The sequence below is a fragment of the Pongo pygmaeus genome, chromosome 20 (genome assembly GCF_028885625.2).
Source record: "Pongo pygmaeus isolate AG05252 chromosome 20, NHGRI_mPonPyg2-v2.0_pri, whole genome shotgun sequence".
In the NCBI taxonomy this organism is placed as follows: Eukaryota; Metazoa; Chordata; class Mammalia; order Primates; family Hominidae; genus Pongo; species Pongo pygmaeus.
In genome coordinates, this window is record NC_072393.2 from 40809521 (window position 1) to 40877397 (window position 67877).

The 67877-nt window shown below is 52.3% G+C and overlaps 4 protein-coding genes, 1 long non-coding RNA gene and 1 other non-coding gene across 9 annotated transcripts; 3 read left to right on the plus strand and 3 right to left on the minus strand.

The window, feature by feature from the left end:
* Positions 1 to 462: 462 nt before the first annotated feature.
* On the minus strand, positions 463 to 6070 carry SBSN (suprabasin). 4 transcript variants are annotated; one of them, XM_054465742.2, is made up of 5 exons: positions 5054 to 5485; positions 3737 to 3970; positions 1961 to 2026; positions 1813 to 1857; positions 463 to 636 (listed from the first exon to the last, which is right to left on the minus strand). In XM_054465742.2, the coding sequence occupies exons 1-5, from the start codon at positions 5426 to 5428 to the stop codon at positions 613 to 615; spliced, it is 744 nt and encodes a 247-aa protein (XP_054321717.1). In that variant the 5' UTR covers positions 5429 to 5485; the 3' UTR covers positions 463 to 612. The 4 variants fall into 4 exon arrangements, with proteins under 4 accessions (XP_054321717.1, XP_063513585.1, XP_054321716.2 ...); XM_063657515.1 differs by having other exon boundaries at positions 3737 to 4382; positions 4491 to 5475; XM_054465741.2 differs by having other exon boundaries at positions 3737 to 6070.
* Positions 6071 to 10593: 4523 nt separating this feature from the next.
* GAPDHS (glyceraldehyde-3-phosphate dehydrogenase, spermatogenic) lies at positions 10594 to 22589 on the plus strand. The gene is made up of 11 exons (XM_054465744.2): positions 10594 to 10799; positions 14039 to 14216; positions 15578 to 15674; positions 15848 to 15954; positions 19591 to 19681; positions 19762 to 19880; positions 20217 to 20298; positions 20615 to 20766; positions 20940 to 21102; positions 22182 to 22279; positions 22371 to 22589. Exons 1-11 carry the CDS (start codon positions 10733 to 10735, stop codon positions 22441 to 22443), a joined length of 1227 nt encoding a protein of 408 aa, XP_054321719.1. The 5' UTR covers positions 10594 to 10732; the 3' UTR covers positions 22444 to 22589.
* LOC134738812 (uncharacterized) lies at positions 18844 to 22842 on the minus strand. Its single transcript, XR_010124889.1, has 2 exons — positions 20183 to 22842; positions 18844 to 19346 (listed from the first exon to the last, which is right to left on the minus strand). It is a non-coding gene; the product is annotated as an uncharacterized LOC134738812 (long non-coding RNA).
* Positions 22842 to 24799, plus strand: TMEM147 (transmembrane protein 147). Its single transcript, XM_054465745.2, has 7 exons — positions 22842 to 23088; positions 23160 to 23229; positions 23799 to 23858; positions 23945 to 24081; positions 24218 to 24302; positions 24392 to 24513; positions 24597 to 24799. Exons 1-7 carry the CDS (start codon positions 23012 to 23014, stop codon positions 24718 to 24720), a joined length of 675 nt encoding a protein of 224 aa, XP_054321720.1. The 5' UTR covers positions 22842 to 23011; the 3' UTR covers positions 24721 to 24799.
* Positions 24800 to 27316: 2517 nt separating this feature from the next.
* Positions 27317 to 40925, minus strand: ATP4A (ATPase H+/K+ transporting subunit alpha). The gene is made up of 22 exons (XM_054465524.2): positions 40889 to 40925; positions 40655 to 40798; positions 40480 to 40539; positions 39708 to 39911; positions 38110 to 38223; positions 37652 to 37904; positions 37110 to 37378; positions 36299 to 36497; positions 35884 to 35993; positions 35669 to 35803; positions 34989 to 35181; positions 34247 to 34422; positions 33005 to 33141; positions 32769 to 32919; positions 32508 to 32676; positions 32264 to 32418; positions 31044 to 31167; positions 30320 to 30465; positions 28729 to 28862; positions 28295 to 28396; positions 28119 to 28210; positions 27317 to 27929 (listed from the first exon to the last, which is right to left on the minus strand). The coding sequence occupies exons 1-22, from the start codon at positions 40898 to 40900 to the stop codon at positions 27901 to 27903; spliced, it is 3108 nt and encodes a 1035-aa protein (XP_054321499.2). The 5' UTR covers positions 40901 to 40925; the 3' UTR covers positions 27317 to 27900.
* Positions 40926 to 58306: 17381 nt separating this feature from the next.
* On the plus strand, positions 58307 to 58379 carry TRNAK-CUU (transfer RNA lysine (anticodon CUU)). The gene has a single exon. It is a non-coding gene; the product is annotated as a tRNA-Lys (tRNA).
* Positions 58380 to 67877: the final 9498 nt, after the last annotated feature.

A 67877-nucleotide genomic window follows, 5' to 3' on the forward strand; every position in this document is an offset into this window, starting at 1 on the left:
CTATAAAATGGGGCAATAACAGTCCCTTTCACCTAATTGGGTGGTTGGGAGGAGTCAATGATGTCATGCAGGTAACGCACCTGGCAGGCAGCCTGGCATGTCTTAACTGCACAATAAATACAAGTTATTGTTGTTATTCTTTTGGCGCCCCACCCCCTTGACTGAGGATGCTACCTCCTGAGCCCAGACCATTCTCTCCCAGTGTGTCTGTCCCCACGAGTGGCCTGCAGTGCTTTTCCCTGCACGAGTCCTCCTGCCAGTAGCCAGCATGAACTTTGTACCCCAGCAAAGCATAGTTTGTCCCCATTACCTGCCCTCTTACGGCTGATCAGCCTGAAATCTCCAGCTTAACCCACCCTGTGCATCAGAGACTCCGACTCCTTCAGCAAAGTAACAAGAAAAGACAAGCCCCTCCCGCCTCCCTGTCCATCCCTCCTTAGGGAGCCCAGGGGACCACAATGAGACAGCATAGCGTATCGAGTTTATTCACAAATCCCAGTACAACCGCCCTCAGGGACTCCAGAAACCTGTCCCCCATCCCCAACCCCTCCAGGTCATGTCAGCTGATGTGACAACGGCGACATTAGTCTCCCAGCAAGGCCGGGTGCCAGTTTAGGGCATGATGTTGGCGACGCTCTGGAAGAGAGAAGGAGAGCAGGGGTGAATACAGGGTCCACAGTCATGACGGGACCCGAGACCTCAGCCCCGCCCCTCGGGAGAAGCACAAGGGGCACTGGCTGCTCTGGCCCCAGAATTATGTTCTGGGGAAGTTTCAGGAAGGTAGCATCTAAACTTAAGAACACGAGGAAGCCAGTCCCCGCAGGCAGAGGGGCTTGGGCCTCTGCAGGAACCAACAAGTCTCGTGTGTTTAGCCTCAGAGGATGCTCTGCCGCCCCCATAGCCCGGGATACACAAGAGCGGGCCTTCCACCTCCGTGACACACCCTCACCCTGGCCTGCACCAGGTTTCAGGCAGCAGATATAATAAATACAAAAAGAGGGTGGGTGCAGTGGCTTACACCTGTAATCCCAACACTTTGGGAGGCCGAGGAAGGGGGGATCACTTGAGATCAGTAGTTTGAGACCAGCCTGGCCAACATGGTGAAACCCCTGCCTCTACTAAAAATACAAAAATTAGCTGGGCATGTTGGCGCACACCTGTAATCCCAGCCACTCAGGAGGCTGAGATAGGAGAATCACTTGAACCCAGGAGACGGAGGTTGCAGCGAGCTGAGATTGCACCACTGCACTCCAGCCTGGGAGATAGAGTGAGACTCCGTCTCAATAAATTAAAATAAAGAAAGAGAGTCAGGAGGTTACTTTGAGCCCCAACTGGGAACCAGGATTCCATAGGAGCCTCTGCACTGGGATGACCTTGCACCAGGGAGAGGACAAAGACACAGGCTCCCCCTCCCAGCATGAAGCAAAGGCATTTGCAGCAGGGTGGGGACAGGAGGGAAGCCAGTCAGCAAATGGGAATCGAGGAATGAGGACAAGGAGAGAGAGGGAATGAGAACAGTCAGCAGCCCCTCCTTCCTGGCTCCCAGGGGCACCAGCGCCCGGGAGGTCTTTTCTGCCAGCTTGTGTTTGCCTTGGTGGAAATGAAAGGCACCCAAAAGATGAGGGCAGGGTGCAAAGGGGAGGGAGCGGGTGGAGAGAGGGAAGCCCAGGACTGGGTATCAGGTTGGAGGGTCTCTGCAGAGGCTGCAGGTCTGCCCGCCCGGGGAGCTGTCCAAACAGACACTGGGAAGGGGTCGGGGTGAGCGTATCTATCAGGACGCAGAGCAGAAAAGAGACACCGTGGGGTACTCACCCTCCACAGGGCGGGAAGGTTGATGAAAGGCGTGTTGACCGAGGCCTGCAATTCAAGGACAAGAAGGTCAGTCTCCAGCGTCCAACCCACAGCCATGCTAGAGAACTCCCAGGGGCCTCCTCTCCCCTACCCCGGAGTCCACACTTACCCCAGAGGCTAACGGCGTGGTTGTGGCCCCTCCTTGATGGCCGGAAGATCCGCCTTGATGGTTGCCCTGTGGACAAAGCCCAGACTCTTGTTACAACCCCTCAACCGCAGGGGGTCTCCCAGTTCCTTTTCCCGAGGGACATGGTCCCCTCCAGGGTGACTGGGGGTGGGGTGGGAGGCACAGCTTAATCCACTGCCTTCTCACTGTACAGAAGAAAACCCAAAGCCCATGCTCCCGTGGGCATTCTGCCTCCTGCTGCCTTTTCCTCCCCAAAACCCCTTTTAATTTACTTAATGAAGTGCCCTCAGTCATGGAGGAGGGGCTGGTGGAAAGGGAAGGTAGAGGACCCATGACAAACAATATCAGGACCTAGTTTAACTTCAGCCCTGACCTCAAATCTACCCTTCTATGCCCTGTCTAGCTGCATCCCTAACTCCGCTGATCCTTGTCCTTAACCCAGCCCCAGACATTCAGCCATGCACCCCAGCAGTGCCCCCAACCCTGGCTATTGCCAGCCCCAAATCCCACAGTGCACCGTCTTCTGCTCGCGGCACCCTGCAGCCTGCCGTGCCCACTCCTCTGCTGCACATTCCTCCCCACCCACCCATCCCTGGCTTTGTCTGGCGGCAGATGTGGCTCTGGACTTCGACGTCTGAGCCAGTCACATCTTGCAGATCCAAGACCTCTCATGGAGCCTGGAGAGTGAGGGAGCACAGGAGTCCACCCTCTCCTGCTCCCCACGCTCCCTCCTTGGTGCCTGTCCTGTTGTGAGTGGTGCTATTTGCCTGCCTCCAGTCTCTGTTCCCTCTACATATTTTACTTTATTTTTATTTTTTTTTGAGACAGAGTCTCACTCTGTTGCCCAGGCTGGAGTGCAATGGCGCAATCTCAGCTCACTGCAAACTCCGCTTCCCGGGTTCAAGGGATTCTCCTGCCTCAGCCTTCTGAGTAGCTGGGATTAGAGGCGCCCGCCACCACATCCGGCTAATTTTTATATTTTTAGTAGAGATAGGGTTTCACCATGTTGGCCAGGCTGCTCTTGAACTCCTGAGCTCAAGTGATCTGCCTGCCTCGGCCTCCCAAAGTGCTGGGGTTAACAGGCATGAGCCACTGAACCCGGCCTCAGTTCCCTCTACATAAATGGGTAAGAGAAACCTTCCAGAAAACCTCTCCTGGCTGGGCAGTGTAGGGGAAGAGAACCCTGGCCTGCCCTCTGCCAAAGCTGGGCACTAGCCACAGGACCTTGGCACGTCCCCTAACCTCTCTGAGCCTTTGTTTCCTTATCTGAGAATCAGGGCGTCAGCAGCCTCATCTTGACCACATCAGAGGGTAGTCACGAAGATTACACAGGCCAAGGCTCATCTCCAAAAGCTATTCCTCATGCTCACTCTCCTAACCAGGTTTTCTCAACACTCAATCCCTTTGCCCTATACTAGATCTTGATCTCAGGAACTGTTTCCCGTTCCCCAGGAAGGGCTTCACAGGCCCCACTTGAGGCCCCCTTAACCAGGAGGGCAGCTCCCTGAAGGCGGGACAGGGTGCCCGCCACCCTGTCTGATATGTGCTTTGCAGATAAAGTGGCTCACCCCATCTGACCAGCTGCCACCATCTCCTTTGCAAGGGAGATGGGGAAGGGGGAGGAACACAGTGAAGTAGCTGCCCAAGCTTCTTTCACCAAACGAAGGCTACATGGACCCCCCCGCAAATGTCCCAGGGGTTTAACCTTTCCCTCCCCCAACCCCCCTGTCCCCCATCTCCCCATCCCTGTTCACCTACATTCAGCAGCTGGTTGGCCTCCTTGCTGGCTTGGTTGACCCCATTATGAGCATTCTGCAGCTCCTTCCCGGCCTGGCCAGCAGCATGGTGGGCACCTTGGCCAAGCTTCTCCACTTCCTTTCCAGCCTGGTCAGCAGCATGGTTGACCCCTTGGCCAAGTTTCTCTGCTTCCTTCCCAGCCTGGTGGACCCCAGTGTGGAACCCTTGGACCGCTTTGTCTGCTTCCTTCCCGGCCTGTTCAAGGGTATGGTGAACTCCCTGGCCAAACTGCCCTGCCTCCTTCCCGGCCTCGTGGACCCCAGGTTGGACACCATGAACTGCTATGTCTCCCTCTTTCCCAGCCTGCCCTGCTGTGTAGTGAATGTCGTGGCCAAACTGCCCCGCCTCCCTTCCAGCCTGACTAACGCCATGATGGAGGCCTTGGACCACTCTGTCTTCCTCCTTCCCCACCTGCGAGGCAGCATGGTGGACTCCCTGGCCAAACTTCTCTGCTTCCTTCCAGGCCTCATTAACCCCATGGTGGACCCCATGGCCGAGCTTCTCTGTTTCCTTCCCAAACTGACTGGCAGCATGGTGGACCCCCTGGCCAAACTTCTCTGCCTCCTTCCCAACCTGACCGGCAGCGTGGTGGACCCCCTGGCCAAACCTCCCAGCCTCATTTCCGGCCTGCCCCGCAGCATGGTGGATGCCCTGGCCAAATCTCCCTGCCTCATTTCCGGCCTGCCCCACAGCATGGTGGGCCCCCTGGCCAAACTTCTCTGCCTCCTTCCCAACCTGACCGGCAGCGTGGTGGACCCCCTGGCCAAACTTCTCTGCCTCCTTCCCAACCTGACCGGCAGCGTGGTGGACCCCCTGGCCAAACTTCTCTGTCTCCTTCCCAACCTGACCGGCAGCGTGGTGGACCCCCTGGCCAAACCTCCCAGCCTCATTTCCGGCCTGCCCCGCAGCATGGTGGGCCCCCTGGCCAAACTTCTCTGCCTCCTTCCCAACCTGACCGGCAGCATGATGGACCCCCTGGCCAAACTTCTCTGCCTCCTTCCCAACCTGACCAGCAGCATGGTGGGCCCCCTGGCCAAACTTCTCTGTCTCCTTCCAGCCCTCACTGAGACCATGGTGGGCCCCCTGGCCAAATCTCCCAGCCTCATTTCCGGCCTGCTCTGCAGCGTGGTGGGCCCCCTGGCCAAACCTCCCAGCCTCATTTCCGGCCTGCCCTGCAGCATGGTGGACTCCCTGGCCAAATCTCCCTGCTTCACTTCCCGCCTGGTTGGCCCCATGATGGACCCCATGATGGATCAGTTTGTCTGCCTCCTTCCCAACCTGTCCAGCAGCGTTGTTGACCCCATGGCCAAACTTCTCTGCTTCCTTTCCTGCTTGTCCAATACCATGGTTGATCTCATGGGCAACCTTGTCCATGCCGTGGTTGAGCCCCTGGACACCTTTGTCCAACTCCTTGCCGGTGTGGCTCCCCATGTTGCTAAGTCCGTTGAAAACCTTCTCCACTTCCCTTCCGGCATGCGTGATTCCACTGTTGATGCCATCCAGGGCCTTGCCCACCTCTCTCTCTGCATTGCTCAGCCCTCGGTTGATCCCTTCAATGACCTTCTCAACGGGGTCATCGTTGGCCGCCCATCCAGGCAGGGCCCCCAGTAGCAGAAGGAGGGAGCAGGAGCTGACCAGACGTGCAAGATGCATATTGCTGGAAAGGTCGGGGAGGATGCAGAGAGGAGCCAGGGAAGCCACGCTGCTATTTATCCTCTCTCCCTCTCACCCTCTTCTCCACCCCTCATGACTCAATTACCCCTGTGAGGCACTGAGTTGGTCTTCAGTCAAGGAGGTGTTTCCCAGGGAGATTTGGAGTTGAGCAATGGAGAGGAGGAGGAAGAGAGGGTGAGTCATAGATGGAGAAGAACTCTGGCATCTTTGCTCCTTGCCCTTCACCCCAGAGATGGGTGTCTGCACTTCCAACCACCACCTCTTTCATTCCTCACCCACTGTCCAGGCCTCCTCTCTCTCAAACCCACCTTCCACCACTCTCCATCCCTGGGATGCAGGCAATTCTTCAACCCCTCACTCCTCTCAGGCATCTAAGCCTCCAGCTCCCCAGGCAGTGAGGGGCTAGAATGATGGGAGGCACCATCTGGAGTGGGGAGAACCCTAGGGGGGTTGAGGGAGTCATCAGACCTCGTTCTTGTGGGCCGGCCCCTGCCCTCACTCATTCCATTCCAGCCACACAGGCCTTCTCCCTGTTCCACAAACACACCAAGCTCATTCCTGCTGCAGGGCCTTTGCACATGCTCCTCTCTCTGCCTGGAATGCAGAACCCAGATCTTCACGTGGCTGGCTCCTCCTCATCCGTACTTGACTTAAATGCCAATTTCGCAAGAAAACCTCTCCTGACCATAACATGGCATTAATTATACTCTGTAGTATTACCCTTTTGTTTTCACAGAAAAAAAAATCTGAAATTACCTTTATTTTTTATTGCCTGTCTCATTTACTAGCAATGTAAATTGGTCGTGTTGGTCACTGCTGTATTCCTAGCTTCTTGAACACTGCCTGGGGTTCAGTAAATATTTATTGACTGGATAAATGGATGGATTCGAAGAGGCCGAGCAAAGAGACTCCGAGCCTGAGTCTGGGTCTCACAGGGTGCTGAAGGGAAGGGCGCCTGGGTCGCCAGGGCAGCATAGGGTCCCTTGGGGAGTGTCGGAGATTTTGGAGGCAGGATCCCATTCCTGTCACAGAACCCAGACCTCCTGCCTCCCAGCCCTTGGGCAAGGGCAGGGGGCTGATTGCCATGAGCTGGAACAGGACGCAGTGTCTCCTGAAAAGCCGGTTGAGGCAGCCACGGGGAGGGGCCGAAGACCCAGGGCAGCAGGAGCCTGTGAGCCAGAACCTGGGCTGGGGCCAGGCACTCACCCTTCCTGCCCTCCCCACATGGGGCCTCCTGAGCCCCAACCTGAAGCCCCAAGTGTTGACATATTGGCTCGGGCTGGAGGGGAAACAGCTGAGAGTCTGGCCTCAGGCATGAAAAGGGCATCGGAAGGAAGGGCAGGTGGTGGTGGGCAGGCTTGGGGCAGCAGATGGATCTAGAAGCCAGTTTGGAGGGAGGCTAAGACCAGAACGAGAGCCAGTGAGTGGGTACAGTGGGTGCAGGGTTGAAAGATATTTGGGTTTTGGTGCCAAGGGGAGAGACTGAGAGAGGGGTGGAGGTGGGATTGCTGGTGGGAAGGCCAGGCAGGAAGGAATGTGCAGGGTGTGAGCAGCTGGAGGTGGCAGAGCTATGTGTGTGGGTGCCCAGGTGTGGCGAGAATCTGCATGTGTTTTCAGGCTTTGCTCAAACAAGGGCGCCAAGGCCCACTCCCCTCAGAGGACCCGGGTTTCCTCTCCAGCTCCTGGACACTTGACTCCACCCAAAGACAGGCATCCCAGGACAGATATCCAGAAGCTTCTGCCTTCTCTGGGCTCTGCCTATAGAGGGTGACTAAGTGTGCCACCTCTCCAAGCTTGAGCTCATCAAATCTGTTTCCCGGTTTCACACTCCAGGGACAAAGCCAAATTCCTGGGCAAACTCAGGTGTGGTTTTTCTGCCCTGGTCCAGGGCCGAAATGATGGAGTTTCCCATACCAGGAGGTGGCTGGGCAGAGAAGAGTGGGTGATGAGTGTCAGAATCCTAACCCACCCAGAGATCAAGAGGTGGGGTTTCTCCCACTTTGAACTGTGTTCCATCTTCTTTTTGTGTTTTTGGAGGGAGAGTCTCACTCTATCCCCCAGGCTGGTGTGCAGTGGCATGATGTTGCCTCACTGCAACCTCCGCCTCCCGGGTTCAAGTGATTCTCCTGCCTCAGCCTCCCGAATAGCTGGGATTAGCCGGGCACCTGCCATGATGCCAAGCTAATTTTTGTACTTTCAGTAGAGATGGGGTTTCACCATGTTGGCCAGGCTGGTCTCGAACCCCTGACCTCAGGTGATCCGCCCGCCTCGGCCTCCCCAAGTGCAGGGATTACAGGCGTGAGCCACCATTCCCGGCCTGAACTGTGTTCCATCTTCTCTATCCCTCTCCACCCCATACTTTCATCTTCTGCCAGCCTCAGTCCCTCTCCTCTGTCTCTCTATTCCCATGTGGCACAATTCGATTCAGGACTTCAGCATCTGGCTCCATAACTGAGAATGGCCTGGAGTTGTCCTTTCTTTATTTTACTTATTTATTTTTTATGAAGTCTCACTCTGTTGCCCAGGCTGGAGTGCAGTGATGCGATCTCGGCTCACTGCAACCTCCGCCTCCCAGGTTCAAGTGATTCTCCTGCCTCAGCCTCCCGAGTAGCTAGGATTACAGATGCACGCCACCACACCCGGCTAATTTTTGTATTTTTAGTAGAGATGGAGTTTCACCATGTTGGCCAGGCTGGTCTCAAACTCCTGACCTCAGGTGGTCTACCTGCCTCGGCCTCCCAAAGTGCTGGGATTACAAGTGTGAGCCACTGCACCCAGCCAAAATCAGCCCCTTTTTAATCCTGGTTTTGTTAAGGTTATATTTTTCACCTCCTTGATTGTACACCAAAATGTAGCTCCCTTTGTTTAATTAATCATCTCTGTTTTGGTCTCAGTTCATTAAAACCTCCTCACCTGTACACCCAGTTTACTTTCTTCTCCCAGGCCATCAAAGCAGGAGAGCCTCACCCTGCCCTGGTCCCATGGCAGGTGCTTGGCAAATGAATTTCTCATGGATGTTGGCGGAAGGAAGAGGTTATGTCATTCTGCCCCTTCTTGCATCCATCCCTCTCTGGGATGGTGGCTCCTTCCTGGCACAAACCCCCACTCCCCCTGAACCTTGGTCACAGCTGCGTGTCAACCTGCTGTGCAGGCGAGGGTGCCTGCCTGTGAGTCACTGAGGTGCAAGCAAACCCCTACCCCGGGGCTGCAGGGGAGGGAGCTGTTTGTCCACTTGTTCTTTGTCAGAGGCTTACTGAAAACCTGCTTTGTATTGTTCTAAGTGCTGGAGGCAGAGTTGTGAACAAACAAATAAGAACAGGAGCCCTGTGAGGGGCTTAGAGCCCAAGGGGGAGAAATCGAACAAATAAACCAATCAATAGATCATGACAAACTACATGAAAAGCTACAAGGAAAAGAATGGGTGCTGCGAGAAGATATAACGTGGAGAGTGCAATAAGACTGGCGAAAGAATGGGTGCTGCGAGAAGATATAACGTGGAGAGTTTGATAAGATTGGTGATCAGGGCCGAGTGAGGTGGCTCACGCCTGTAATCCTACGCCGAGGCAGATGGATCACCTGAGGTCAGGAGTTTGAGATCAGCCTGGCCAACATGGTGAAACCGCGTCTCTACTAAAAATACAAAAAAAAAAAAAAAAAAAAAATTAGCCAGGTGTAGTGGTGCATGCCTGTAATCCCAGCTACTCAGGAGTCTGAGGCGGGAGAATCGCTTGAACCCAGGAGGCAGAGGTTGCAGTGAGCTGAGATCGCACCATTGCACTCCAGCCTAGGCAACAAGAGTGAAACCCTGTCTCAAAAAAGAAAAGAAAAGAAAAGAAAAGATTAGCAATCAGATGAAACCTGAGGAATTGACATTTATTCATTCAAGTATAGTTTATTGGGCTAACACCTTTTTCAGACAGGGTCTTGCTCTATTGCCCAGCTGGAGTGCAGTGGCACAATCATAGCTCACTGCAGCCTTGACCTCCTAGGCTCAAGTGATCCTCCCACCTCAGCCTCCCTAATAATTGGGACAACAGGCGTGCACCACCACACCTGGCTACTTTTTTTATTTTTTGTAGATACAGGGTTTTGCCACATTGCCCATGTTGGTCTCAAACTCCTGGACTCAAATGATCCTCCCACCTCAGCCTCCCAAAGTGTTGGGATTACAGGCATGAGCCACTGCGTCCAGCCCACAAACACGTTTTAAGTGCCAAACACTTTTATCAATGGGATACAGAAGTGACATAGATGACGTCCCTGTCCTCTTAGACTTACAGTCTGGTAGGCAGAGACAGTTGGCAAGAAAACAATTTTTAGAGAGACATGTGCTCTAAGGAAAATAAAAACATAGACAGTGTAGCCCTAGAGAAATTTTGCACACTGAAACATAACTCAGAATGGAGAAGTCAGACAAGGCTTCCTGGAAGATGGGCAGAAACTGGGGGGAAGGGGGTGACGGCTGACAGTGACAGAGAAAGGAGGGAACTTAGATGCAGAGTGTAGAAAGCCTCTCTTAAAGGGTGGGAAACCAAGAGGCAGCCAAGGGAAGCCGTGGGTGGGCCTTCCAGGCATACGGAGGCAGCAAGAGTCACTCCGCTGGAGAAGCCAAGGGACAGCACGGAACCTGTGTGCTTCAAGAGACAGAGAAGAGGAAAGGGCTTTCAGGAACAGTGTAAAAGGTGGGATTCCAGGCCAGGTGTGGTGGCTCGCTCCTGTAATCCCAGCATTTTGGAAGGCCGAGGTGGGAGGATCGCTTGAGCCCAAGGGTTCTAGACCAGCCTGAGCAAAAGAGTGAGACCCTCTCTCTACAAAAAAATAAAAAGTAAAAATAGCCTGCCGTGGTGGCTACACATGTAGTCCCAGCTACTCAGGAGGCCGAGGTGGGAGGATCGCTTGAACCCAGTTCAAGGCTGCAGTGAGCCATGATTGCACCACTGCACTCCAGCCTAGGAGAAAGAGTGACACCCTGTCTCAAAATAAATAAACAAATGATAATTTTAAAAAGTGGGATTCCATTCCAGACGGCAGTGCGTGGCCATGGAACGGTGGTGCACAGCATGCTGATGTCCCATGCCTCTACGGGGATGGGATGCGGTGGTCTCAGGCCTCTGGCTTGGGCGCCGCCCCTCGGCGACGTCACTGGGTACTGTGACGTCACTGGGTACTGTGACATCACAGCAATTAGCCCAGTACCCACCAGCCCTGGTGCTCCGCACGCACCTCAGTAACATCACAGCAGGTCCCGAGGCAGCCAGGCCAATGATAACCTTATAAGAGGCCATGTCGAAGCGCGACATCGTCCTCACCAATGTCACCGTCGTCCAGTTGCTGCGACAGCCGTGCCCGGGTGAGGGAGGCAGCGGAGGGTGCGGGGGAGGGCTGGAAAGGGCAGTGGGGAGCGTCTGCACCCTCACACCTGTGCCGTATCCCGACCGCCCTTCCTGGCGTGTGCACCATCTAGGGACCAGGGCATCATCCGCTCTCCCTCCCTCCACACCCGCCAGTGTGCTGGCAGAGTGGGGTTTACTGCGATGGCGGGGAGACCGGGCCTCCGCCCCCAGGGCTGGGTGGGCTTCGCGCCGCTATCACACAGTAGAAAGAGCAGAAACGAGGGCCATCGGAGGCTGCAGCCTCAAAGTGGCGGGAAGCGGGCGGGCTTAGGAGGGGCTTATGGAGAACCCAGGGGTGCTGGGCTTCCATGTAAAAGTGATGTTCATGGCGCTTCGCGTGAGGTGGGCTTTGCCCTCCCTGTGAGGCACAAAACAAGGACACTTGCAACCTTGCCGGGGACGTGCTGACCACTTCGCAGGCGAGAGCTCAGGGAAGCCTCACCACCACCTGAGAAGGCCAGTGTGTGCCCGCAGTTTACAGAGCGGCCAGCAGAGGTTAAGAGAGGGCAAACTACTTCCTTAGTCTCTCAACGAGGGCGGCGTGCGCGCGCACACACACACACACACACACACACTCACTCTAGCCGGAGGAACCAGGTCTTCCGGTGGGCTGCCTCCATTCATTCCCACGCTGTTCCCTCACTTCCCACGGGCGGGGGCTGCAGGGGTAGGTGGGGCTAGGGCTTGGGTCCAGGAGACCCTGGAAGACACAAGAGCAGACAGGCTTACCAACCTCATGAGACTTGAACCCCTGCCCTGCACGTCACTGCTCCGTGGCCTCGGGCTTCATTTTCCCCTCTGTAAAGTGGGTTTATAGCACATGCCTCTCGGGATTCAGTGGGAGGACACAGTGAGGAGCTCGGGGCAGCACCCAGCTAGCCCCCAGGCTTTTCTCCAACCCGGGGACCCCAACCCTACAGTGGAGGGGAAGAGAGTGCAAGTCTGGGAGCGCTGGGAGAGGAGGACCATCTGAGTTTTCTTCGGAAGGGTCACCCATTGGGCTCAGATTCCCACCCTGAACCAGGTGGACAAATCCCCTTTCTCCCATAGCAGAAACAACCCCCAAGGATGCAAACATCTTCAAGTTCACCAATAAACACTAACACCTTCATGAACTTGGACAGCCACTGGAAACACCTATAGTCCAGCCTCAGGCCACAAGGTCTGTGGCAACAGGGAGAGGTCAGGGAGTCAGACAGGCCAGCTGTCCCCCAGCTCCCAGCCCCACCACCTCCCAGGTACCTTTGATTTGGTGCCAAAAACTTGGACTACCACTATCCCTTTCCAGCCCTTCTCCACCCCCCGTTATCTCCCTTTCCTCAGGAATCTGTGTAGGATCAGACTTCCCTCCTCTATTAAAATCAGCTCCTATGTGTGGGCCTCGAGATCTCACTGAGCCCTCACAGCAGCCCCTAGGTGGGGGATCAGCCCCGAGAGGTTCATTAACTTGCTCAAGTCCACAGAGCAGCAGGTCTGTGTGGATTGAGCGAGGCTTGACTTTCCAGCTTGAAACTCTCTGCCACCAGGTCCCCTAAGTCTCCACTTCTCCCCTCTTCTCAAGCCCTCCTCTGTAGCTCAGGCGGCTGCTACCTCCAGGCACAGGTGTTTTTAAGGGCAGTCCAGGAGCGGGAGTGTGTGTGGAGAGGTGGGAGCCAGTGTGAGCTTCCGTGTTTCACAGAGTATGATACGTGGTACTCTCTAAGCTTCCCTGAGGATAAGAAATCTTATCCTGAGGATAAGAAATGCTTGGAGTGCTTATTTTATTTTTTAATTTTTTTTGTGAGATGGAGTTTCGCTCTTGTTGCCCAGGCTGGAGTGCAATGGTACAATCGGCTCACCGCAACCTCCGCCTCCCGGGTTCAAGCGAATTCTCCTGCTTCAGCCTCCTGAGTAGCTGGGATTACAGGCACGCACCAGCACGCCTGGCTAATTTTTTTGTATTTTTAGTAGAGACGGGGTTTCTGCATGTTGGTCAGGCTGGTCTCAAACTCCCGACTTCAGGTGATCCGCCTGCCTCAGCCTCCCAAAGTGCTGGGATTACAGGCGTGAGCCACCACTCCTGGCCTGGAGTGCTTATTAAAAACAGGATTTCTGGGCCTCCATACAGACCTACTGAGTCCGATTTTTCTAGGAAGAGCCCTCCTCAGGTGATTTTTTTTTTTTAGACAGAGTCTCGCTCTGTCGCCCAGGCTGGAGTGCAGTGGCGCAATCTCGGCTCACTGCAACCTCCGCCTCCCAGGTTCAAGAGATTCTCTTGCCTCAGCCCCCCGAGGAGCTGGGATTACAGTATTTTTAGTAGAGAACAGGTTTCTCCATGTTGGCCAGGCTGGTCTTGAACTCCTGACCTCAAGTGATCCACCCACCTTAGCCTCCCGAAGTGCCAGGATTACAGGCGTGAACCACCACACCTGGCCACTCCGATGACTCCTAACATGGAACAGTTTGGGGACCATTGGGCTAAATCAATTATCGGACAAATTCGGGGAACAATCTACAAAATACTAATGCATATCAAACGTTTCCTCAGCTTGGTCATAAGCAATCCATGTATTACCTCATTTAATCCTCACAACAACCCTCTAAGAAAAGTACTATTATCTCCCCTTACAGAGGAGGAAACTGAGGCACAGAGAACGTCACCCCAAGCGATCTATGTTGAAAGTACATACCCCGGCCAGGCGCGGTGGCTCACGCCTGTAATCCTAGCACTTTGGGAGGCTGAGGCGGGTGGATCACCTAAAGTCAGGAGTTCGAGACCAGCCTGGCCAACATGGTGAAACCCTGTCTCTACTAAAAATACAAAAATTAGCCAGGCGCCGTGGTGGGTGCCTATAATCCCAGCTACTCAGGAGGCTGAGGCAGGAGAATCGCTTGAACCCAGGAGACAGAGGTTGCAGTGAGCCAAGATCAGGCCACTGCACTCCAGCCTGGGTGACAGAGCAATACTCTGTCTCGGCGGCGGGGGTGGGGGGGAACGAAAGTACATACCCAGTGAATTAGAATCTCCAGGAAAGAGCCCTTGGGACTGATATTTTAAACAAGTTCATTCTGTAGAGAAAGTGGGTTTGGGAAACACTGGGCTAAATGGTTGCTCACGAGGGGCCAGGAGCCAGCAACAGATTCTGGGCAGCAAAGACAGTTTGTTCACTTTCACTTTGGTGGTCGTGCAACCCATTCCCTCCCTTCCCCTGCATAGTGACCAGAGCACCGCCCCCACCTGAGCCTAAGGCTGAAGTAGAGCCCCAGCCACAACCAGAACCCACACCAGTCAGGGAGGAAATAAAGCCACCACCGCCACCACCGCCTCCTCGCCCTGCTACTCCTCCTCCTAAGGTGGTGTCTGTGGCCCGGGAGCTGACTGTGGGCATCAATGGGTGAGTCTACTCCAGCCCCTGATCAGTCTGACGCCTTAAGAGCCCAGCCCCTCCTCTGGCTGCTAACTGGGGGCACCTCCACATTTCCCCCCATCAATGCTTTCATTCCGACGACCTTGGAGAAATAGCCCGGAGTAAGGCAGACAGGGCCCCATGCTCAGCAGCATTCTGGTGGGGAAGACAGTAATCAAATAAAGAAATGAGATTGTTCAGTAGAGTGTGCTGGGAACAGTGTAGAACCCAGTGGAAAAGTCAGGCTGGAGAGGGCAGCCTTTGCCAGTGATCAGGGGAGGCCTTGGGGAGAAGGTGTCATTGGAGTGGGACCAGAGTGATGAGATGCAGCCAGCTCCCAGGGCACCTTGCTGGGGAAGGAGTCTTCCAGGCAGCGGGACAAGCAATGATTCCGGGGCAGAGGCAAGCTCAGTGTGTTCAGGGACAGCCAGGTAGTCAGAGTGGCTGGTGTCCACCAAGCAAAGGGAAAAGGAGGGAGGCCGGTGGGAAGCCCGGAGGGGGCTGCTACACCACGGTAAAGAGTGTGGATCTTGTTTTACTGATGGACAGTCGTGGATGTTTTCATGCCAAGAGACGTAATCTGTCTTGAAGTTTTAAAAGATCCATCCTGGCTCACACCTGTAAACCCAGCAGTTTGGGAGGCCGAGGCAGGAGAATCCTTTGAGACCAGGAGTTTGAGACCAGCGTGGGCAACATAGTGAGACTCTGTCTCTACAAAGAAAAAATTTTTTAATTGTTTAATGAAAAAATAAAAGATCCATCCAGCTACAAGGTTAAGAATAGGGGTTAGGAGCCAGGTGCAGTGGCTCATGCCTGTAATCCCAGCACTTTGGGAGGCCAAGGCGGGTCTATCAACTTGAGGTCAGGAGTTCAAGACCGGCCTGGCCAACATGGCAAAACCCTGTCTCTATTAAAAATACAAAAATTAGCCAGGTGTGGTGGTATGCGCCTGTAGTCCCAGCTACTTGGGAGGCTGAGGCAGGAGAATCACTTGAACCCAGGAGGCAGAGGTTGCAATGAGCCCAGATAGCACCACTGCACTCCAGCCTGGGCGAAAGAGCTAGACTCCATCTCAAAAAAAAAAAAAAAAAAAAAAAAAAAAAAAAATATATATATATATATATATATATATATATATATATATATATGGGTTAGGGAACGGATTGGGAGAGGGAGCTGAAAAAGCAGTTAAAAGGGCTGGTGAGGTCATCTTGGCAAGAGATGACCATGGCCGGCACAGAGGTTGTTGCCTTGTCCCCTGGATTAAGGATTCCCAACCAGGCTCCTTGAGGGAGCCTCCTCTCCATTACCCCCTTCTCTCCCATCCCTTCCTGTCTGTCCCTGGCCAGATTTGGACGCATCGGTCGCCTGGTCCTGCGCGCCTGCATGGAGAAGGGTGTTAAGGTGGTGGCTGTGAATGATCCATTCATTGACCCGGAATACATGGTCAGTAGCTGGCAGAGGGCAGGAACAGCAGGGTGGGACTGGGGTGGGAAAGGGACTCAGGGAAGCTGTATGGAAGGCTCTCAGCTGCAATGTGAGACCTTCACCAAAGAGGGGACTCTCTAGGGATCCTCGCCCTGCCACCCCAAGACTAGGAGCCATTCCATCCCCCACAGGTGTACATGTTTAAGTATGACTCCACCCACGGCCGATACAAGGGAAGTGTGGAATTCAGGAACGGACAGCTGGTCGTGGACAACCATGAGATCTCTGTCTACCAGTGGTAAGGAGAGCATCTGTCTGATGCACGGCTGTGACATATTGAGGCAGGGGATGTGGAGGTGGCTAAAATGGGATTCCAGCCTCTCACATGGGGTTCTGAAACCACCTCCAAAATTGGGTGTGCATGCCTCTAGGTACTAATTTGAAGAGGGGAGTCTCAGGTCCTTCACCCCTAAAATGATTAAGAAGCACTGATCTAAAAAGATGCCTCACTGTACTCAAGAATGCTTTTTCTTTTTCTTTTTTTAGGGACGGGGTATCACTCTCTTGCCCAGTCTGGAGTGCAGTGGTGTAATCATAACTCACCACAGCCTTGACCTCCCGAGCTCAAGTGATCCTCCCACCTCGGCCTCCCGAGTAGTTGGCACAAGCCACAATACCTGGCAAATTTTTTGTAGAGATGAGGTCTTGCCATCTGGCCCAGGCTGGTTTCAAACTCCTGGCCCCAAGCAATCCTCCCACCTTGGCCTCCCAGAGTGCTGGGATTACAGGCAGGAGCCATCGCATTTTGCTTTAATGCACATTTGTATGTTTTCTCGTGGGCATATCAACATGTCCAGAACTCAACTCTTGATTCCTCTTCACCCCCACACCTATTCAGCGCCCATTGACCACTGCTGGCCAACTGTGCCTGAATTCCAAAGGGAGGAAGGTATAATGAGGCTTGTGCGAACATCTGATCATCCGTTCCCATCATGGCCTTAACCAGTGTTTCAGGTTTACTTTAGAATGCCCTGGGCCGAGAGAAGGGCTACATTCAGTTAGTTGGGGGAGCTTAGAATTTTATTTTGGCTGACATTCACCTTTCTAATGTAAACTATTAGCCACGCCTGGCTCTGTGGCTGCCTGGGGCTTACACACACACACAACCCCACAGGCCCACACACATGCACACTAGTGAACCCTGTCCAGGCCCAGGCAGGGTCTGCAGCCTCCCCAGCGCCCCTCCCCACAGATCTAATCTCAGCCTTTCTCCTTGTACTTACTGGGGGTAGGGTGAGTGATAAAGGGGCAGGGATGGGTGCAGTAGATTTGTGGGCAGGCGGCAGAGACTGGAGAGTGAGTGAAAATGGAAGAAAGCTGCTTAACCCAAGTTTGAAATCATGACACCGGAAACAACTCCAGCACCATAGTTATCACGCAGACTTTAACGTGGCCACCACCATTCCTGCCACTTGGAGTCATCCCTCTTCCCCACCTAGCTGCCCCCTCTGTCCACGGCCCCGACTCAGGTGTTGCCTTCTCTAGTTACTTGTGCAATGCAGTTCCCCGCCCCTCCAGCCCCCTCTCCATCCCCGCACTGTTGGGCTGCACAAGCCAGGCTGTGTGCCTGCACTCTGCCTTGCACCGCCGCTAGCTAGCTGGGTGACCTTGGGCAAGGAACCAAACTTGCCTGAGCCTCAGTTCCCCGCTGTATCTGAAGGGGATGATGAGCAAACCTACCACAGTGGTAGCTGGGAGCACGAATGGAGTGAACACGTGTTTGTGGACACTTAAACGGGCACTTCCCACAATGCCATGGCTTTGCAGGGAGGGCTCTGTCAACTGGCACCACCACTGTTGCTCTGGCATTAGCAGGTACAGGCCCTGGTAGACATTCAGAACTTCCTTTGAATGAATGAATGGAATCCTCAAAACAGCCCGGTGGGCAGGAGGCTGGGGCCCATGACAGCCTTGGCGAGGGCCTGGGGTCTTCTGGGGCACAGTCTTTGCCTCAGGCCAACTCAGCAATTGCTGCAGAGGAATCGCAAGTGTCCCTAATTTGGAAGGCAGGAAATGGGGGGTATCTGAGAAGAGCTAGTTGGGCCAGATGATGGAAAGTGGACTGACAGAGCAGGAGACAGGAAGAGGATAACCATGTGCTATGGCCTTGCGGGGCAGCCCATTCATTCACTCATTCAGGCAGTGGAAACAGGAGTGCAGACCCGAGGTGGGGCCAGCCACCTGCACTCCAGCAGGCTCTCCCTCTCACTCCCCTCCCCTCTGCCCTGACAGCAGTAAAAAAATGCAAAAATTGACAGCGGTAGCACTTCCTCATTGGGTTGTGAAGGTTACGTGAGTTTAATACAGGTAAGGCACTTAGAACATGGGCACAGGACAGGTGTTCAGTAAACATGTATAAAATGACTAACTAAAAAAAAAAAAAAACACAAGGCCAGGTGCAGCAGCTCATGCCTGTCATCCCAGCACTTTGGGAGGCTGAGGTGGGTGGATCACCTGAGGTCAGGAGTTTGAGACCAGCCTGGCCAACAGAGCAAAACTCCGTCACCACCAAAAACACAAAAAACAACAACAATAAAAAACTAGCCAGGTGTGGTAATGCATGCCTGTAACCCCAGCTACTCGGGAGGCAGAGGCAGGAGAATCGCTTGAACCCAGAAGGTGGAGGTTGCAGTGAGCAGAAATCGTGCCACTGCACTCCAGCCTGAGTGACAGAGTGAGACTCTGTCTCAAAAACAAAACAAAACAAAACAAAACAAAGAAAACCCATGAGGACAGGCACGGTGGCTCACACCTGTAATCCCAGCACTGTGGGAGGCCAAGGATCACTTGAGCCCAGGGGTTCTAAAGCACCCTGGGCAACAAAAGTGAGATCCCATCTCTACAAAAAAATTTAAAAATTAGCTGGGCATGGTGGTGTGCGCCTGTAGTCCCAGCTACTCAGGAGGCCAAGGCAGGAGGATGGCTGGAGCCAGGAAGATCAAGGCTGCAGTGAGCTCTGATTGCACCACTGCACTCCAGCCTGGGCGACAGAGGAAGACCCTGTCTCAAAACAAACCCTACAAACATTGATTGAACCCCCCATTGAGGGGAGCAGGCTCAATGGCAATGGAAACAGACCGATACTGGCCGAGAATCGCAGAAGCAAAGCACCCAGTTACTCATGATAAACCTGGGAAGAAAGTGGAATACAGTTTATTCACTTAATGCTTGTTTGCTAAAGCCAAGTAGGAAACGGCAATACTAGATGTTTAATGTGTTTCAAATACATTTGTGCTGACAAATGTTTGTCAAAATACCAAGTAAAAACATAAATTTATAAAACAGGAAACCAAAAACCTCCCTTACCTTTGTAATGTAAACCATGAGCCACCGCTGCCCCAAGGCTGCCTCAGGCTTCAGGAGTCCTCCAGGAGCTTTTTCTTTAATGCACTGTCTGTTTTCAGGGACTCTCCTGGCCCTTGGCAGCCAGCTTCCTATTGCAGGAGCTGAGGGTCTAGGAGGGTTCGTGGTGAGGTTGTCAGGGCTGGGAAGTAGAAAGCAGCCGGGCAGGCCTCACAGTCACAGAGTCCACGTCCCGGGCAGCATATGGAGAAAGGATCCGGGCTAGCTGACAGCAGTCAGCGTTGGCGCCTCCGAGGAGGTTGAGGGCTGAGTTGGGGAGGTCACCACCTGTACCCAGGGATAGCAGGGGTGGTGCAATCAGCAAAGGGAAAGTGGTCTGAAGTGGGGCAGTGGTGAAAAGCTAGGCCAGCGGGGTGGAGCCCATCTGGAGCAAGTAGGTATGTGGGGTAGTGGACGCAGGTGGTTGCAGGTGGGCTGGCACCTGCTCAGCCTGTCAAATGGTGAAAGCCATGGACTGTGAAGGTGGGGCTCAAGCAGGGGAGACTGACTCAGCCCTGCCACTTCCCCACAGTAAGGAGCCCAAACAGATCCCCTGGAGGGCTGTCGGGAGCCCCTACGTGGTGGAGTCCACAGGCGTGTACCTCTCCGTAGAGGCAGCTTCGGTAAGCCAGGGAGAGGTGTCCAGGGCTAGCTGGGGAGATGATGGCGCCAGAAGCCCCTGACACCTGCGCTTCCTCCCCAGGACCACATCTCAGCAGGTGCTCAACGTGTGGTCATCTCCGCGCCCTCACCGGACGCACCAACGTTCGTCATGGGTGTGAATGAAAATGACTATAACCCTGGCTCCATGAACATTGTGAGGTAATGTGGGCAGTGACATCCTGCAATGTGTGGAAGGGAGGGTAGACTCGTCCTCCCCACCCTCAGCCCCACTGGATTCCTGGTCACTTGGCTTCTGCTTCTCCTTCCCGAAACTATCTGCTAAAAATGCATGACTTCCAGAGGACAAGCTTGGGGAGACTTCCCAGCTGCACCTCAGTGCCTCCTTCACTCTGACAGTGTCCCCACAGATCCCTCTCACCCTCATCCTGACGTTTCATAAAACCAAGTCTGCATGCATACCCCAAGACGGGTAGGGGTGGAGGGGTGGCTCTGCGACTCACCTCACAGTGCCCGTGCACACCTTGGCTGTTTCAGCAACGCATCCTGCACCACCAACTGTTTGGCTCCCCTCGCCAAAGTCATCCATGAGCGATTTGGGATCGTGGAAGGCTTGATGGTGAGTTGAGGATGAGGGGCTGGGGCAGGAAGGATGGCAGGGAAACCCAACCTCTTCTTCCCTGGCCTTGCTTACTGTATGGAGTTAAGAGGGAGAGACTGGTTTCGGGAGGAGAGGCCCACTAGTGCAGAAGTCATTTAAAACACTGTGCAACCCTCAGGCAAGGCTGGACCCTGGCCTGCACACGTCCCCTCCTGTGGTCTGTGGTGGTGGCCCCACCAGCCTTCACACCTAGGCCACCACCTTAGTCCTGGAAAAAAGAGGCATGGGAGCTCAGGAGCACGAAGGCCTCATCTTGGTCCTTCTCTTCCCCAAGACCACAGTCCATTCCTACACGGCTACCCAGAAGACGGTGGACGGGCCATCAAGGAAGGCCTGGCGAGATGGGCGGGGTGCCCACCAGAACATCATCCCAGCCTCCACTGGGGCTGCGAAAGCCGTGACCAAAGTCATCCCAGAGCTCAAAGGGTATGAGGACAAGAAGCTGCGACCAGGGTGGGGGCACACCCCGGGAGGACTGGACTGGCCCGGCCCTCAGTCCTTAAGAGGAAAGCAGGGGCCTGGCCCAGCCACAGGGCAAGGGGGAATGGAGGGCAACGTCCCTAAGTTCTGACTCCTGTTCCTCATGGGGGATTCTCCAGGAAGCTGACAGGGATGGCGTTCCGGGTACCAACCCCAGATGTGTCTGTCGTGGACCTGACCTGCCGCCTCGCCCAGCCTGCCCCCTACTCAGCCATCAAGGAGGCTGTAAAAGCAGCAGCCAAGGGGCCCATGGCTGGCATCCTTGCCTACACCGAGGATGAGGTAGGGGCTGAGGAGAGGAGCCCTGGGAGGAGCCCTCTGGGGAGGGACATGATTTCCACTTGCCAGGGAGCTGCTCTCAATGTGCCAAGACAGAAACTGCAAGGGAGTTTCTTGGAGGTGGCAAGGGAGATCTCCCTGCCTCAGGGCCTTTGCACTTGCTGTTCCTTTGGTCTGAAATGCTTCCCTTGCCAGGTGACCATACAGTCTGTCCTTACTTCCTCCAAGTCTCTACTTCAACCTCCCTCTTCAGCAAGGCACCCCCTCAAAAGATGTTCTTTTTGTGGCCCTATTCCTCACCTGAAATTTCATTCCATAGTCACTGTTGGCCCCAGTGGTGTGTGCATTCCAAGAAAACAGGGATTTAGGGGCTGCATTTTCACTTTTGTGGCTCCAGCCTGGCATACAGCAGGTGACTAATACATGCTTAGTGAACAAAAGACAACAGTTCCCATTTTTTTCAATACTCGCTCAGGGCCAGGCCATGGCCAGGTGCCTTCTCTGTGAGGAGTGGATGCCATGGTCATGGTGGACACCCCTGTACGTCCACCTTGGTGCTGTCTCCCTGCATTAACTCCTGCAGGTCCACTTTCCCACAGTCACCGGGATCTTTTGTTTTAATGGAATCACATTGCATCACCCGTTTTCAGGATTGAAAACACTCCTATGGCCTTTCATGACACTACGGCTAAAACCCTCAGCTCCTGCGTTCCTGCAGCTCCTTCCACCTCAGACACTGTGCTGAGGGCCACAGCCGGTCAGATCTTTCTAGTCATCTAGACCCAGGCTCATGGCCACCCCTCAGAGAGGCTCTCCATGCTGGCCCATTCCAAATGCTTGCATTATTCCTAGGAAAAGGATGTACTGGTACAGCATGAGGGTGTTTGTGACCTGTGCCCTTTGGCCAGACCCCGACACAGTGCCTTGGTCATACCCTCCAGTCCAGAGACTGGACACAGTAGGGCTACATCAAATATTATAGATGAATGCATGGATGGTCGATAGAGCTAAGAGTCGGGGTCTCAGCTCCTGGAGGTCCTTGCTCTGCCGGACACACTTATCTTTGAAATTCTGACTCCCAGGTCGTCTCTACGGACCTTCTCGGTGATACCCACTCGTCCATCTTCGATGCTAAGGCCGGCATTGCGCTCAATGACAATTTCGTGAAGCTCATTTCATGGTAAGGGGGAAGGAGCTAGAGACTTAGAGGGAGGGGAACTAAGGGGTGGTCGGAAAGAACTCCCTTGAAGCTCCCGACCCCTCCTCCACAGGTACGACAACGAATATGGCTACAGTCACCGGGTGGTCGACCTCCTCCGATACATGTTCAGCCGAGACAAGTGAAACGGGAAGGTCCTTTCTTTCCTTCCCAGGGGCCGGGGCCGGAACATGTGCCTCCCGTTCCAGCATCTGGCTGCCCGGGGGAGGAAGGGCACCCGGGCGCGCGCCCCACGCCGATGGGTTCATGGTGAAATAAAAAACAGTGCTCACGGCTGCGTCCCGTATCTCTGCGCCGGTCAGGGCGGGTTCTGATCCGGGTTTGAGGCCCGCCCCACCCTTACTCGATCGCCTGCGCCCACGGGCGAGGGGTCGCGCTCGACTCCAAGCCGGGTTCCACTTCAGGAGACGGGGACTGCGATGGCAGCGGGAGACGCCCCACATGGCCGGAAGTTACTCGCCAAAGCCCTGGGCCGGCAGCGGTGGGAACCAGGGCCGGCCACGGGCGCTCTGACGTCACTGGGCGCGACGCCCCGCGCCGGGACTACTGCTCCCAGAAGGTCGCGCGCGGGCCCCTGCCAGTCAGGTGGGCGCCAGGCCCCGGCCGTGGCGAAAGTGCCGACGGAGCCGGAGACCCGCTCCCAGAGACGCCGCCTCGCGATCCCCGCGCGGGCGGGACCGGGCGGCCGGCGTCATGACCCTGTTTCACTTCGGGAACTGCTTCGCTCTTGCCTACTTCCCCTACTTCATCACCTACAAGTGCAGCGGCCTGTGAGTGCGGGAAGGGCGCGGGGCGGAGAGGGCGCGGAGCCCGGGCCGACCCTCACCTCCTGCTTCTCCAGGTCCGAGTACAACGCCTTCTGGAAATGCGTCCAGGCTGGAGTCACCTACCTCTTTGTCCAACTCTGCAAGGTGAGGGCCACCGGGACCCCACGTGTTCTGGCCCCCAGGCTCTACAGACCCAGGGACCCGCCCCCGTTGCGTATCCCACACGCCCCCGCCCCACGGTGGGACCGCCCTCGGGACTCCGTATTGGGAGGCGTCAGGATACCTAGAGAGGATGGACTTTGAAGAGGGCACGACCTGAGAAGAGACCTAGAAGCAACTTTTGCGTAGCACTTAGTAAAACTGAGAAAACCTCAGTAGTGTGGTTGGCTAAGAGGGTTTTTTTTGGTGCGGTTAAGAGTGATCTCCGATTCTCTACGTGCTGCTAACACTGCCCAAGGAGCAGCACCTTCAGACCTGACTCAGGTGCCCTGTGATCACCCAGAACTCAAACTTCCAGCCCCGTCGGGGACCCGGGGACCTAGCCTCTATCTCCCCGATTCCTGTAATTTTGCCACCATCTGGTGGTTCCTTTTCCAGATGGGTCCCCAGAACCTGTCCTGCCCTCCTCATACCCACGAACTTCCCACAAATCCCACGTGGTTTATTTTGATCCCCTCACCTTGAAGTGACCTGTTTCTGCTTTCTGTTCTCAGATGCTGTTCTTGGCCACTTTCTTTCCCACCTGGGAAGGCGGCATCTATGACTTCATTGGGGTGAGAGGGGCCAGGGAAGGGCAGGGAGTTCAGGAGTGGGGCTCCCTGTCCCTCTGTGCTTACTTAAGCCTCAACCTGACCCGCAGGAGTTCATGAAGGCCAGCGTGGATGTGGCAGACCTGATAGGTCTAAACCTTGTCATGTCCCGGAATGCCGGCAAGGGGGAGTACAAGATCATGGTTGCTGCCCTGGGCTGGGCCACCGCCGAGCTTATTATGTCCCGGTGCGTGCAACAGCCTGGAGCCCAGACCCCTGAGAAGGGACACCTGGGTTCCACGGGGGTGCTGGAGGGCAGGGGCTCAAAGCCTGGTGCTGAAGGTGTCTAGGTACTGGAGAATCCCATCCTTTGCCTTCCTCAGCTGCATTCCCCTATGGGTCGGAGCCCGGGGCATTGAGTTTGACTGGAAGTACATCCAGATGAGCATCGACTCCAACATCAGTCTGGTAGGCAGTCCTGCTCTCCCACATACACGTTTCTGCTGGCGGCCATATTCCTCCCCGAGGCCTGGCCCCGACTTTCTGCCTCCCTCCAGGTCCATTACATCGTCGCGTCTGCTCAGGTCTGGATGATAACACGCTATGATCTGTACCACACCTTCCGGCCAGCTGTCCTCCTGCTGATGTTCCTCAGTGTCTACAAGGCCTTCGTTATGGAGTGAGTTGGGTGGGGTTTAGGGCTGGGTGCAAAGTGGAGTGGGTTATCTAGTCTCCCTCCCTCATTGTGACATTTTCCTGCAGGACCTTCGTCCACCTCTGCTCCCTAGGCAGTTGGACAGCCCTACTGGCCCGAGCAGTGGTAACGGGGCTGCTGGCCCTCAGCACTTTGGCCCTGTATGTCGCCGTTGTCAATGTGCACTCCTAGGCTTGGTGTCTCAGACATTGATGTACCTTTTCCCTGCCTCGCTCCAGGTTTTAGTGAAGTAAACAGTATTTGGAAAGTTGTTGCTGCCTCCATTTCTCTCTCTTGGGAACTGTTTCCCAATACCGTGTCCACCCGGATCCCAGAGGCCCTGGTTCTGTCTCCGGAGCCAGGTAGACAAGCTGGAAGCTAGCCAGTCACTGACTTGTCCCATGTCTTTTTCCTCAGGCTCCTTGTTTGCCAGGAGTAGACAGAAGGTTTGGATGATCTTTGAGCAGTGGCAGAGGCCAGGGCCCTCAGGGAACAGGTGATAGAGGGGAGCTAGAATCCCCTCTATAGAGACAGAGAAGGCCCTTGGGGGGCTCTTCCTCTCCTCACAGCCCCAATCTGGGCCTCCTCACATGGGCCCTTCCCGGGCTGGTTGCCTCCAAGGCTCCTGGCCCCAGTGTCCCCCTCCAATCCATCCTCTGTATGGCAGCCAGGGGATCTATCTGAAACCCGTCTAACCAGGTCATCCTCCCACTTGCAGCCGCTTGCGGCCCCTTGTTACACAGCGGATAGTCCAATTGCTTGGCCTTTGGTTTTACCCAACCAGCAAAACCAGCTTTTCTGAAACTGCTCCCTAGAATAATTTGTCCAGCCAGATTCTTAACATCGTTCAAGCCGTGGGGTCAGCATGGGGCTGGGGGGAGAGTTGTGACTGTGAGCTCCTCAGTTCAATGGCCCTCAGATCAGGTCCCAGCCTAAGCCTTCTCAGGGTGGAGTGGAGAGACAGCTGCAGCCAAGGAGCAGAGCAGTGGGGCTCCCAGCTTGGACATTGTCCTGGATGCCCCCCTCCACCCTCAGCCTTCCTTGGTCCACTGAAGCCGGCTCCCCGCCTCTCTCTGAGGGGGATGTGTCAGAAGTTTTGAATGTCATGTTTAAGCTCCACTTTGATGCACACCCTCCCCACTCAGGAAGATGCTCCCCATCCTTGGTGTTCCCAGTGGGGTACCCCAGGGAGTAGGATAGGGCAGTTGCTCCTCCTCCTCCACCAGGCTGTTGAGGTTCCACATGATTTTTTTTTAAGCTTAGGCCTAGGAAAGCTCACTATGACCGTCTCGGTGTTTCCAGAGGGAGCATTTGCCCTCAGATGCAGCCGCCATCTAGGCCCATTCTTCCTCATTGTTTGAAGTAAAGACAGGGTCCGTGGGTCTCTTGGGAGCTGGAAGTGATTGATCGCCTTGACTTTGATGTAGAAAGGAAGTAGATGGGGCAGTCTATCTGGGTAGACTTGTGACAAGGTCACTTTCTCCCACACTTCCATGCCCCACATAGCTCTTCACATATATTGAGACAAGTGTAGCTTGCAAAATTACCAACTGGAATAATCCCAGCTTACATGGGGTTCAGGGAGAGAGACTGGAGTGGCTGGGGCTGAGTTGGCAGAGGATGGTGAAGCCTGGGCTGTTGGACTGTGGGGAGCCAGGCTTCAGGTGATCAGGGTTATGATTGGAAAACCCCGGGTTATGGGGACCCAGAGGAGCTGCCTGGCCTGCCGTGGAAGCAGTGCGGGCTCCCCTGAGCAGAGGACATGTGAGCTGAGACCTAAAGAATGAGTGATTGGGGCAAGGCAGAGGTAATGGTCTTGAGGTCAGAGAGGGGCCTGTTTTTCCGAAGGGAACATAACTGGTTGGAATGAGTTCAAGGGGGCTTATAAGACTACAGAAGCTGGCGGGGGTCAGATCACAGAAGGCTTTGGGAACCAAGGAGAGCTCTAGGCAGAGGAAGGACAGGGTCCAATTTGGCTTTAGGAAGCTCTGCATGGCTGTTGTCTGAAATGGGAAAGCTGAGGCCACGAGGCCAGGGCTGGACCAGGGCAGGGCTTGGTGGGGTTAGGGGAGTGACTAGAAGCCAAGCCCAGGTGTTGGTGATCAGTGGGCTGTGTGTATTTATTTACCGGCAGGGGGCGCTAACAGGTAAGAGAGAAGCAAAGAGTTCCAGGATAACTGGAGCTTGGGGCTTGTAAGCCCGAGGGCTCACCACGTTTCCAAGGGAGAAGGGACCACACTGATGGGACAGTGGAACTATCAGATTGGGTCAGTGCATGGGTACAGGTATGGGGGATGATGAAGAGGCCAGTGTAGGTCACCTCCAACACTGGGGGAAGCTGGGGACAGAGGTGAGTCTCACTGCAGAAACAACGGAAGCCATGGGGGACTGGGGTGCTGTCACAAGGAAGGAGAAGCCCAGGCCCTAGCCAGAGAAAGCCACATAAGAAAGAGGAAGAGAGGTGAACAGGGGCTGGGAAAGGAGAGGCTGAGGTGGGAGGTAGGGGGATGGGGTTAACCTTTCAGGTGAGGGGTGTGAGGAGGGGACCTCCAGGAGTTGTTCAGGAACTGGCCATTGCCGGGACAGAGGAGTAAGCAGGTAGGCTCGGAGAGGAGACACCAGTGGGGGGTGGGGGATGCTTGATGTAGAAATGACTTGGGCCCCCTTGTGTCTGGGAGCCTCCAGGAGGGAGAAGGGTGCTGAGAACAGAGAAAGCCCAGAGGTGGTGGGGGGTGCCTATGGTCACGGCCCAGCTTGCCTTTAGATGCCATGACCCTGGGCAAAGGAATAGGAATCATTTCCCCAAGGCAGGTTTATTGAGGACTTACTATGTGCCAGGCTGTGTCCTAGGCACTGGAGGTACAGCCCTGAATAAACAGCCCCCATGCATAGGACTGTGGGAGATCACAAGCACTAATGAGAGACGCTGAGGACAGTGCCTGGCACCGGATACAGCACAGTCAGCATGAGCTGGTTTTATTACCATCGCCCAGGACACAAGCGTGTCTTTAACGAAGGGCCCTCAGGCAGCCCTCCTGCCTGGACTGGAGTCCTCAGGACAGAAACACCCTCCAGAAGCGGCCAGCTGTACTCCCTGTCAGAGCCCCACCGCCACCGCAGGTGGGGGCTTTCCCGAGGCCAGCTCAGAGGACTGCCCAGGTGCTGCTGCTCCAGGAGGTGTGAACCTTGGGAATGGGGGAGGGGAGTGGGCAGGTCCCTCCAAGTTTGGGGTGCCGTGGGCTGCAGAAGCAGATACTGGTGGGGCTGGGACTCTTGGTTGCTCAGATATCTTGGTGGCTGTCCAGAGGGTCCCACGAGCCCTGCCCCCACCTGCTATGGCAGTTGCAGGGATGCTTGAAGGCAGTCGTCCCTCTAATAGTAGAGTTCCTGGTCCCACCAGCCTGGGAGAGAGAGGGAGAAAGGAGACTCAGTGCTGGGGGTGCCACTTAGGCAGGGCCAGGGCTCAGAGGTCAGTGCTGGTTGCTATGGAGGGTCAAGGGCTTAGAGGCCAAGTGTTGAGGATCAAAGGTGGGTGCAGCTGCTCAAACGTTTCAGTCCCCTGCCCCCAGGCCCCCAGTCTCCACACTCACTCCCTGGGCAACAGCGAACTCCAAGCTTCCGGATCTCATCATAGACGAAGATGAGGATGCCGTAGGGCAGGGGGACCAGCCACCACTGGAACCTGAAGGCACATGGCAAGGTGAAGGCCATCCCAGGCCTGTGCCCTACAGCCCCCTCCCTGTCGTTGCCCCTCACAGCCTCTCACCGAATGGGCATGAAGTTGAAGATGTTGGGCATGCCGGGGCAGTAGCACAGGAAGCAGCCGATGCAGACCTGGAACACGATGGCGATCACCAGGATCTTATTCCTGGGGGTGGGGAGGATGGGACAGGCCATTAGGAATTGGAGACATGATGGAAATCAGGATACTGGGTCAAAGTAGGTCAGATGTCAGCAGCAGCAGGGAGGTGTTCTACACACTGAACACTGGAGTGGCCCGGGCATCTCAGCACCACCCCTTTAGTGAAATGTGGAGGGGGCCATGGGGGGAGTTAATGGTCAATTAGAAAAGTTTTTTGGCATGTCAGCATCTGGCACCGGCACCTGCTGGCATTTGCCGGCTGTTCTAAACCACAGTCAGGATCTGATGGGAGTTGGGACCAGGGGTTGGAGGGCAGGAACAGGGCCAGCCAGGGACACCTGAAGAAGCCTTGCTGGAAGGCAGAGAGGCGGCGCGTCTTGCGGATGAGGACGTCGGCGATCTGGCACACCTCGATGCTGATGAAGAACACGGTGTAGCAGGTGTACTGCTGGTACAGGCGCTGCCCGAATGTCTGCAGGCCAGGGGCAAACGGAAACAGCCTGAGTCCAGCCTGAGTCCTGGCGGAGAGCCTCTGCAGCCCACCAGGCATAGGGTCCCAGGGCCGTGAACCCCTAAATGCTCTCTCTGCCTTGCATCAGAGCTTGGGGGTGGTAGGAAGGAGAGAGGCAGGGTCTATCAGGTGTGCAGGACCCCAGACCGTGGGGCCCAGAAACCTCAGCCTAGCAGAGCTTGGATGACAGTGGCCGGGAAAACTGTAGGCTGGGCCGACTGCTTTCATAGTGAAAGTGGGGAAGCACCCAAAAGAAAGGGCCTGGGAAAGGGGAATTGAAATCCTCAGATGGGATTTGCAAAGTCCAGTGACTCCAGGGGCCAGGCGGATGGCAAAAATAGGTGAGGCAGGCACTGCGGGCCTTTGGGAACAGAGGGCACATGCCCCATTTAAAGGGGGCAGCCACTATGCAGCCCATTTCTTCAACACAGCTACTTCTTTTTTTTTGAGATGGAATCTCGCTCCGTCACCCAGGCTGGAGTGCAGTGGTGCGATCTCAGCTCACTGCAACTTCTGAATCCTGGGTTCAGGAGATTCTCCTGCCTTAGTCTCCCAAGTAGCTGGAATTACAAGCATGCGCCACCATGCCTGGCAACACAACTCCTAATACCAGCTAACTGTGGGGATTGCTGACTGCTCCAGTTGCTGAGTGTTGCACGTGCATTAGCTCATTTAATCCTCTGGGTAACCCTAGGAGGTAGATCAGTGGTGCTGGAACTTGAACATGCATGAGAAGCCCAGCAAGGGCTCCCAGAGGGCTGGGATAGAGCCTGAGAATTTGCATTTCAAACATGTTCCCAGGAGATGCTGATGCTGCTGGTCTGGGAGCAAACTGAAAACCACTGAGGTAGACTTTGATATTCTCCCCACTTTGCAGGTGAGAAAACAGGCACAGAGAGGCAAAGCAACCTGCCCAGGGTTACACAGCTTGTGAGAAGCAGTACCAGACCATAAGTCCAGGCGGTCTGGCTTCAATGTCTACCTTAACCATGACAGTAAATGTTTAAGGGAAATATCCTCGTCTGTATGTAACTCTACAGGTGAACTAAACACATCTGCTGGCCAGATCTAGCCTCACTGTGCTCCAAACCTTCATTAAAATAGGCCACATGTGCAAATACCCTGTGGGAGTGATGCTGTAGGGAAAATAGCAGAATAGGGGCCTGGTTCCACATCTGAGATGATGCATTAGTGTCAGGGCAGAGACACCCATCTGCAGTTGCGATCATCAGAAGCAGGAGTTTGGAGCTGGAGATGATGGGAAAGGCCCTTGCCCCCAGAACTGGCAGGGAGTCTGGAGGTCCGGGATGCTCTGGCTGAACTCAGTCACACGTGGAGGAACAAGTGGGCCGCACACAAGGCAAGTGGCCCAGGGAAGGAGGGAGCCCAGGGATGGGATGGGGCGGGGTGGGGCTCACCCACTCCTGGCCGTAGCTGTCCTGCAGATCTTGTAGATGGTGGTCCTCCCACTGCGCCCGCAGCCCCACGCACAGCAGTGGGAACCAGCCCTCCTGGGCCATGGCCGTGAAGTAGTCAGTGAAGCCAGCAAAGGACTGAATGGCACCTGGAGAGAGGCAAGGGGACACAGGGAGACAGATGGACACAGAGACAGGGACAAAGGAAGAGAGGGACATGGAGAGACAGGGGCACAGATACACAAAGGTCAAGGACACACAGACAGGGACATGGAAAGACAGGGACACGGATACACAAAGAAGGTCAAGGACACACAGACAGGGACATGGAAAGACAGGGACACAGATACACAAAGAAGGTCAAGGACACACAGAGCCAGGGATGCAGAAACAGTGACAAGAGACACAGAGGCAGAGAGAGAAGCAGGGACAGAGAGACAGAGACAGGGACAGAGAGAAAAAGACGCATCCAGGACCCAAAAAGACAGAAATAGGCAACGACTCAGAGACAGGGTCATGGAGAGCAAGGTCAGAGAGAGAGCAGGGACACAGCAGAACCAGAGAGACTGTCACAAACAGAGAGGGACACGGAGGACAACGGAGACCCAGGACCAAATGCAGACACTGAGGTTCAGAACCAGCCAGAGCCCAAGGCAGGGCCTGAGGCAGGCGAGCAGCCCAGCGCAGAGCCCCCCACCTCCAGGCTCCCCGGCCCATGGGCACCCACCAATCTGGAAGTAGGAGTAGGCAGCCAGGGGCTCGTTGACCAATCTGTCACGCTTTGGGTTGCGTGGACGCAGGTGCATGATGTCGCTCTCGGCCTTTTCATACGCCAGGGACACAGATGGGAACTGGCCAGGAGTGGAAGGAACTGGGACTGAGGGTTTGGCTGGGCCCCTGTCCCCTCCACTCTGGGTCCCCCTTCCCCCCCTTGTGGGCAGGAACAGGACAGAGGTTAGCAGGCAGGACCTGCAGGGACAGCACAGCCACACCAGCCTGGACAGCCTGGGCCCCACTGGCCCCTGGGTGTTGGCATCCTGGTGCCCATCTTCATAAGAACATCTGCTTTTATCTGCTCCCTCTATCTCCCTCCCTCCCTTTCTCTGTTCCTCACTCTGTTTCTCTGTCCCTGTCTCCGCTGTAATCCTCTGTGACTATATCTGCTTTTGTGCATTTCTGCATCACTCCCTATCTCTGTGTATCTTCAGTCTCTCGGTGTCGCCGTACCCCTTCATCTGCTTGTGCCTAGAGTGGCAGCAGAGCATACTGACCACGACCACAGGCTGTGGGACCTGTGACTGCCCGAGCTCAAGTCACAGCTGGGCCACTTATTTGCCCAGTGACCTGGGACAAGCCACTCTACCTGTCTATGCCTCGATGAGCTCATCAGTAAAGTAGGGGTGATAGTAACAAAACTCATCTCATAGCATGGTTATAAGTACAAAATTAAGGAAATGATCGTGTGTCTGGCCCAGAGAAAGCACTATGTAAATGTTACCAAATAAATACCCGTCAACACAGCCGTGCCTCTGGCTGCATTCGTGACTGTATCTGTGGTTCTTTTCCGTCTGTCTGCCATGGGGTCTATCTGAGGGCGTTTATTTGTCTGTGTCTGTTTAGGGCACGTGTCTGTGATTCAAGTTTGGCCAGATACCTGTTCTGTTTCCATCTCTGTCTGAGTATCTGTATCTGAGTCCCTGTGTGTGCATGGGTCGGCCTGGGCCTACCTGAGTGTCCGCCTGTGTGTGCATGGCTATAGGTCTGTCCATTTAGGTCTGTCCACCTGCCTGCTACCCGTGTGTCCTGCACTGGCTGTCATTGCACACACAGGTCTTGTCTGTCACTCTGTGCCCAAGAGTGTCTGTGGTGGTCTCTGTCCCTCCTGTCCATTTGCAGGCAAGTGTCTCTGGGCACCCTGTGGATGGGTACCCTGGGCTGTGGACTCACAATGTCAGTGCAGAGTTCGATGAAGAGGATGGTGATGCACCCGAGGGGCAGGGGCACGCTGACAGTGATGTAGATGAGGTAGGGTGTCAGCTCCGGGATGTTCTTGGTCAATGTGTAGGCAATAGACTTCTTCAGGTTGTCGAAGATCAGTCGACCTGTGGGGTAGGGCGGGCACCTCAGCCTCTTCACAGCCCTCTCCCTCCTGTGCCCACACCGCCTGCCCTCTCCCTGGCCTGGCTCGGACCCTGCTCCACGCCTGTCACAATGGAGGCAAAGTTGTCATCCAGCAGGATCATGTCAGCTGCATTTTTGGCAGCATCCGAGCCAGCGATGCCCATGGCTACTCCGATGTCTGCCTTCTTCAGAGCTGGGGAGTCATTCACACCATCCCCCGTGACGGCCACAATCGCACCCTGCAGGCAGTGGGTGGGTGGTCAGAGAGAGGCCAGTCCAAGACCAGCCCCCCCTGTCTGCCCGCCTGCCCGCCCTCATCAGCAGAGCTCACCAGCCGCTGGCAGCTCTCCACGATCACCAGCTTCTGCTGGGGGCTGGTGCGTGCAAACACCATCTCAGGGTGGGTGCGCAGGGCCTCGACCAGCTCTGATGGGTCCATGTCCTTCAGCTGCATGCCATTGATCACACAGGCACGGGCGTCCCTGGGGAGGAGATGGGAGGACCTCGCTGGGACCTCAGTCTGTGCCAGATGTGGGGAGAACCCCGGGGAGGTCTGGCGGGGCTTACTTGCGATTAACCTGGTCTACAGGCACACGGAGGCGGGCAGCGATGTCCTCCACTGTCTCGCTGCCTTCTGAGATGATGCCCACACTGGCTGCAATGGCCTTGGCGGTGATGGGGTGGTCACCCGTTACCATGATCACCTGTAGGGGGAACCAGTGGATCACTGACCCCTTCAGATCAGCCCAATCTCCCTGTCCTCCCTGGGAGACATCTGCTGATACACATGTTCATTTACTTGACCAAGCATGACCACCTGCTACATGCCTGGGATATAGCAGAGACAAAAGAGACAAAAATCCCTGTCCTTGAGGAGCTGACATTCTAGTGAGGGTGACAGAAAATAAAGAAACGAATTATATAGTATGTTAGAAAGTGGAAAAAAACATATTAAGCTTGGTGAAGGAAATGGTGACTCGATTTTAAGTGTACCCAGGGAAGGGCTTATTGAGAAGGTGATATCTGAGCAGAGACCTGTAAGAGGCGACAGAGTCAGCCATGTGGAAAGCTGGGAGAAGTGCTCCTGGCAGAGGGAACAGCAGGTACAAAGGCCCTGAGATGAGGACAGGCCCGAACTGTCGGAGGAACAGCAGGGAGGACAGCATAACTGCAGAGGAGTGAACAAGGAAAGAGGGCTAAGGAACAAGCTTAGAAAGGTAACAAGGCCCTGATCTAACAGGGCGGTAGAGACACAGGAAGGGCTTGGGCACTGCCTGCCTGGCCTTGGCTTTCCCACCCTTGTTTTGTGTTTGGGGAACCACTCTTCTCCCCTAGACCATCGGTTGCAGTGAGGTCCCTGGCTAAGATTGGGAAAGTAAGCCCAGACCTGGCCAATCAAGGTCTTCCATCCCCCAGCCACAGTGACTGGCTCAGGGATAAATGAGTGACCCAATCTGGTGCTACTGCAAAAGAGGCACTCTCTTTTTGTGGGGTGGCTAAGCAGGTGGGAGTTAAGTTTGAGCTGCTGGAGCAGGGGTGTGTGTGTCCCCAAGTGAAGGGAGTGCCTGCAGATAAAGCCAGCAGAGAGAAGAGCAGAGCTGAGACATGGAGAAAGGAAAATTCCTAATGACACTGAGCCCCTGGATCTGGCTAGACCTGAAGCTTAATTCCCCAGAATTTTTCAGTATCATAAACCAATGCATTTTGGTTCAAGCCAGTTTCAGGTGGGTTTGTCATGGGGTTCTTCAACCCAAATCCTGCTGCCATCCTCTATCCTCACCCCACTTGTTCCTCCCCACAGTGGCATACCCGGATGCCTGCGGTGCGACACTTGAGCACAGCATCAGGGACGGTGGCCCGGGGTGGGTCAATCATGGATACAAGTCCCGCAAAGCAGAGGCCGCTAGATGGAAAGTTCATGGCCTCTACGTCGAAGGCATAGCCAGGCGGGTAGTCCTTCTCACTCAGGTAGAGCTGGCAGAAGCCTGACCGGAAATGGGGAAGTCAGGGAGGAGCCCTGGGAAGACCCTTTCTTAGCAGGGCCAGGAAATGGGTAAAATAACCAGGCCCCTTGCACCAAACACCTATGGATGCCTGACCTTGTGCTGACCCCTTCACTCATATTATCTGAATCTACCCTCACAACCACCCTGTGAGGCCCATTCTCATCTTACAGATGAGGAAACTAAGGCTCAGAGAGGGGACATTTCTTGCCAGAGGTCACACAGCAAGTAAAAGGCCCATAATTGACCACAGATCTGCTTTCTAGGGTACAGGCAGCGAAGTTTAAGGCATCAGGACAAAAATTGGGAGAGGTCAGAGGTCAGGATACGGATGAAAAGTCCAGGTGAGGACTGGGGTCAAGGTAGAAAGTGAGGACAGACAGGGGTCAGGACTGGTATAGGGAAAGTCAAGGGTGAGGCTGTGGACTGGGACAGATCAGCCAGCAGCCAGGGATGAAGACGGTCAGGGCTGGGCCGGGAGTGGTGGGCAGGGTCTGTGCTAGCTCCTCCTCGCACCTGGAGTCTCCTCCCCTGCCCAGGGGTCTCACCGAGCACACGTTCGCCCAGGCCTCCCAGGCTGAGGTAGGCGGTCTGGAAGGCCTCGCGCCACTGCTCGTCCAGCGGCAGCTCCTGGCCCTTGATAAGGATGGAGCTGCAGCGCTCCAGCACGCGCTCGGGGGCGCCCTTCATCACCAGCAAGTGTCGCGGGTCCCGCGGGTCCTCCAGTGTATGGATGGACAGCTGTGGGCGGGGAGGGGCGGGGCTGTGGACGGGGGAACGGGGCGGGGCTGAGGAGAGGGGCGGGGCCGAGAGCTCGGTGCGGGGTCTGAGAGCTGCCGGGAAGGGTGAAAGTGGAAGATGGAGGCCTTGTGTGGAGGGGTCCTTGGTAGAAGGTAAGCGTTAAGGCGGGGCTAGGTGCGGATTTGGGGCCCTGGACGCAGGGAATGAACAGAATTAGGGTGCGGAGTTGGGCTGGGGGCGGGATTTGGAGAGCGAGGTGCTCCCCATGGACAGTCCCGCCGAGTAGAAGCTGTGGGCGGGGCTGGGTGGTGGGCGGGGCCTTGCCTCTGGTGGACCGGGCCATAGGCTGAGCGGGAGATGGGGTGGGGTTTGGCTGCGGAGAGAAGGGGCAGGGAGCGAAGTCCCTAGTGGCCCGCTCATGTGGGTGTGGCCTGGGGCGGGGCCCGAGGTGGGCGGGCCCAGGCCGTGGGCGGGGCCGGCTGCGCACCTGGAACTTGTTGGTGGAGTTGAAGGGGATCTCGCAGACTTTTGGGAAGCGGTCGCGGTAGCCCATGGCGTTGCCCAGCGTCAGCTCCGAGAACTTGAGCAGCGCCGTCTCCGACGCGTCTCCAATCACGATGCGCTGGGAGCGGGGACCGGTGTCAGGGGCGAAGCCGGCTACACCAGGCTCCCGGGATTCCCTGGAGGCCCCCTTGCTCTCACCTTGGGCACAGGCACTGCATCCTGGCCGGACTTGAAGGCGGCGCGGTTGCACAGGGTGAGCACCCGGCACAGCGCCCGCCACGTCTCCGAGGACTGGTCAAACGTCTGCCCTGCAGACCAGGCGTCCAGGCTGGGTCCCGCACGGCGGCTCTCCCGGACCAGAACCGAGCCCCCTCCTCCTAGGCTCATATTGCGGGCCCCCTCCCCAGACCTGGGTGGGATTGGGTTCCACCCAACCCTGAGAGAGCCAACCCCCGATGACCCTTCCCTATAGACCCAGTAGCGAGTCTTCTTTGAGACCTGGAGCCGAGCCGCCCCGCCTTCGTACAAAGCCCTCCCTACCTCCCTAGCCCGCTTCAGGTCTCCACCATCCACCAGATCCTGCCCTGGCGCCTGTGCCCTCCCTCCCCCACACCTGACTGGTCTTCCGTGGTGTCAGCTGTGTGGATGTGGTTGTCAAACCACAGATGGGACACAGTCATGCGGTTCTGAGTGAGAGTCCCTGTCTTGTCCGAGCAGATCACTGAAGTGGAACCCAATGTCTCCACCGCCTCCAGGTTCTTGACCACGCAGTTCTTACTGGCCAGGCGCTTGGCTGTCAGGGACAGGCAGACCTGGGGAAAGGGTGAGCACCGCAGGCTGGGGACCCACACTTGCTTCCAGTCCTCTTCCCCGCCTCAAAGAACCGGGAAGGCTTTACCCCAGCCGCGGGGCTGCGTGTGCAACGTGCTTCTGCAAAAACCAGGTGTTTTCTTGGCCCCAGCTTTTGTTCAGCCAGTGCTTTGTTTGGGACTCCTTCCTCAGTCTGCCCAGATACAGTAGCGAGGCCCCTCTCTGAGCTGTCCCAGCCGAGGTTCTGAAAATTCTCTTCACACAATCAAAATGAGAAGAGGAACCTTCCCCGCACCTCCCTTGGGACTGGTCTGTAGCTGGGTGCTGATTGTGGAAGGCCTGGTGACGTGCTGGCTGCCGCACAGGACCTCAGCCTCTTCCGGCCAAGGACCTGGCCTCATCATCTCTGCGCCCTCAATGTGTGGCACAGGATGTGGCCCAGGGCTGCCTCGGGAAGGACTTGTTGAATGAGTGGATGATGGGAAGGTGGGAGAGTGGATGGGAGCTGAGTGGACAGATAGACAGGCAGGGAGGTGATGGGGGAAATGTGGAGGAAAGAACAGATGGTTGAGCAGGCCCCTTAGCTCCCTGCATCCCCGCCTGCCCCCACTCACTGTGACAGTGGCCAGCAGCCCCTCAGGCACATAGGCCACCACAATGGCCATGAAGAAGACCATGGCCCGCAGGAAGGTGTAGCCAATGCACATGGCCACAATAAAAAATGTGGCACCGAAGAGAATGGCCAGGCCCGCGATGATGTCCACAAAATGCTCAATCTCGATAGCGATGGGTGTCTTCTCGTTTTCCACCCCTGACGCCAGCGATGCGATGCGCCCAATGATGGTGCGGTCACCCGTGTTCACCACCAGGCCCTGCGCGGTGCCTGCAGGGGGGCCAAGGCCTGACTCAGGGATAGGGAGAGGCAGTGGGGTGTGCACTGCCATTTGAGCTGAAGGACAGCCAGTCACCACCAGTGGAGGATGTGACCTGGGGAGAGGGTAGTGACAGTGGGAGACAGAGAAGCAGTGTGCCCCAGGGAGGTGGCAGTCATGTGGGGGAGAGGCAGGGAGGCAGAAGCCCCCCGTCCTAGAAAGTAGCAGGAGAGGGGCCAGTGGAGGCAGCAGTTACTGGGCAGGTAGGCGGGGGCTTCACAGACCCTCAAGGCACATGGTGGAGAAGAAGGCGATGTTGCGGGTCTCCAGAGGGCTCTCGTGCGTGCACTCGGGTGAGCGGGTCTGTGGCTCGGACTCCCCCGTCAGCGAGGAGTTGTCCACCTTGCAGCCCTGGGCCGCCAGGATGCGGATGTCAGCGGGCACTCTGTCCCCACCTTTCATCTCCACCAGGTCGCCCACCACCAGCTGGTCGGCGTTGATCTGGAATTTGTCTCCATCACGGATGACAGTGGCTTGCTGCGGGGCAGGAGCGCCAAAGTTGAAGTGGACGGGGGTGCGGGGGGAGCTGCTGCATGTGGGGAGGTAAAGGATGGGGAGAACTGGGACCCATGGGGAGAGATGGAGGCCACGGATGAGGGACAGGTTGGGCCTGATGGAAGGAGGGTACAGGAGCAGTTTGGAGTCTCTGGGATCTGGAGTGGCTGGGTGCTGGGGAACCCACCTGTGGCACAAGGTTCTTAAAGCTGGCGATGATGTTGGTGCTCTTGAATTCCTGGTAGTAGCCAAAGCAGCCGGTGACGACAACCACAGCAATGAGAGCAATTGCCAGGTACAGCTGGCGACAGGGACAGGGCTGGGGTTATTCAGAGAGGCCGGAAGCTGCCTGCCTCAGGCCACCCACCTGCTCCTTGGTGCCCTGGTGTTCTTGGTTTTCCCCATGCTTTTCCCCACCTACTAGGAAGCTCCATGCACCATTCCCTGTAGCCTTTAGCCTCCTCCCATGTCCCTCATACCCCACACTCACCTGTCCTGTCTTCTCAGTGTCTTGTGTTTCTGTGTATATTTCATATCCTCTGGCCCTGAATCCTCAATCTTCCATGTCCCATATCTGTGACTTGTGCCCCAAATCACTGTGTGCCTTGGTCTGACGCGTTCCCTTCTCCTGTGTCCCTAAGCCTTGCATTCCCCACGTCCACTGTCCCATGTCTCCTCCTGTCCCCATGGCCTGTATTCCCTGTGTCTCCAGTTTCACATCCTGGGTTTTCCATAATCTGCTGCCACCCTCTGTGTGTCCCCTGGGCTCCCTCGTCCCTGCATTCTCACATCCCCATCCCTGCGTGTGCTGCGGACCTTGTGCGTCATGGTCTGTGTCCTCCGTGGCCATGGCCCCTATGTTCCAGCTCCCCAGTCACTGTGTCCTGTGTCTCCCATGTCTACGTACCTCCGAGTTCCCATCCTGTGTCCTGTAGCCATGACTTTTCGAGCCTCTGTCCGATGTCACATGTCCCTGAGTCCCCATGTCCCTTGCCCTCATCTCTGCCATATGTCCAATGTCCCTTGCCCTGCACCTCCATTTCTTCTCTGTCTTTGTGCTTCTATGTCTCATGTTTTATGTCTATGTGCTGTGTCCTGAGGCTTGTGTCCCTGCCCTGGTGTCCCATGTCTGAGTCCCAAGGTCTCCTGTTCCCCATGCCCCAGTCTGTCGTGTGTCTGCACTGCATGTCCTCTGCTTCCAAGTCCCATCTCTTTTTTTTTTTTTAGACACATTCTTGCTCTGTCGCCCAGGCTGGAGTGCAGTGGCACGGACTTGGCTCACTGCAACCTCCACCTCCTGGGTTCAAATGATTCTCCTGCCTCAGCCTCCCGAGTAACTGGGATTACAGGTGCCCGCCACCACGCCCAGCTAATTTTTGTAATTTTAGTAGAGACGGGGTTTTGCCATGTTGGCCAGGCTTGTCTCGAACTCCTGACCTCAGGTGATCTGCCCGCCTCGGCCTCCCAAAGTGCTGGGATTATAGGCGTGGGATTACGCGCCCGGCCTCCAAGTCCCATCTCTTATGTATCGCATTGCCATACTCTTTATGCCCCCACCTATGTCCCCATACCCGAGACTCACCCCCGTGTCCCTGTGTCCTGTGTCCTTGGGTCTGCCCCATCCATATCCCAATGTCCTCCACCCCCCATGACCCCTGTCTTGAGACTGCCTTTCATGTTCCTCTGTTCCCATCCTCCTCTGCCTGTCTTGTCCCAAGTCCCATGCTCAGTGTCTTCCATCCCCAGGTCCCCATGTCCCAAGCCTGTCCCCACAATATGGCTCACATTGTCGTCGGTGGTGAGGTCCCCCTCACTGGCCTGGATGGCAAAGGCAATGAGGCAGATGGCGGCGGCCACCCACATGAGGCACTGCAGGCCCCCAGCCAGCTGCCTCGCGAACTTGACGTACTCTGGAGTGCCCCGTGGTGGCCGCAGTGCATTGGGCCCGTCCCGCAGCAGCAGCTCAGCAGCCAGGCTCGCAGACAGGCCCTGAGACAGAGGGGCAGGGCGAGGCAGTGCTGGGGGCTTTCCTCCATATGCACACCCCGCGGGAAGCCACCTGCCTCAGTTTCCCTTCACCAGCTCCGTCCGTCCTGCTCCTTCTCATCTCTTTGTCTCTTGGTTCCTGCCCCCACCCCGTCTCTCCCTCCCTCCTTCATCTCTGCCTTTGTCTCTCTCTCCTCACTCTCCTTTCTGTGTTTCTCTCTCCTGCTGCTCTCTCCGTATTTGTCTCTGCCTTCTCTGTCTTGCTGTCTCTTTTCATCTACTCCTCTCTCCATCTCTGTGTCTAGCCCTTTCTTTCTAATGCTTTCTCCCTTCTCTCCCTCTCCTTCTCCCTCTCTCTCCCTCTCTCCATCTCCCTCCCTGTCTCTTTGCCTCTCTCCCTCTCTCTCTCCCTTTCCTCCCTCCCTCTCTCCCTTTCTCCCCTCTCCATCTCCCTCCCTCCCTCCTTCCATCTCCCTGTCTCTCTTTCCCTCTCTCAATCTCCCTCCTTCCATCTCCCTCTCCCTCCCTCTCTCCCCCTCCCCTCTCTGTACCCTTCCAGTCTTCAGCTCACCTTGGTGGCACTGGTCTGGTATTTCTGTTCCAGCTCCGCCACTGACAGCTGGTGGTCGTTCTGTGTGGTGGGGTGGGGCAGGGTGCTTGCTCTGGGCTCTCCTGGCCCCCTCACCGCCCATGGCCTGGCTCCCAGCCCACCCTCCATCTCCCGCCCCTCCCCAGCCGGAGCTCACAATCTCCATCTCCTTCTTCATGTTCTCCAACTTCTCCTTCCTCTTGCCACCCCCACTACCCGCCTTCTTCTTCTTGCTCATCTTGGCAGCCATGTCCCCGCCAGGGCCAGGACCCAGCTCCACCGAGTAGAGCTCGTAGTTCTCCTGGGAATGGATGGGATGGAGGGAGGGGGAACTCAGATTCCACTGCAACCCCTGTCCCCACCGCACCCCAGACCCCTGGGCCCCACTCACGGCCTTCCCCATGGTGCCCGGTGCCTGTGCTCCCACCTGACAAAGCCTGGGCCTGGACAAGTCCTGATATACCCGGGGAGGGCGGGGGGTGGAGCAGAACCGCCCAATCACAGCTGATTACAGGGCTCCTTGGGGTGACCTCTAGGCCTGGGCACCTCAGGCATTCCCTCCTGAGCTGGCCCCCCCTGCCCAGATCCCCCCATGTCAACCTGCCCTGAGATCAGGGAGCCCCTGGGAACAGCCCCAGCAACAAGAAGAGCAAACATAAGGTGCTCATTATGTGCTGGGCATTGTGCTGACGGCTTCCATGTGCTAACTTATTTAACCTTCCAATAACACTTTGAGGGGACAGGACCCCTTACAGATGGGGAAACTGAGGCATGGAGGGGTTGAGTCATTCTCCTATGGCTCCATCACAGGCTAGGACGTAATGGAGTGAGAACCAGATCGGCTGGCTGCAGAGTGTCCTCTTTCAGTCTAAATAGCACGTGCCTGATCAACTGGAAGAGGAGGGTGCTCCCACACTCTTTTTTTTTTTTTTTTTTTTTTTGAGATGGAGTCTCACTCTGTCACTCAGGCTGGAGTGCAGTGGTGCAATCTCAGCTCACTGCAACCTCCACCTCCCGGGTTCAAGCGATTCTCCTGCCTCAGCCTCCTTAGTAGCTGGGATTACAGGCACACACCACCACACCCGGCTAATTTTTGTACTTTTAGTAGAGACAGGGTTTCACCATGTTGGCCAGGCTGGTCTCGAACTCCTGACCTCAGGTGATCCACCCGCCTTGGCCTCCCAAAGTGCTGGGATTACAGGCGTGAGCCACCGCGCCCTACCATGCTTACAACATTCTCTATGGTGGCTAAATGTTTACTGAACTCTGACTATTCACTATGGGCTGGGTGTGCTCTGTGTGTCATTTGAATGGTTTCCTTAGCAGCTAACAGCAGCCCTGTAAAGCGATGTTCTCTTCTTAGCCCCCATCAGGGACTTTGCAGAAGATTTCAACATCTAAGAATTAGGGACAGGGTTCTAGCCCGGGCTTGACCCCAGAGCCTGGCTCTTCTATGGCACCACCAATGGAAAAACCCAAACTTCCCTGCAGCAGCACCACACACGTGCCAGGCTCTGCACGTGTGACCTCATGGGTCTTTGCAAAAAAACCCTGTGCAGGCAGCGCTATCATTCCTGTTGTGCAGAGGGAGAAACTGAGGCTCACAGGGACTCACATATCCAGCTAGAGCCTTTACAGCTCTCAACCATTCCCCGTCCCTACCCTAGATGGGGAAACCAAGGTGCAACATGGGGAAAAGATGTGTCCAAGGGTCTTGGCTTGATCTTGGTGTTTGGTGACAGATGCCAGGAGGCCTGGGGACTCCCTCCTCATCTCTCAGGTAGGGACCTCCATGGGCAGCAGCAGCGAGGGGCTGGGCCAGTGGAATGGTGGGGACCTTGGTATGTTATGGGGTGAGCGTGTCTCCAGGAGCAGGTGAGCGTGCACCTGATAAGATAACTGCCCTGGCAATGTCCTTCTCTGCTGGGGCAGGTCACCTGGGAAACTCAAAGCTGTTGGGCAGCCAGAGCTCCTCCCTGCACCCACACAGCTGGTCATTCCCAGCCTGCTAGAAGAAACCCCTAAAGAAAGGTGGCGTGGGGCCGCATGCTGTCCTTGCAGTGAATTTACCCACTCACTGGGCGCCTGTCAGCTCTGAGCCATGTGTGTCAAATAGCTTGTGTCACCCCTTTGCTTACAACCCTCCAAAGCCTTCTCTTCCCACTCAGAATAAACTCCACTCCTTCCTGCAACATCTGGCCCTGGTCACCTGTCCTGCCTCCGTCACTGCTAGGTTTCCAGGGGCACTGGCCTCTCTGCTGCACTTTGCACAGACCAAGGTCATTCCTGCTTCAGGACCTTGGCACTTACAGCTCCTTCTGCCTGGGCCCCCTTCCTTAGATGTCTGCACTGGCTTTCTCACCTCCTTCAGGTCTCAGCTCAAATGTCACCTCTTCAGAGAGTCCACTCTGTAATACTGCACACTGTGTTCTGTTCCTTTACCCCACTGTATTTACACCTCTTACTCCAACCTGACACTGTGTTTTCTTTTTATTTGTTTGGTGTTCATTAGAAGGAGGACTGGGCTGGGCACTGTGACTCACATCTGTAATCCCAGCACTCTGGAAGGCTGAAGTGGACAGATCATGAGGTCAGGAGTTCGAGACCAGCCTGGTCAACATGGTGAAACCCTGTCTCTACTAAAAATACAAAAATTAACTGGATGTGGTAGTGTGTGCCTGTAATCCCAGCTACCTGGGAGGCCGAGGCAGGAGAATCACTTGAGCCTGGGAGGTGGAAGTTGCAGTGAGCCGAGACTGTGCCACTGCACTCCAGCCTGGGTGACAGAGTAAGACTCTGTCTCAAAAAAAGAAAAAATAGATAGATAATACATGTTAGACAGATAGATGGATACATAAATGATAGATGATTTATAGATTTTTTTTTTTTTGAGATAGAGTCTTTCTCTATCGCCCAGGCTATAGTGCAGTGGCAAGATCTCGGCTCACTGCAACCTCTGTCTCCTGGATTCAAGCGATTCTTGTGCCTCAGCCTCCCAAGCAGCTGGGATTACAGGCACCCGCCACCATGTCCAACTAATTTCTGTATTTTTAGTAGAGACAGAGTTTCACCATGTTGGCCAGGATGGTTTCGAACTCCTGGTCTCAAGTGATCCACCCGCCTCGGCCTCCCAAAGTGCTGGGATTACAGGCGTGAGCCACCGCGCCTGGCCAGAATTTTTTAAATTTTTGGCTGAATCATTTGAGAGCAAGTTGGAGACAGGATCCCCTTTATCCATACTTAGGCATGTGTCTTCTATGAATAAGGACATTTTCTTACCTAATCACAGTCTATCAAATTCAGGAAATTAACATTAATAAAACACTAGTAAATAATCTAGAGCAAGCTTGTGCAACCCATGGCCTGCAGGCCACACGTGGCTCAGGACTGCTTTGAATGCTGCCCAATACAAATTCATAAACTTTCTTAAAACATTATGAGATTTGTTTGCAATTTTTTTTTTTTTTTTTTTTTTAGCTCATCAGCTATTGATAGTGTTAATGTATTTTATGTGTGACCCAGGACAATTCTTCTTCCAATGTGGCCCAGGGAAGCCAAAAGATTGGACAGCCATGATTTAGAGGATTTATTTGAATTTCCCCAGTTTTCCCACTAATGTCCTTTTCCTAGTCCGGGATCCAGTCCGGGACCACACCTCACATTTTGGCTTCCTCCATTGCGTAACAATTCCTCCGTCTTTCCTTGTCTTTCATGACCTTGGAGTTTTGGAAGAGTACGATTCAATGATTTTGTAGACTTCGCTCAGTGTGGCTTTGCTGCTGGTTCTTCGTGATTAGGTTCGGGTTGTGTGCTTTTGGCAGGATCACAGAAGGGATGTGTGTCCCCGCCGTCCCCTGCCCCAGAGCATCATCGTGTCAGGCCATGCTCCATTTTTGAGTCTGTAACTTGTCTAGAGCAGGGTGGACATGATGGGGAGGGGTCTCAAGAGCCTTAGGGAGTGATCAGGAAACCATTCGATGCCCTCTTTACTTTTTACTCAAAACAGTGCCACAGCCAGGGCTGGCACCCAGCTGCCCTGGTGGTTAAAGTAATTGAAAGAAATACAGCCACTGCCTGAGCCCCCAGCACTTCCCCTAAGACTCCAGACCTCCCACACCCAACCCCTTAAAGTGGATGCCTGTGCCATTCCCAAGTCCTTGTCCTTTTTTTTTTTTTTTTTGAGACGGAATCTGGCTCTGTCACCCAGGCTGAAGTGCAGTGGCACGATCTTGGCTCACTGCAACCTCCACCTCCTGGGTTCAAGCGATTCTCCTGCCTCAGCCTCCCAAGTAGCTGGGACTACAGGCGCGTACCACCATGCCCAGCTAATTTTTGTATTTTTAGTAGAGACGGGGTTTTGCCATGTTGGCCAGGCTGGTCTCCAACTCCTTGCCTCAAGTAATCCGCCCACTTCAGCCTCCCAAAATGCTGGCATAACAGGTGTGAGCCACCACGCCCAGCCACCCTTGTCCATTCTGACCGTCCCCTGCTCAGCTAGGTTCATGGGTAAATACTTTTACCTACTCCCCTAATTTTGCAGTCTTCAGATGGTACGCAAGTTGTGTGTTTTTGTGGGGAAGGTCTTTGCTTGGGCCATTTATTATTTCACTGTGTGTCTAAGCAATACTAACCCCTGTCTCTGGGAGGTGAACACAGAGGCCTTAGTCCACAGGCAAGATCTGGATAAGTTGGGAAGTGCTCCAAGTCTTTGGCACCCTGGAATGCAGCCTGGGTGGACCGCACGATGCCATTTCAGGCGGATGGACAACCCCTAGCACAACTCAGGGGCAAAGAAACTTCTCACAAGAATGTTGCAAGTGTGACACGGTCCACAGTAGTGCAAGTTTCTCTGAGCCTGGGACACACAGAACATTGGAAACTTTTTTGAGAACAATTAGTGGTCAGAATTGAAAAAAATTTTCTTTTCTTGAGAAAGAGGGGGCAGAGGACAGACTATTAAATGGATGATGGTCCAGGAGCGGTGGCTCATGCCTGTAATCCCAGCACTGGGAGGCTGAGGCTGGCATATCACTGGAGGTCAGGAGCTCGAGACTAGCCTGGCCAGCATGGTGAAACCCTGTCTCTACTAAAAATACAAAAATCTGGCCGGGCGCAGTGGCTCACGCCTGTAATCCCAGCACTTTGGGAGGCCAAGGTGGGTGGATCATGAGGTCAGGAGTTCAAGACCAGCCTGACCAACAGGGTGAAACCCCATCTCTACTAAAAATACAAAAATCAGCTGGGCATGGTGGCGCATGCCTGTAATCCCAGCTACTCAGGAGACTGAGGCAGGAGAATCGCCTGAACCTGGGAGATGGAGGTTGCAGTGAGCCAAGACTGCGCCATTGCATTCCAGCCTGGGCGACAGAGCGAGACTGAGTCTCAAAAAAAAAAAATTTGCCTAGTGCAGTGGCGGGTGCCTGTAGTCCCAGCAACTCGGGAGGCTGAGGCAGGACAATCTCTTGAATCTGGGAGGCGCGGGTTGCAGTGAGCCGAGATTGCACCACTGCACTCCAGTCTGGGCGACAGAATAAAACTCCGTCTCAAAAAAAAAAAAAAAAAAAGGTGGATGGTGAACATTACTTGGGTTTGAAGGGGAATTTGAACAATAATGTCCTAGAATTGTGGCCGTACACACTCTTAGGAACCCAGCGCCCTGTAAACCTTGATGGGATCAGACCCCTGGCTATTCCTCCTCCTTCCCATGTTCTACTTTTCCCTTTCATGCTTTGGGATCCTGCCCGCCCAGGCCTTCTGCTTTTCCAAATGATCATTTCAAAACCTCGGCACATGCAATTTCCTCTACCTGAAGTGTGCACCCTACCTCCTCCCCATGTTTAACCACTCCTCACCTTTCCTGTTAAGCACAGACAATCCTTCCTCCAGGAAGCCTTGGACTACCCACCAGGCTGGGTCAGGCACCTCCCTGGGCTCCCCATCACAGCCCCCACCTCCCTGCCTGTGCTTCCCCCATCCCAGTCCTGACGACTCTGACCCTATAATTCCTCCATCACAGCCCTGACCACTCTGGGCTGTCATGCTTTGGTGACATTTCATCTCCCCCTCCAGATCCATGAGGGCAGGACCCAGGATGTCTCAGTCACCACTGTGTGCCCTGCATTGCCCGGCCCGGGCTGGCCTGGGAAGTGTTTGCCAAGTGACAGGAGTCATTGTGACCGTGACTTTGGGTACAGTGTTTGCGTCTCCCTGATAAGATAATGGGCCCAGCAATGCCCTTCACCTCCTGAGCAGGCCACCCCGCCCCCCTCGACCCTGGGAGGATGAAAGCAAGGGGCTGGCCATGAAGGGACCTTGCTTCTCCCTCCTCTCCAGGCCAGGTGCAGGGGCAGGTGGTCAGAATTGAAAAAATTGTCAAGGAGTCGAGGAGTTGGCCCCCAGCCCAGCTAAGCTGGCAGCCAGGCCCCTGCGTTCTGTCCCTCTCCCATCTTTGTGCAGATTGGAAAGGTTAGCCATCCTGGACTGGGTGCAGAGCCCTTCACTTCTTCAGGAAATTTCCAGGCTGTCCTTGCTCTGGGATCTTAAAAAATCATATTCAGGGCCGGGCGCGGTGGCTCACACCTGTAATCCCAGCACTTTGGGAGGCCAAGGTGGGCGGATCACCTGAGGTCAGGAGTTTGAGACTAGCCTGGCCAACACGGTGAAACCTCGTCTCTACTAAAAATACAAAAATTAGCCAAGCATGGTGGTGGGTGCCTGTAATCCCAGCTACTCAGGAGGCTGAGGCAGGAGAATCGCTTGAACCTAGGAGGTGGAGGTTGCAGTGAGCCGAGATCGCGCCGTGGCACTCCATCCTGGGCGACAAGGGTGAGAGTCTGTCTCAAAAAAAAAAAAAAAAAAAAAATCATATCCGGAATCCAACCATCTCTCCCTTCTCCTCTGCCCCCACCCTGGTCCAGCCTCCATGCATTCCTGCCTGGGCTCTCCTGGCTCCTGCCTGCCCCCTGTCCCTGCCCCCACACTCAGCCACAGGAGCCTGTGAACACCTGAGTCAGGGCAGGGCCCTCCCTCAGCTCCACCTTCCTCCAGATAAAGCAGAGTCCTCACTTTGGCCCTAATGATCAGGGCCCTGCTGCCCCCTGAGCTCCCCTCCTCCCCGGTCCATTTCACTCCAGGCACACCGACCTCCCTGCTGCTTCTCAGATGCCTCAAGCCCTGTGCATTTCTTGTTTCCTCTTCCTGGAATGTTCTTCCTCCAGGTAACTGCATGGCCTCCAGTGTCCCGTCATCAGCTCTTTACTCACATGTTGCCTTCCCCATGAGCCTCCTTGACTAGCCTAATTAAAATCTTAACCCGCAGTCACCCTCCAACCCTCTGCATCTCCATGACCTTCTCCATTTCCCCCCATAGCACCTGTGACCTTCGAATAAGGCTTTCTTATTTATTGAGTTTTCTTACTGATTTTCTTATGTGTTTCCTGAAGCCCCCTGATAGAATGTGAGCTCCACGAGGGCACAGACCTGCCTGTTTTACCTGGTTTTTTGTTTGGTTGGTTGGTTGGTCGTTTTTTTTTAAACTGACATATCCCTAGTGCCTAGAGCAGCATACGGTAGGTGCTCAGTAAACTTGTATGTATGTATGTATGTATGTATGTGTTTATTTATTAAAGATAAGGTCTCACCAGGCTGGAGTTCACTGGTACAGTCGTGGCTCACTGCAGCCTCAAATTCCTGGGCTCAAGCAGTCCTCCCACTTCAGTCTCCAGAGTAGCTGGGACCACTACACTCTGCTAATTTTTTTTTTTTTTTGTAAGAGACAGAGTCTTGCTATGTTGCCCAGGCTGGTCTCAGCTGGTCTCAAACTCCTGGCCTCAAGAAATCCTCCCACCTCGGGCTCCCAAAGCACTGGGATTGCAGGTGTGAGCCACTGTGCCCAGCCTTCAATAAACGTTTGTTGAATGAATAAATCTCAGTGTCCCTGGGATAATCACTCAACAGCAGCAGCTGTCATAGCCACAAATACGGACACAGACACATGGTCCTGCCTTGGGATGACATTCATTGCCCTAAAAAGGTTGAACCCCAACATAAAACACAGGGATAGGCTGGGTGCAGTGGCTCATGCCTGTAATCCCAGCACTTTGGGAGGCCGAGGCAGGTGGACCACCTAAGGTCAGGAGTTCGAGACCAGCCTGGCCAACATGGTGAAACCCCGTCTCTACTAAAAATACAAAGATGAGCTGGGTGTGGTGGTGGGCACCTGTAATTCTAGCTACTCGGGAGGCTGAGGCAGGAGAATTGCTTGAACCTGGGAGGCGGAGATTGCAGTGAGCTGAGATTGCACCACTGCACTCCAGCCTGGGCGACAGAGCGAGACTCCATCTCAAAAAAAGAAAAAAAAAAGAAAAAGCCACAGAGGGACAGAGACAGACACACACAGAAACCCTCATGATAACAGGTGACAATCCCCGAGAGCTTGCTGTGCTCATCTCTGTCTCGAGGATTTCTATGTGTGAGACCACGCATCCTCACAGTAACTTTATGGGAAAGGTACTGTCTTCATTCCTATTTTACTATGAGGAAAGTGAGGCACAAAGGGGTGAAATGACTTGCCTGGCTATCACACAGCAAGTATGTGGCAGAACCAGGATTTGACCCTAGGCAGCCTGGGTGGAGAGTTCCTCACGGATCTGTGGCTACCCAGAACCATGGTAGACACCACGTGACCAAGAGGATGCCCATGAAAACCATCCTCCATTTAATCAGTTACCAGATATTTATTGAGCATCTACTATTGCCAAGCTTTTTGTTGAGTGCTGAGATCTGAAGTGAATCACGGTCCCCACCCATGGTGCTTGCACTCTAGGAGGAGAGGCAGGTGGTGCTAAGACAAACAAATATTTGACTGCAAATTATGAGAAGTACAGGAAGGAAAAGTATGGGGGGACTTGAGGAGAGAGGCAGAGAGGAGGAACTAGAATTAGATTGGGGTATCGGAGAAGGATGTCTGAGGAAGTGACATTTGAGATGAGGCTTAAAAGATGAGGAGGCAGCCAGGAATGACATAGGTGGAGGAACAGCAGGAGGAAAGGCACTGAGGTGAGAATGGGGGTGGCGTGCCTGAAGCTGGGCAGGGAGGCTGGCCTCGAAGCTGAAATGAGGTTCGTGAGGGTGGCAGAAGCTGAGCGCAGGGGTCCATCTACATGGGGTCTTGTAGGCCAGGGTGAGCAGTGAGCATTTCATTTAAACTTTTTTTTTTTTTTTTTTTTGAGACAGAGTTCTGCTCTGACACCCAGGCTGTAGTGCAGTAGCGCGATCTTGGCTCACTGCAAACTCCGCCTACCAGGTTCAAGTGATTCTCCTTCTTCAGCCTCCTGAGTAGCTGGGATTACAGGCGCCCACCACCTCACCCAGCTAATTTTTGTATTTTTAGTAGAGAGAGGGTTTCCCCATGTTGAATAACCACCGCACCTGGCTAAAAAAAAAAAAAAAAAAAAAAAAAAAAAAAAAAAAAAAAAAAATTTGAGACAGGGTGTCACTCTGTTGCCCAGGCTAGATTGCAATGGCACAGTCACAGCTCACTGAAGCCTCCCTAAGCTCAGGCAATCCTCCCACCTCAGCCTCCTGAGTAGCTAGGACTACAGGCACGCACCACCACACCAGGCTAATTTTTCTATTTTTTGTAGAGATGGGGTTTCACTCTGTCACCCAGGCTGGTCTTGAACTACCGGACTCAAGCAATCCTCCATCTCTCAGCTTCCCAAAGTGCTGGGATTTCAGGTGTGAGCCACCATACCTGGCCTCTCACAGGTAATTCTATGGCTCTCTATTTCTCTGCTTTAAAGCCACAGCCCAGATGTCACCTTCTAAGAGAGGCTTTTCCTGAACACATTATTATATGCATCTCCTCCCACCTCCCAACCTCTCCATTTCATTTTCTTTGTGCTGTTTATGATGGTCTGAAGTAACCTTGTTAATGTACATTTTCTTTTCTTTTTTTCTTGCTCTGTCATCCAGGCTGGAGTGCAGTGGTGCGATCTCAGCTCACTGCAACCTCCACCTCTCAGGTTCAAGCCATTCTCCTGCCTCAGCCTCCCAAGTAGCTGGGACTACAGGCATACACCACCATGCCCAGCTAATTTTTGTATTTTTAGTAGAGATGGAGTTTCACCATGTTGGCCAAGCTGGTCTCGAACTCCTGACCTCAAGTGATCTGCCCACCTTGGCCTCCCAAAGTGCTGGGATTACAGGTGTGAGCCACCGTGCCTGGCCAATGTACGTTTTCTTATTTATGTTCTGGCTCCTCTCATAATAACATAATATTCTGTGAGTCAGTGGTTTTATCGGCCCTGTTCAGACTGAATCCTTAGGCCCTGACCAATGCCCAGCGCACAGAAAGTGTGCAATAATGGCTGTGGAATGAACGAATGCATGAAGCCTCCAGGATATTTATCAAGCAGCACGCAGGGAATGTAAGTGCACAGCCCACTGCTATGGCTTCAATGTATGTGTTTCTTCAAAATTCATATGGTGGGACTACCACCCCAAGGTGATGATATTAAGAGGTGAGGCTCTGGGGAGGTGATTAGGTCATGAGGGTTCTGCCTTCATGGATGGGATTAGTGCCCTTATAAAGGGCTTGAGGAGGCTGGGCGCGGTGGCTCACACCTGTAATTCCAGCACTATGGGAGGCCAAGGCGGGCAGATCATGAGGTCAGGAGTTCAAGACCAGCCTGGCCAACATGGTGAAACCCTGTCTCTACTAAAAATACAAAAAAAATAGCTGGGCATGGTGGTGCATGCCTGTAATCCCAGCTACTCGGGAGGCTAAGGCAGGAGAATTGCTTGAACAGGGACCCGGGAGGCGGATGTTGCAGTGAGCCAAGATCATGCCATTGCACTCCAGCCTGGGCAACAAGAACAAAACTCCGTCTCAAAAAATACATATAATAATAATAATAATAATAAAGAGCTTGAGGGAGTGAACTCATCCCTCTTTTTGTCTTTCCATCTCATCCCTCCACCATATAAGGAACAGCACTGGTCCCTTCCCCCTTCCTCCATGTAAGGACACAGCCACAGTGCACCATCTTTGTGAAGATGAGAACAAGCCTGCGCCAGATATTGAATTTGTTGGTGCCTTGATCTTGGACTTCCCAGTCTCTAGAACCGTGAGAAATAAATTTCTGTTGTTTATCAATTACCCAGTCTCAGGGATTTTATCATAGCAGCCCAAATGAAGACATCCACCCACACAAACACAAATACACAATCATGCAGAAGGCATTGTGTGTATTGCTCTCACAAATGCTGGTAGGACAGCCTGGCAACATAATGAGACCCCCGTCTCTACAAAAAGACCACAAAAACTAGCTGGGTATGGTGGCTGGTGCCTGTAATCCTAGCTACTTGGGAGGCTGAGACAGAAGGACTGGTTGAGCCAAGAGGTGGAGACTGCAGTGAGCTATGATGGCACCATGGTACGGCAGCCTAGGTAACAGGGCGAGACCCTGTCTCAAAAAAAAAAAAGTCCTGGTGGGCCGGGCTCGGTGGCTCACACCTGTAATCCCAGCACTTTGTGAGGCCGAGGTGGGCAGATCACCTGAGGTCAGGAGTTTGAGACCAGCCTAGCCAATATGGTGAAACCCCATCTCTACTAAAAATACAAAAATTAGCTGGGCATGGTGGCGGGCACCTGTAATCACAGCTACTCAGGAGGCTGAGGCAGGAGAATCACTGGAACCTGGGAGATGGAGGTGTCAGTGAACCGAGATTGTGCCACTGCACTCCAGCCTGGGTGACAGAGTGAGACTCCAGCTCAAAAAAAAAAAAAGTACTGGTGGAGAGACTTCCTCCATGGGATGGGGCAAGGGCAGGGCGCTGATGTCCAAATCCAAGCTCAAAGTTTCCCAGGGGAGCAAGGAGGCCTTGTGGTGCCTGGAACTATGAAGGGTACAGGGCGATTGCAAGAGGGCTTCTGGCTCATGGGTCTCCTGCTTCTGGGCTGTCTGCTGTCACAAGAACCTGCAGGATCATTAACAAGCTCAGGACGGGCCGGGCGCAGGGGCTCATGCCTGTAATCCCAGCACTTTGGGAGGCCGAGGCAGGCGGATCACGATGTCAGGAGATCGAGACCATCCTGGCTAACACAGTGAAACCCCATCTCTACTAAAAATACAAAAAAATTAGCTGGTGTGGTGGTGAGCGACTGTAGTCCCAGCTACTCCGGAGGCTGAGGCAGGAGAATGGCATGAACCTGGGAGGCGGAGCTTGCAGTGAGCCGAGATTGCACCACTGCACTCCAGCCTGGGCAACAGAGCAAGACTCCATCTCAAAAAAAAAAAACAAAAAAACAAAAAACAAAAAACAAGTTCAGGACGATGGCCCTGATGCTGAAGCCCAAAGCTAGCTTGGAATTTCTCTTTGTGCTGACCTCGTTTTCCAAACGGCTCACTCTACGTGCCTATGGAGGTGAAGACAGGCTGATGGGGGTGTTTTTCTAAGAAGAGGTGAAATTGCAGAAGGGCCATCTGGAGTGAAACTGAAGGCCATGATCAGGGTTGGGGGAGGGAGGATTCGGCAGAGGAGAGGAGGAGGCAATGCAGGAAGACAGTGTGGGGCTCCTGGGCACGCCCAGGTAGGAGGGCATGCTGGGAGACCTTGGGAAGAAGTGGGGTTGGCAGGACTGTGAACAAACTGGGGACAAGTCCCAGGGCAGCAGGAAGGGTGGGTTGGAGAAGGGGTTGGGGCTGGTAACTAGAGAAGAGGGGAAGCTTCCGAGGCACCCGTGGAAAGGGGTATAAGGTGGGGCAGGGGATGTTTCACCATGGGGGATGGAGGGTCACTCCCCACCCACCAAGCAGGATGGCACAATGGCAAGTATTCCCAGCAGGAAGAAACAAAAGACGAATAAGATGCAGAGAGGCAGGCAGTCATTCACAGGAACACTTAAGGGCATTTTGTAGATGGTCATCTCCATGACTTTGACCTCTGGGCTCTGGAGGTCAGTCACACAGGCATGAACCCCAGTGGAGGGAGGGGCAGGGTCTGCAGAAGGACTGAGAAGGATCAGCAGATGCCAAGGAATGGGGACCAACAGAATCAACCCCATCAACAGGAATGTGCTGGGAACACTCAACCCACAGTGAACTTGGCCTTTGTAGTGGGAAAAGAACCCTGCAATGCCCCCACTGACCTCTATAATACGCTTGCTGGCCCTATAACACCCTCAAAGTATCCCGTTGGCTGCTTTTTTTTTTTTTTTTTTTTGAGATGGAGTCTCGCTCTGTCACCCAGGCTGGAGTGCAGTGGTGTGATCTCAGCTCACAGCAACCTCCAACCTCCACCTCCCAGGTTTGGATCCTCCCACCTCAGCCTCTTGAGTAGCTGGGATTACAGGCATGCACCACCGTGCCCAGTTAATTTTTGTATTTTTAATAGAGACAGGGTTTCACCATGTTGGCTAGGCTGGTCTCAAACTCCTGACCTCAAGTAAATCACCCACCTTGGTCTCCCAAAGTGCTGGGATTACAGGCATGAGCCACCGTGCCCAACCCCTGTTGTTTTCTTCTGTCTCCCTAAACCCATCCCTGTTCTCCAGGAAGCACCACCTCTTGGTTTGCCAGTGCTTCCAGTTAGGTCTGGTCCTAGCAAGTTATTCTGAACTCCCCTTTCAGTCTAAAAAATGCTCAGTTTGGATTTTAAATCCAGTCACTCATTGCTTTAATCCAGTCACTCAATGGTGATAAGTTCTGAGAAATCCAGTCACTCAATGGGGATAAGTTCTGAGAAATGCATTGTTAGGTGATGTCATCATTGTTTGAACATCATCGCATGTACTCACACAAACCTAAATGGAGAGCCTACTGCACACCTAGGCTATATGGGATAGCCTGTTGCTCCTAGGCTACAAACCTGCACAGCACCTTACTGTACTGAATACTGTAGGCAATTTGTAACACAATGGTAAGTATTTGTGTGTCTAAACATATCTGAACATAGAAAAGGTACAGTAAAAGTACAGTATAAAAGATAAAAGTGGTATACATCTGATATGATTTGGCTGTGTCCCCACCCAAATCTCATCTTGAATTGTACCTCATCTGCCTGCATCAGTGCTGAACCACTAAGGCTTAAAACAGTGCCTGGCACTGTTACCCAATAAATGTTCATTGAATATATGAGAGTCCCATGCTACCTGGCAACGTGGACACACAGGAGATGTGAACATGTGGGCACACATACGTGCATGCAACAGATGAATCAGAAAGTGGAAAGCTCCTCATAAACTTTAATGCTCTTAAAAATGCTGATGGATGAAGGGATGGGTTACAGATTAACAGCATCTCAAGGCAGAAGAATTTTTCTTAGTACAGAACAAAATGGAGTCTCTTGTGTCTACTTCTTTCTACACAGACACAGTAACAATCTGATCTCTCTTTCTTTTCCCCACATTTCCCCCTTTTCAACAAAACCGCCATCGTCATCATGGCTGTTTCTCGATGGTCGCTGTCTCTTCGGAGCTGTTGGGTACACCTGCAGAATAACAACAGACCAAACAGGCACACAAGGATTAATATGAAATTTATAATTGTAGTACTTCCGATGGTCTTAACCCAAGTGACAGGGTTAAGATTACGAGGCCATCAGCAACTCCTGCAATTGCCTCAGTTCCTGGCACCAAATTTAAATCGGCTTTTGATGTTTTGAAAATTTGTTCTTTTAATTTGGAAATGTCTAAAGTGAGATTATCTTCTCTTCCCTGTAGATGGCATCTAACCATGTCCCAGTGATGCTCAGACTCATTATAAACTTGGGGTGTAATACAAAAATCTGACGTATTCCAATCACACTGTAACTGGAAACGATGTTGTAAGCTCATGAGCCTGTCTCCCATCCAAATGACAGTTTGTCTAAGATCATTAATTTGGTTTGCCAATTTTTGATCAATATCAGATTGTGAATTCCACAATCTTGTAGAATTCTTTTGCCAATCATTAACAAAGTTTACTGACTGAACAGAAGAGTGCAATGCAACTCCTGCCACAGCAGCCGTAGCTGTGACTGCAATTAATCCCATAATCACTGTAATTAAAGTAAAAATGAATCTTTTGGATCTATTTAAAACGCCTTTTAATACTTCAGTCAAAATATGGACTGATGGTGAGGCCTCCCACGGTCGGTCCATGGACACAGGGATCCACATGCCTTCTCTTGCTCTCACCAGCAGAATATGGTGTTGCCAATTAAAAGTTGAATCAATGCAAGTAAACAATCTGCAGTTTTCACAGGTTATAGTTTGAGAGTCTGGTTTAATAACTATATTTCCTACAACTAGCATATAAAGGGACTTTACACAGCTTTGTAAAGGAACTGTTTGACTGGACTTTAGGTCGATAGTATAAAATGGCTTACAATCTCGTTTCTAAAGTTTGATTTCCAGACCAAATTCTAATGCGGTATGAGGCCACAGTAAGCCTCCATAATTCTGGATGTTCAGGACCAGAAACAGGACTTATTATTTTTGGTCATGGGGTAGAGATTCCTTTTTCTCCCCATTCCCAAGGGTAGAAAGACTGTAATTTTTTATGCTTATGTTCGTCTAAACTTTCTGTTAACACTATCAACAGTTGGACTCACTTGTGCACTGGGACACGACTGAGTTTGTCCTGTGCAATTGTGGTAGAATTGACCTCGAGGTGCCCAATCTATAATAGTTCCAAATTCATCATTTTGTAATATCACCGCACTATTGGCCACACATTCTTCCCAAACTAAAACTTCTGTGTCTTTTGATCCTTTGGGAATTTCCTTGGGGCAAGGTTTCCCTTTAGATCTAAATTTTAATGATCTTTGATAAGAAAAGTCTTGTAAATAATTTACCTGTGGCCTGAGCGGCATCCCGCTTACCATGTGATAAGCGAATCTACTGATGGGACTGACAGTAGGTACTTCTACCAACCAATTTTGGATTGCAGGCATTAAACATCCTGGTGCTCTCCCTGGGCAAATAGGAGGATAACGATACCCAGCGAAAATATTTATCATCATCCCTTCTTCATCAGGTTTGGCAGGGCAGTGATCATCTGTGGGGCCAGGTACCCATACACTATCATTAACATATACTTCTATAGGATTATCCATCCATGTGACTGCCCGAATTAAGGGCGGGAAAGGCACATAGGCCCAGTAGGTATAATTAGCTGCAGCTGCTCCTGCAGGCATAGGGAGACTTACCACCATGGATACAATCATCAAAGCTGCAGGCAGCATACTGTCTGGAGTTTGTGTCACCTTTGTGTTCTCTAGATATTTTGTAGCTAACTGTGTCAGCTTCTTCAATTGTGCCCAAGTCGGCGGCTCTGCCTTCTTGGTGGATGGCAACTTCATCTGTTCTTCTGACATCACCATTCTGTTCATCTTCTGAGTCTACAGTGCTCGATTGTGGTGTCTCCGTCTCTACGGAGGTGCTTTTCTTTGCATCTCCGATGGGTTCACTGTAGAACTTCAAATGTCTAGTTGGTATCCAAACAGGAAGCTGATTTTCTCCTGGTGAAACGCAAGCAAAACCTCTCCCCCACGTTACCACCTTCCCTATTTCCCATGTCTTATTTTTATTATCTTTCCACCAAATCAGTTTTCCTTCATGTAGGCTGTTCTTTTTACCAGTAAGATGTTCTGCAGAAGTAGATTTCTATAAATGTTTAAAAAATTTAAAGTGTAGAGTGCTAGATTAAGTTGCATCTGAGGAGTGGTACACTCCTAACTGTCTCCCCCTTCTTTTTGTTTAACTAATTGAGTTTTGAGTGTTCTATTAGTTCTTTCAACTATGGCCTGTCCTTGGGAATTATAGGGAATTCCTGTTGTATGTGAAATTTTCCACTGATTTAAGAATTTTTGGAAAGCTTTACTACAATATCCTGGTCCACTGTTAGTTTTGATTTTTTCTGGAACTCCCGTTACAGCAAAACAAGATAATAAATGTTTTTTAACATGGGAAGTACTTTCTCCTGTCTGGCAAGTTGCCCATATGAAATGTGAATAAGTATCAACTGTTAAATGAACATATGATAATCTTCCAGATGAAGGTACATGCATGACATCCATTTGCCGTAATGCATTAGGACACAGACCTCTGGGATTAACTCCTGCCTCTTGAGTGGGCAGGTGTAGGACTTGACACTGGGTGCAATGTTGTACAATATCTTTTGCCTGTTTCCATGTGACGTCAAATTTGTTTTTTAATCCTGCTGCGTTTACATGAGTCAAAGCATGAAGTTCTTGTGCTTTTATGAATGTAGATGATACCAGTAAGTCAGCTTGTTCATTTGCTTTAGTCAAAGGCCCTGGTAAATTAGTGTGTGCTCGAATATGAGTAATATAAAATGGGAAATTTCTTTTTCTTACAGTTTGTTGTAATAAATTGAATAGCGGTTTAACTGATCATCCATGCTATATTTGATTAGAGCTGTCTCAACATCCCTTGTAGCCTGTACTACATATGCAGAATCTGATACAATATTGATAGGTTGATCAAAATCTTGTAACACTGTAATGACTGCAACCAACTCTGCTCTTTGAGTCGATTGATATTGAGTTTTGATTACTCGCTCATCAGATCCCAGAAAAGGTGTTGGTTGATATAGACAGCAGGACGGTGGCCATGGAAGTCAGAATCCGCTAAGGAGTGTGTAACAACTCACCTGCCGAATCAACTAGCCCTGAAAATGGATGGCACTGGAGCGTCAGGCCCATACCCAGCCATCACCGGCAGTCGATGGAATGCGAGTGCCTTAGAGGTCTTGGGGCCAAAACGATCTCAACATATTCTCAAACTTTAAGTGGGTAAGAAGCCCGGCTAGCTCAGTCGGTAGAGCATGGGACTCTTAATCTCAGGGTTGTGGGTTCGTGCCTCATGCTGGGCACCAGATGAAGAGGTGGGTTGCCCCTAAAAAGGATACCCTATTCCTTCTCTTTCTTGATTTCTTTTAGTCTCAATTGGGACTTTAATGCCATTTTCATGTTTTCCTAGTCCCTTTCCTGGTATATATCCCATCTTAGTCATGATTTTTTGACTTGTGGGGCTATATAATGGAGCAGGCATAGTGATTTCCGCACCCCATTGTTGTAATAAGTCTCGACCCCACAGATTAAGAGGAATCGAAGTAATCATTGGCTGAACAGTACTTTCTTGATTATCTGGCCCTAAAGAATGTAAAATCTTAGTACTTTGATACACTTCTGAGGCTGTGCCTACGCCGACAAGTCCTGTAACAGCCTTTTGTTTAGGCCAATTTTTTGGTCACTGATTTAAAGCAATGATAGAAACATCTGCTCCAGTGTCTACTAACCCTTCAAACTGTTTTCCTTGAATAATGGCCTTACACACAGGTCTGTTTTCTGAGAACTGACTTGCCCAATATGCAGACTTTCCTATCGGATCAGTGCTTCCAAACCCTCCTATTCTTTTTATCTTACTATTTTCAACCTTAATATAAGGCAGGAGTAATAATTGAGCAATCCTGTCTCCTGGACAGGAGGGGGGACTTCCTCCAGCGCAGGCAGTTACTGATATCCTAGTTCAAATGCTCCAGGGGGAACAGTCCATTACTCACTGAGGGAGGCAGGCTTTCATATTTTCTGTTTCAAGCTTTTGATCACAATGGAGCAAATGATCACAATGCAGCCCACCAGGATGCTGGTGATGCAGAAGCCCAAAAGTAGTCTGGAATTGATCTGTGCTTTTCTCTGATTCCCAAGGAAGTTGGCTTCCTGGGTCTGTGGGGGTAAAGGCAAGCTGGTGTGAATGTTTCCAAGATGCGGAGGGGGAAGAAAATCCCTGGGGAGAGGTGAAGAGGGCAAGATCAGGATGGTGGCATGACGGAGGTCAGGGCAGGGCTCAGTCTCCCAGGGGAAAAAGGAAGAAACCAGGGAGCCAGGATGAGGGAGTAGATCTAGGCAGAATACAGAGGGAGGAGCAGAGAGGTGGCCCTGGAGAGGTGCAAGGGCAAGCAGATGGTGAAGAGGGAGGAGGCAAACCCCCGAGAAACACGAAGAGGTCCCTGGGGAGAAGCAGGGCATCGGCGGGAAAGAGAAAAAAGATCTGGGGACAAAGAGAGTTTGTGGTAGCTGGGTGGTGCCCACCCTGAGGAAGAACACCAGAGCGGGGATTGCCAGCAGGATGCAGAGAAGGATACGATGGCGAGCAGTAAATAATCTCTTTCTGGAGGACACAAGGGCATCAGGGTGACTGGTTGCATTGGGGCAAGCAGCTGCACCGGGATGAAGGGCTGCATGGGGATGAGCGGCTGCATTGGGGTGACCAGGGACTTCAAGTCCCTGGGGCTCATTGCAGTAGCCATGGGCCTTGGCCTGAGGAGGAGATGCTGGGTGAGTGGAATCTGCAGACAGGGGTCGTGGGGTCTGGGAAGGGGACATCTGAGGCCCCAAGCAATTGAGACCACCCAAACCAATCCCTCTGGCTAGAAAGGTACTGAAAGTTGACACTGCCCCAAGCCAGGAGACAGCGCCCCAAGCCAGAACCCACCACAGCCCTGTGCTCCTGTAGAGTAGCCTTGCTGGCTCTGGAACACCCAAGCCACCCTCCTCTAGCCTCTCACAACCCCCTCCTTGCTCCCCTCTGGCTGTTGCACTTTCCTCCTCTAAACTCTCCCTACCCCTCCTTGCCCCCCAAACTCACACACCCCCACTGTTTTCTCGACCTCCCAAAGTGCTGGAATTACAGGCGTGAGCCACCATGCCCAGCCTATTTATTTATTTTTTGTAGAGGTCTCACTATGTTGCCCAGTCTGGTCTTGAACTCCTGGCCTCAAGCAATCCTCCTGCGTCGGCCTCCCAAAATGTTGGGATTACAGGCTTGAATCACTGTGCCCAGCCACTCCTCCTTTTTGTTGTTGTTGCCAGTTTGAACGCCTGATGGGTTCAATATATAGTGTGTGGATCTCACATCCAGATTGAATATAAGTGTAATGGGCAGATTTATCACTATTAGGAGGCTACTGTACATTAGGCCCAGGCTGGCCCCTGAGGGCCACATGGTAACTAAGGCAGACAAGACCATAACTCAGATAGAATAATAGTCTCCAATCCCATCCAGGTTGCTGTGAATGCCATTAATTCATTCCTTTTTATGGCTGAGTAGTATTCCATCATATATATATAATATATATATTATATATATATCACAGTTTCTTTATCCACTCATTGATTGATGGGCATCTGGCTTGGCTCCACATTTTTGCAATTGCAAATTGTGCTGCTATAAACATGTGTGTACATTTGTGCTGCTATAAACATGTGTGTACAAGTATCTTTTTCATATAATGACTTCTTTTCCTTTGAGTAGATACCCAGCAGTGGGATTGCTGGATCAAATGGTAGTTCTACTTTTAGTTCTTTAAGGAATCTCTACACTGTTTTCCATAGTTGTACTAGTTTACATTCCCACCAGCAATCAGGGAAATGCAAATCAAAACCACAATGCGATACCACCTTATTCCTGCAAGAATGGCCATAATCAAAAAATCAAAAAATAATAGATATTGGCATGGATGGAGTGAACAGGGAACACTGTCCTTGAATTTTAACTCCAGTCTGGCTCCTTCGCTGTTTTTCTGGCGGGGCTCTTACCACATTTCCCACGGCCATTGGCTGTGTGCTCCTGCATACTTGGATGCTCCTCTCCTGCCTGGGCTCCACCAGGACCCCTGAGATCCAGGAGCCATGGCTTTTGGGGGCTGGTAGAGAAGAAACAGGGAGCTATAAGAAGGCCAATGGCAGAAACCAAAAGAGTTTCAAGAAAGCAAGAAAGAGAAACCAGCTCTGAAAGCAGCAAAAGGAACAATGGGAAAAACTAAAATAGTTTCATGTAACCTAAAAACAGACATTGAGTCTTCGAATCAAACTGAAAGCACTTGCTAGCGTCAGAGGCATGTGAACCAGAGCAACTCCATCTTGAATGGGGCTGAGTAAAATGAGGCTGACATCTACTGGGCTGCGTTCCCAGACGGTTAAGGCATTCTAAGTCACACGATGAGATAGGAGGTTGGCACAAAATACAGATCATAAAGACCTTGCTGATAAAACAGGTTACATTAAAGAAGCCAGCTAAAACCCACCAAAAACAAAGTAGCGATGAGAGTATCCTCTGGTCATCCCCACTGCTCATTATACACTAATTAGAATGCATTAGCATGCTAAGAGACACTCCCACCAGCGCCGTGACAGCTTACAAATGCCATGGCAACATCAGGAAGTTACCCTATATGGTCTAAAAAGAGAAGACATGAGGCCGGGCACGGTGGCTCACGCCTGTAATCCCAGCACTTTGAGAGGCCAAGGCGGGCAGATCACGAGGTCAGGAGATTGAGACCATCCTGGCTAACACAGTGAAACCCTGTCTCTACTAAAAATACAAAAAAAAGTAGCTGGGCATGGTGGCAGGCCCCTGTAGTCCCAGCTACTCGGGAGGCTGAGGCAGGAGAATGGTGTGAACCCGGGAGGCAGAGCTTGCAGTGAGCCGAGATCGCGCCACTGCACTCCAGCCTGGGTGACAAAGCGAGACTCTGTCTCAAAAAAAAAAAATGAGAAGACATGAATAACCCACCCCTTGTTTAGCATACCATCAAGAAATAACCATAAAAATGGGCAACCAACAGCCCTCAGGACTGCTCTATGGAGCAGCCATTCTTTTGTTCCTTTACTTTCCCAAAAAACTTGCTTTTGCTTTGCACTGTGGACTCGTCCTAAATTCTTTCTTGCACAAGATCCAAGAACCCTCTCTTGGGGTCTGGATCAAGACCCCTTTCCTGTAACACTAGGAATTATTTATAGGTATGCACAATAAATCTACACATATTATTGTCAAAATTGTTAATTCCAAGGATAAGGACAAAATTTCATAAGCTTGTGAACTGAACAAACAAGGTTATTTATATGGAGAGAGAATTAAACTATAGACGATTAAGAGAAATGCAAGGAATTTAATAACACAGTAGACATTTTAAATGATTAAAGAAGGGGGAAAATGAATACAGCCTGAGCACGAGTGTCTATAGTACTATCAGGAAAATTAGACTCTAAGACAAAAACTGTTACTTGAGATAATCAGAATATTTTATAATGCTAAACAGTCAATTCATTGGGAAGATATAACAACTAGAAACAAATACGCACCCGGCCCCAAAATACACGAAGCAAAAACTGACAGAATTAAAGACAGGACCAGCCAAACAACAATAATAGTTGGAGACTTCCATATTCCTCTCTCATTAATGGATAAAACAACTAGACAGAAAATCTACAAGCAGACAGAAGACTTAACACTATAAACCAGTTAAAGCTAATTGACCTCTATAGAATGCCCCACCCAACAGCAATACAATATACATTGTTCATGAACACACATGGAACATTCTCCAAGATAGACAGTGTGCCTGGCCATAAAACTAGTATCAGGCCAGGCGTGGTGGCTCACTCCTGTAATCCCAGCACTTTGAGAGGCCGAGGTGGGCAGATCACCTGAGGTTGGGAGTTCAAGACCAGCCTGACCAACATGGTGAACCCCGTCTCTACTAAAAATACAAAATTAGCTGGGCGTGGTGGCGCATGCCTGTAATCCCAGCTACTCGGGAGGCTGAGGCAGGAGAATCTCTTAAACCCGGGAGGCGGAGGTTGCAGTGAGCCAAGATTGTGCCACTGCACTCCAGCCTAGGCAACAGAGCGAGACTCCATCTCGAAAATTTAAAAATAAATAAATCAATAAAGGGGAATATCACGAGCAACGTATGGCAACAAATTAGACAGCTTAGATGACAGGTAAAAATTCTTAGAAAGACGAATTACCAGAACCAACTCAAGAAGAAATAGAAAATCTGAATAGATGTATAACAAATAAAAAGAGATTTGTAATTTAAAATACTCCCGCAAAGAAAAGCTCAGGCCTAGATGGTTTCATTGGTGAATTTCACAAAACATTAAAGCATAAATAATATTAATTCTTCACAATCTGCTCCAAAATATGGAGAAAGGGAGCGCACTTTCCCAGCTTATTATATGAGGTCAGTATTACCCTAATATCAAAGCCAGACAGTGGCATCTCAAGACAACTAGAGACCAATCTCTTTCATAAATATGATGTAAAAGTCATTAGTAAAATATCAGTAAGCCCAATACAGCAATATATAAAAAGGATTATACACCATCATCAAGTGGGATTTACCCCAGAAATGCAAGATTGGTTTAACTTCTGAAAATAAATTAATGTAACACACCATAGTAAAAGAATAAATTTTATTCATTTATTTTAAAGATGGGGTCTCACTCTGTCACCCAGGTGAGATCGCAGCTCACTGCAGCCTCAAACTCCTGGGCTCAAGCAATCCTCCTGCCTTGGCCTCCCAGAGTGTTGGGATTACAGATGTGAGCCGTTGCACCCGCCCCTGTAAAAGAAGACACTTTTTTTTTTTTTTTTTTTTTTTTTGAGCTGGAGTCTCACTCTGTCACCCAGGCTGGAGTGAAAGACTAATTTCCGGGCGGGCGCGGTGGCTCACGCCTGTAATCCCAGCACTTTGGGAGGCCGAGGCAGGCAGATCACGAGGTCAGGAGATCAAGACCATCCTGGCTAACACGGTGAAACCCCGTCTCTACTAAAAAATACAAAAAAATCAGCCAGGCATGGTGGCAGGTGCCTGTAGTCCCAGCTACTCGGGAGGCTGAGGCAGGAGAATGGCGTGAACCCAGGAGGCGGAGCTTGCAGTGAGCCGAGATCACGCCACTGCACTCCAGCCTGGGCGACAGAGCAAGACTGTCTCAAAAAAAAAGAAAAGAAAAGAAAAGAAAGACTAAATTCTTTCTGGCTAAGATAGGGAACAAAACAAGAATGTTCATTCTCAACACTTCTATTCAACAGTATAGTGGAGGTCCTAGCCAGTACAATTAGTCAATAAAAAGAAATAAAAGGCATCCGGGTTGGAAAGGAAGAAGAAAAAACTGTTTTGATCCACCGTTGACTTAAATTTGCCTGTAGAAAATTCTAATGAATCCACAAATAACTACTAGAAGAAATGAGTCCAGCAATGTTGCACAAGATCAATATCCAAAAATCAATTGTATGTCAATAAGCTAGCAATGAACAATCAAAAAATGAAATTAATAAAATGAATTCACTCCCAATAGGATCAAAAAGAATAATAAATTCGGGCTAGGCGCGGTGACTTATGCCTGTAATCCCAGCACTTTGTTAGGCCGAGGCAGGCAGATCATCTGAAGTCAGGACTTCAAGACGAGTTTGGGCAACATGGTGAAACCCTGTCTCTACTAAAAAAATACAAAAATCAGCTGGGCATGGTGGCGGGTGCCTGTAATCCCAGCTACTTGGGAGGCTGAGGCAGGAGAATTGCTTGAACCTGGGAAGTGAAGGTTGCAGTGAGCCACGATCGCACCACTGCACTCCAGCTTGGTAACAGAGAGAGACTCCATCTCAAAAAAAAAAGAAGAAATTCAATTTTAAAAAGGAATAAATTTAACAAAAATACAAGAGTTGTACAATAAAAACTATAAATCTTGGCTGGGCTTGGTGGCTCACGTCTGTAATCCTAGCACTTTGGGAGGCCGAGGTGGGCGGATCATGAGGTCAGGAGATCGAGACCATCCTGGCTAACACGGTGAAACCCCGTCTCTACTAAAAATACAAAAAAAATTAGCCGGGCGCGGTGGCAGGCGCCTGTAGTCCCAGCTACTCGGGAGGCTGAGGCGGGAGGATGGCATGAACCTGGGAGGCAGAGCTTGCAGTGAGCTGAGATAGCGCCACTGCACTCCAGCCTGGGTGACAGAGCGAGACTCTGCCTCAAAAAAACAAACAAACAAGCAAACAAACAAACTATAAATCATTCCTTTAAAAATTTAAAGATCTAAATAAATGGAGTGGCATCCTATGTTCATGGTTTGGAAAACTCAATATTAGCAAAATGGCAGTACTCCCCTAATTGACCTAAAGAGTCAATGCAATCTTTATCGAAACCTCAACTGGCTTGTTTTTTTGCAGAATTTGACAAGTTGATCCTAAAAGTCATGTGGAAATGAAAAGGATGCAGAATAACCTAGCAATGTTGAAAAAGTAAAATAAAGTTGGAGGACTTCCAATTACCAATTTCAAAATTTATTCCTGATTACAAAGCTATAGGAATAAAGACAGTGTGGTACCGGTGTAAGGATGGACATATAGCTCAATGAAGCAAAATTGAGAGTCCAGAAATAACTTTCATATTTATGGTCAAGTGATTTTTGACAAAAGTGGCAAAACCATTCAATGTGAAAAGGAGATCCAACAAATGGTGCTAGGACAATTGGATCTCTCTTTTTTTTTTTTTTTTTTTTTTTTTTTGAGATGGAGCCTCGCTCTGTCACCCAGGCTGGAGTGCAGTGGCATGATCAGAGCTCACTGCAACCTCTGCCTCCCGGGCTCAAGCGATTCTCCTGCCTCAGCATCCCAAGTAGCTTGGGGCTACAGGTACCCACCATCACGCCCGGCTAATTTTTGTATTTTTAGTAGAGACAGGTTTCACCATGTTGGCCAGGCCAATCTTGAACTCCTGGCCATTATTTTCAAATGATTCTCACATGCTCTGAACCCCACTCATTCATCATTATTATCTTTTTTTTTTCTTGAGACAAGGTCTCCCTCGTGTCCAGGCTGGAGTGGAGGGGTGCGACCATGGCTCACCACAGCCTCAAATTCCTGAGCAAAAGCAAACCTCCCATCACACCCTCCCAAGCAGCTGAGGATACAGAAGCCTGCCCTCAGAGCCAGATATATATATATCTGGCTAAAATACATACATATATATTTTTTTTTCTAGAGACATGGTCCCACTGTATTGATTGGGCTAGGTTTCAAACTCCTGGTCTCATGCGATCCTCTCCCCTCAGCCATTATCACCTTATAGAGTGCACATTTTGTGCCACGCACTGTTCAATACCACTTACATACATTAATTTAATCCTCACAATGAAATGAGAGAGAAATAACTATTATTCCCATTTTAAAGATGAGAAAACTGATACACAGAAAGGTTTTGATTGCACGAGGTGATATTGCTAGTTAGTGGCATGGTGGGGATCCAAACCTAGGTAGTCTAGTTCCAAGGTGTGTTTATTCAGCCCATGTTTACTGAGCACCTACTACTATGTGTTGGGCTCTGCTCTAGGTGTTAGAGCTATAGACAGTACAAATGAACTACCTCGCCCCCATTAAGACATCTCTCCTGGCTGGGCATGGTGGCTCATTCCTGTAATCCTAGCACTTTGGGAGGCCAAGGTGGGTGGATCACTTGAGGTGAGGAGTTCGACACCAGCCTGGCCAATGTGGTGAAACCCCATGTCTACTAAAAATACAAAAATAAGCCAGGCATGGTGGTGGGCACCTGTAATCCCAGCTACTCGGGAGGCTCAGGCAGGAAAATCACTTAGAACCTGGGAGGTGGAGGTTTCAGTGAGCCAAGATTGCACCATTGCACTCCACCCTGGGCAACAAGAGCAAAACTCCATCTCAAAAAAAAAAAGACATCTCTCCATATCTCTCTCTTATTGAGACATGGTCTCTCTCACCTTTCCCACCAAAAATTAAAAAAAAAAAAAAAAAAAACCCTTTCATCACTCAGCCCCCTCAAGTTATGAATCTGGTTTTCGGTTTTTAATTCCAGAGACAAAAAAGGGGGCAGAACATAGATCCATGCTACCATCTTGACAGAGTCTCCATTTCAGTTCCATATGCTCAAGTCCCTCCTATCTTTAAAACAAACAAGCAAAATCATCATTCTCACCCTTTTGCATCTACCCTAGTCCTGTCTTTCCTGGTTCTTCATAGGCAAACTTTTTTTTTTTTTGAGACGGAGTCTCACTCTGTCACCCAGGCTGGAGTGCAGTGGCACAGTCTTGGTTCACTGCAAACTCCACCTCCCGGGTTCAAGCAATTTTCTGCCTCAGCTTCCCAAGTAGCTGGGATTACAGGCACCTGCCACCACATCTGGCTAAATTTTGTATTTTCAGTAGAGTCGGGGTTTCACCATCTTGGCCAGGCTTGTCTTGAACTCCTGACCTCGTGATCCACCCACCTTGGCCTCCCAAAGTGCTGGGATTACAGGCATGAGCCTCCGCACCCAGCCATAGGCAAAATTCTTGAAGCAAATATGTACACTGTCTCCAATTCCACACCTCACACTCAATCCATGGCTCTCTGAAACCAGGTATTGGCTTACAACATTCCAGAAACTGGAACCCATGTTCTTCTCAGCTGTGGCGCTGCTCCCCTTACTCTTTCGCCTCCAAGCTCTTGGAAGAAATATCTACATTGTCTATACTACCCCTTTCTTGCTCACTGCCTGGATCTCTGCAGTATGGCCACT

Excerpts from the sequence above, each read along its gene's own strand:
- SBSN (XM_054465741.2), bottom strand. The coding sequence starts at position 5,428 with ATGCATCTTGCACGTCTGGTCAGCTCCTGCTCCCTCCTTCTGCTACTG. Across the intron at positions 1,858-1,960 it reads CCACGCCGTTAGCCTCTGGG|GCCTCGGTCAACACGCCTTT; the intron begins GTAAGTGTGGAC and ends CTTGAATTGCAG. Across the intron at positions 637-1,812 it reads ACCTTCCCGCCCTGTGGAGG|AGCGTCGCCAACATCATGCC; the intron begins GTGAGTACCCCA and ends TCTCTCTTCCAG.
- GAPDHS (XM_054465744.2), top strand. The coding sequence starts at position 10,733 with ATGTCGAAGCGCGACATCGTCCTCACCAATGTCACCGTCGTCCAGTTG. Across the intron at positions 19,881-20,216 it reads GGCTCCATGAACATTGTGAG|CAACGCATCCTGCACCACCA; the intron begins GTAATGTGGGCA and ends TGGCTGTTTCAG. Across the intron at positions 21,103-22,181 it reads TTGCCTACACCGAGGATGAG|GTCGTCTCTACGGACCTTCT; the intron begins GTAGGGGCTGAG and ends TCTGACTCCCAG.
- TMEM147 (XM_054465745.2), top strand. The coding sequence starts at position 23,012 with ATGACCCTGTTTCACTTCGGGAACTGCTTCGCTCTTGCCTACTTCCCC. Across the intron at positions 24,303-24,391 it reads TCGACTCCAACATCAGTCTG|GTCCATTACATCGTCGCGTC; the intron begins GTAGGCAGTCCT and ends GCCTCCCTCCAG. Across the intron at positions 24,514-24,596 it reads TACAAGGCCTTCGTTATGGA|GACCTTCGTCCACCTCTGCT; the intron begins GTGAGTTGGGTG and ends ATTTTCCTGCAG.
- ATP4A (XM_054465524.2), bottom strand. Across the intron at positions 32,677-32,768 it reads TGGAGAGCTGCCAGCGGCTG|GGTGCGATTGTGGCCGTCAC; the intron begins GTGAGCTCTGCT and ends CACTGCCTGCAG. Across the intron at positions 31,168-32,263 it reads TCGAACTCTGCACTGACATT|TTCCCATCTGTGTCCCTGGC; the intron begins GTGAGTCCACAG and ends ACTCCTGGCCAG.